A 71,612-nucleotide genomic window follows, 5' to 3' on the forward strand; every position below is an offset into this window, starting at 1 on the left:
GCAAAGAGAGGAAGTGACGTAAGATTTGCGCATGCGGGGTACCGATTGGGTTTCCGGTACGGATCGGGTAGTGACAAGGCCGTCCACCTAAACTCAGGCCGAACAAGGAGCTGATCAGAAATGCAGCCAAGAGGCCCATGGTGACTCTGGACGAGCTGCAGAGATCTACAGCTCAGGTGGGGAATCTGTCCATAGGACAACTCTTAGTCGTGCACTGCACAAAGTTGGCCTTTATGGAAGAGTGGCAAGAAGAAAGCCATTGTTAACAGAAAACCATGAGAAGTCCCGTTTGCAGTTTGCCACAAGCCATGTGGGGGACACAGCAAACATGTGGAAGCTGCTCTGGTCAGATGAGACCAAAATGCAAAACGCTAACGTGACAAAATGTGGGAAAGTTCAAGGGGCCCAATACGTTTGCAAGCCACTGTACATCACGTCACCACATGCACTCTGTTTATTTGCACATTCTTTTTACTTAAAAGTTTCTAAGTTAAAATCTGTAAATTTTGTAGTGATCTGTAAATCTTACTGTCAGTTCTCACTGACATTTAATGGTTGGGCATTGCATAGCAATAAGCATTTCACCACATGTCGTACTATGTATGATTGTATGTGTGACAAATAAAATCTGAATTTACAGCTTCGAACGACAACTTTACAAGACTAACAAAACAGGGCGAGGTTTCTTCTGAAAATGCCCAAGAATGTGTTTACAAGAAATTAGTTGATCTATTTTTAGATGTCATTGCGCAATACAGCAAAACCGTTCACCTGGCAAAGAAACTGAACAATAAAATATGAAAAGTTAATCAAAGAAAAATTAATTTAAATGAAAAAAGACGTAACACTTTGTAACACTACCTTCGAATAAGGTACAAGTACCCTGTAGTTACGTGCATTTTATGGGCAACAAGTCAGGTTTTTGCAAGAAACAGTGAAAGAAATACTGTAAAGATTGTGTTGAGATAGTGGAAAAGGAATGTGTGACCAGCAGTATGGCTTCATGACAACAAAGAGCACTTCAGATGTGACGTACAGCATGTATAGAATATGTGTGAACTAGCTGGAGATAGATATGCCAGTGAGGATGGAAGGAGTAGTGATGGTAGATCAGCTTCAATACATGGAGTGAACCATGCAAGAAAGTCCAAGAGAGGTGAAGTTACAGTATAGGCAGGGTGGAGTGGTGCACACATGTATCAGGTGTGATTTGTGACAGAAGGACAGCGGCTAAAGTGAATATTAAGGTCTACAACAGTGAGGCATGCTGGGAGGTTTGATCTGCAGACATGTCACCGACAAAAAAAACAGGATTTCTTTCTGCGTTTAACTTACTGCAATTTTCAGTAAATTGCATACTGCAGATTAGAGCAGGGCGATATGACCAGAAATATTTATCACGATATACATTTGACAAAAAAAAAATCGAACCTGAATTAAAATTAAAATTAATACTTTAACAATTCTGTTTGCAGTGTGAGTCAGTGACTGGCTGCTCCCGTATGGGATCAAAACGATGCCACCTTATCCCAAAGTCCAGCCAATGATGTGATTCACATTCGTATATACGCAGCTAATCAACGTGGCTGACAGGCTATGACAGCGTCCTCATGTGCGACACCGGTGTTTTAGCAAAGCGGCTGATGTGGAGTGAAGCCACGTTGATGACAACGTGCACAACCATTGGAGATGTGAGCAGGACAGACGGAACAACTGACGGACAAAGTGTGGACTTTATACCAGTTTTTAAATTGTGTTGATCGGCCACGTAAAACCAGAGTTATGATAAAATATCTGCAATGTTTGGTTTTCTTCCTGAATACTGTCGTTGTTTATATTTACTGCAGGAAGAAACGGTAAAAACTGCGTTTTATAAGGAAAACGCTCGAAAGCCTGTGAGCAAAAACACCAAAACTCCCAGCCTTTCCTATTGGTGGAAAAATGTACCATGTGGACCAATCAAAAAATGATATGGCAACATGGCCTTTAGTTGTTTAGGACGGGGGAAGTTTTAGGAGTGACGGCGTGTTTGAGATGTGAGAGATTTGAGACGTTTAGCACAAATCTTGTGTAGTTAGTGTGTAGTTAGTGTGTAGTTAGTGTGTAGTTAGTGTATAGTTAGTGTGTAGTTAGTGTGTAGTTAGTGTGTAGTTAGTGTGTAGTTAGTGTGTAGTCAGTGTGTAGTTAGTGTGTAGTCAGTGTGTAGTTAGTGTGTAGTTAGTGTGTAGTCAGTGTGTAGTTAGTGTGTAGTTAGTGTGTAGTCAGTGTGTAGTTAGTGTGTAGTTAGTGTGTAGTCAGTGTGTAGTTAGTGTGTAGTTAGTGTATAGTTAGTGTGTAGTTAGTGTGTAGTCAGTGTGTAGTTAGTGTGTAGTTAGTGTGTAGTCAGTGTGTAGTCAGTGTGTAGTCAGTGTGTAGTTAGTGTGTAGTTAGTGTGTAGTCAGTGTGTAGTTAGTGTGTAGTCAGTGTGTAGTTAGTGTGTAGTTAGTGTGTAGTCAGTGTGTAGTTAGTGTGTAGTTAGTGTGTAGTCAGTGTGTAGTTAGTGTGTAGTTAGTGTGTAGTCAGTGTGTAGTTAGTGTGTAGTCAGTGTGTAGTTAGTGTGTAGTTAGTGTGTAGTCAGTGTGTAGTTAGTGTGTAGTTAGTGTATAGTTAGTGTGTAGTTAGTGTGTAGTCAGTGTATAGTTAGTGTGTAGTTAGTGTGTAGTCAGTGTGTAGTCAGTGTGTAGTCAGTGTGTAGTTAGTGTGTAGTTAGTGTGTAGTCAGTGTGTAGTTAGTGTGTAGTTAGTGTATAGTTAGTGTGTAGTTAGTGTGTAGTCAGTGTGTAGTTAGTGTGTAGTTAGTGTGTAGTCAGTGTGTAGTTAGTGTGTAGTTAGTGTATAGTTAGTGTGTAGTTAGTGTGTAGTCAGTGTGTAGTTAGTGTGTAGTCAGTGTGTAGTTAGTGTGTAGTCAGTGTGTAGTTAGTGTGTAGTTAGTGTATAGTTAGTGTGTAGTTAGTGTGTAGTCAGTGTATAGTTAGTGTGTAGTTAGTGTGTAGTCAGTGTGTAGTCAGTGTGTAGTCAGTGTGTAGTTAGTGTGTAGTTAGTGTGTAGTCAGTGTGTAGTTAGTGTGTAGTCAGTGTGTAGTTAGTGTGTAGTTAGTGTGTAGTCAGTGTGTAGTTAGTGTGTAGTTAGTGTGTAGTCAGTGTGTAGTTAGTGTGTAGTTACACTCTAAAAAATGTTTTGTTGGCTCAACTTAAAAAAATTGAGGTAACAATTTCCACTCAGCTTTTTAAGTTACAAATTTTGCATATTATTAAGTAAATCCAGCAAGTAATTTTTAGGTTTGGCTAACTCAACTGGTTCAACAAACCAACATGATTTACTTTGACCTGTAAAAGCATAATTAAGTTTAAGCAACCTAATATTAATTTAGAATTTCTGGTAATATTGAGTTGACAAATTACATTAGTTGAGTTAATCTAACTTACTTTTTTACATATATCCTACTCACAATTATCCATGCAAACATAGCCATTTAAATTATTCCAGCTGATGAAACAGTTTATTGCATAACATTTTCGAAGTAATACACTTCTGTGTCATACAACATAAATCAAACATTAAAGCAGCCCTTTAATTATAAATGAGTGGGCAAAAACAATAATATATTTCAGTACAATTCCTCCGCAAACAACCTCAGTAACAAAAGAAAATGTAGCATGTTTATTACTTGGACAAGGTGTGTTGAATCAGAAGCTAAAACATACCAATTCACTTCGTTTTTCTTCATCCACAATGGTGTCTACAACTTCTGATTAACTGAACACACCAGCCAATCAACAGTGTTTAGTTATTAATAGAAACAAGCAGAGCAGTGGGGCCTGATGACCGACTTTGAGAACCACTAAGTTTGTACTTAAGAGAAATTACCCGTGGGCTGGCTTTAAGCCCATCAAGTTCCAGAAACACCTTCTGGAATACCTCTAGAGTGTTCTTTACTTGTTTGGGGTAGCTCAGATTGAGAGCGTATATAAGTCCCATCATTAAGGCACATGCTCTGGGCACATCAAGGTCTTCCAGGACAGCTGTTCCTTCAATCACAATTTTAGCAACGGCTGGAAGAGACACTGCTGCACGTCTGGTGACTACGATCTTTACCACTTCTTCTGAGAACTGTTCTTCACCATCCTGGCAAGTAGGTTAAAAAGAAACATGTCGGTATTTTATATGCTATTTAAAAATATAACACAAAACAATGTGAGATTTACCTACCAGCTGTTCTCTGAAGAGATCCTCTTCTTTCTCTTTCAAATACACCACCAGGCAACGGATTGCGACCTCTCTTCTTGTTTCCACCGAACTCTGGAGAATAAAGTTTACTAGGCCAAAAGTCAAACACATTACATTCATAGGACTAGCGTTTTGCTAATTATTGATTTAATTTTTGTTTTTAACAAATAAACAATTAAATTTTTATAACTTGAATTTAATCTGTTACATACTGCCCTGCTTTCAATGCACCCTTTGCTAGCAGTAGGTTAAGGTGAGTGAAAGTAAATGTAACCTAGATTTGGAAACTATTTCAAACAGTTTTTGTTGAGCTCTAAGGACTATAAAAGACTACAAAGGCTTACCAAGGCTTTTGAGTTAAGTTATTTTAAGTATAAAACCTTCTCTAAAACACCACAATGAAACACTGAAAAGATGAATCCAAAAACTAAATAAATAAATAAATCTACAGACTGTAATTTAAAATTGGAAAAATTGTGTCATATCCAAATGTGTGAGAGAATTTTCTTTTTAATTATTTGAAGACCACTGTTGACATGCTACAATCCCACACTTCACATTATGCTTACAATTACAGAAGGTAACGAAAGCAAGTCTTGTGTGCACACACACAATTTTGTTTTTTTCTTGCTAGGTCAACTAACTTTAACCTCAGGCATATTTCACATTTGAGCTTAAAATATCAATACATTTGATAGAAATACTTTTACTCACACTCTGTCAGTAATTAGTTACCTCACCCAAGACCGTCGAAACACAAATTTACTCTGACACCATGGTAGATAAAAATGCAGGCAGCTGCTGACTGGTTAATTTGAACATATACAGGTTCAAATTGAACATGCTGTGCTGTCTGCAAGGTCTATCAGCTAACCAAATGCACCCTGACAAGTGACAAATTTTAAGTATAAGTGGAAAAATTGACAATTGTGAGGAACGTTTGCAAGCTAAAAGAAAGCTAGCTAACAACTTTAACTTTAGCAACTTTACTATGCTAAACTATGATTAAAACCATCAAATTTAAAGTGTACAAATATAACTTGTAATTAATCTATTTTGAAATTCAATGCTTAGTTAACTCACCGAACACAGTCTAGGTGAAACACACCTCTACTCCCACAAAGTGATAAGAATGCAGACAACTGCTACGCCTGTGATGATACGAACATATGCTACGGGGTTACCCTCTGCTGTATGCATGGTCTCATACACACCTATGGCTAACCAAAGTAACCACCAGAGTGACAGATTTAATTGACAGATTTCATTAATAACAGGAAAAAATACAAACGCTCTTTTATACTTTTATAGAGTAACAACTAGCATAACACAGAGTGTCAATTCACATCATGTAGCTGCCATTGTCAGACTAAACTTAAGCAGTAAATTCCTGTACCTAGTACATATTTATAAAAGACTATAAAACAAGAAACTTACCAGGTAGTGGTGCCAACCTCAGTTTTTTCCGTTCCGTCTTTTTTTATGGAAGTTGTAATTATTTTTTCGTTATGGTCCAGTTATGGGCAGTTCAAACACGAAGGATGTTCAAACTCACTTTTACATGTTACACAAACTTAATATTTTGTGTTGTTGATTGATGACAAAAGTATTTTGTTCAATATACTCAAACATTTAAGTTAAGGAGGTGTTTATTAATTTCTGTGTTGCACTGACTTATAACATTGATTAGTCAACTCACTGAAACGTGTACATGTAGACAACTTACTTTTTTAAGTAGAAAAATGCTTTTTTTGTTAAGTTCTACCTACAAACACCATGAATATTTTTTAGAGTGTAGTGTGTAGTGTAGTCAATAGTTGTGTTGTGTGTCAGAACAATGAGGCGCCTGCTGAGTGTTACAGGTGTTACAGCAGTGACACATCTGCTGCTGTCAGGCCTGCAGGTATCAGGCTGTTGTTCTCCTTCATCTCATAGTGGACAGAGATTATTTTTTGGAGCGGCACAAATAATCTGTGTGGCATCAGATTTGATGCAGAACAGCTGATTGTTCTGTAAATAGTTTGAAATGTTTGTTTAAAAAACACCTTGGCTGCATTTTTAGGTAAACAGCTGCAAAACACTTTGTTGTTTGCAAAACTCAGTTACTTTTTTGCAGAAGTAACTATATAATTAATATCCCAACATTGGTCATTATTTACTGTATTTTGCAGACAGTTACAGACTCTCTCCCAGACCACAGACTCAGAATACAGTCAGAGCTTTATTTAATAAAAAAAAGAAAGTTGTGTTTTCAAAATTGGAGTTCAAATTATTTTTCCTTCCAATAGTGTTAACATGCTGCACAGGACAGGAACAAGATTTTTAAATTTTCATTGTAAGTGGGCTAAAGCAGTTAATTAAGGGTAGTCTAACATAAATGTAAATGCTGTAATTTGATTACTTTAATAAACATGTAACTTGGATGGATTGGATGCTGGCGTGACCACAGTGCACACGTCTGCTGTTGCTCACAGTGGTCCAAGGGGACGCTCAGGGAGTTTGTGTTCGCTCAGACACGTGAAACATTAGAGGGAACGTTGTATATAATCCACATGATCTTGGGTCATAACCAGTGTTGGTCAAGTTACTTGAAAAAAGTAATCAGTAACTAATTACTGATTACTTCCCCAAAAAAGTAATCCTGTTACTTTACTGATTACTTATTTTCAAAAGTAATTAATTACTTAGTTACTTTAGTTACTTAGTTACAACCTGAATAGGTGATAAAGCGATAGATCTTTCAGCCCAATTCTACTTTTTCTGCATAATCCATCATACAAAATGTAATCAGATGACAAAGTGTCTTTTTAAAACTTGTTTTATTAGTTTTAATCTTTTAACTTTATGCATCAAGCAAACATTTAATTATATGCAACATTCTCTGACTAGAAGTGTCGCGGTTCTGGGTCCGTTGGACCCAGTATTTTGAGTTTATTATGTTTTGGTTTATTTTTGCATTATGGATTGTTTTCTGATGTTCTGGTGCTTTGTTTATTATTATCATTATGGATCTGTTTCTGTTATTCTTGGTGAGGGATCAGTTCTTAGGTTTTGGGTTCTCATGTGAATTGCAGTTTCTGTTCAGTGTCTAGTCTGTCTCTCAGTGTCATGTCTGCATCTGGTTTAGTAATTCTTGTTTCCTGTCTTATTGTGAAAGTCTTTGTCTTGTGTTAGTGTGTGCAGCTTAGCTCCCCCGTCTCGTTAGTCCTGATCTCCCCCAGCTGTGTCTCCGTTCTGTTGCCCATTCCCTCATTACTACCCTGTGTATTTAAGCCCTGTGTTTTCCCATGCTCGGTACCATCAGATTATACCTGTGTGTTATTTGGTCTCAGTGTTCAGTCCTCACTTCATGTTTTGTTTTCTTGCCAGCAATAAAGCTGAGGTTTTTGAGTTGCATTCCATTTTCCGAGTCCTGCATTTGGATCCTCATCTCCGCCTGCCCGCACACAGAGCCATGACAGGAAGAAATTAGTTTAACATTGAAACCTATTTTCTGCACATTCCAGCACATAAAATAAAATATTTTTTGTGTTTACACTCAGTCTTTCAAATAGATGCAAGTACATCACAGCAGAAAATAAATAAAGTCAAAGACTCAGCGGTCCTGTTGCTCTATTTTCACCTGTAAAGCAGGAGTGGGGTAGGCGGAGGTTTACCCTGGTGCAGGTGTGCCGCGGTCAGTGGAAGAATCCGCGAGTTTCTCTGTGAGTTTCCCATTACGTCGTAGCTACTCGGTGCTTGTTGGAAGTTTAGGGGTTTTTTCGCTGTAAAAAGAAGTTTTCTTCCCACGCACAGCGGACACTCATGTTTTTGTCACTTTTTATGGAATCAAACTCAAAGTAAGGTCAGTACTTCCACGCTTTAAACGCTGCACGCTCATACTCTCTCCTGCACTCGATATATTATCCATTGTTGATCTGCACACAGCTGTTGTCACCAACGTCGCACTCGCTTACGTCACTGTCGTGAGACATTCTCGCAAAAAAATCACGGTTTTAGTAACGCAGTAACGCAGCGTTCCTACGGCAAAGTAACGCTAATCTAATTACCGTTTTTGCAATACTTTACTCGTTACTTGAAAAAAGTAATCAGATTACAGTAACGCGTTACAAGTAACGTGTTACTGCCCATCTCTGGTCATAACACAATAAGCTTTTTATTTAAACACTGATTTAAAATGCTTTCACACTTTTCTGTGTAACACACTAAAGAGCAGCAGAAACAGATACGATGTGTGTCGGCAGACACAGCCAAGGCTTTTATTTTGAAATAACAGTGGTCAGCTGTGAATGAAACCAGTCTGAAAGGAGCATCAAGCCTCCGTCCACTTCTCAGACATGGAAGGTGCCACTTCTCCTCCTCATATTCATTTAGGACTACTTCCTACTTCCTAGCAGCCCACAGCCACTGCTTCACCTGCACCTTCTTCCTCACCGAGCTGATTGCTCCTGCAGCCTCCTCTTCCTCCTCATTTCTCTTCACAAAGTCGCTCAAGTGTGTCTCACACCACTCCATGTCGCTCAGCCAAGCTCCTCTTGTTCCTGCATCTAAATGATTTCTGTTTACTTCCTGCCAAAACAGTTTTTATTTTTGTTTTTATGGTTTTATTTTGCACTTTTATGATTTATAAATAAAGTTTCTTTTTCAAAAATTGGACGTGTGTGCTCTAATTGTGCACGACATTTTGAACACGACATTTTCTGATTAAGTAAAGTAAATAAGTTTGTCACTTACATGAACAGGTGACACAAAGAATCAGCTGTTTACTGTCTGACTTACTGAGAGTAGGAGAGGAAGTCAGTGTGTGTGTTACGCTGGAAGAAAGACTAAACGAGGAAAATTGAGAGTGATTATTTGAAAGTGTCTCACTGTCATATTTGCAGTAATTCATATTATAATTCATTACTCGCTGTAATGATTCATGTGCTGCTGTGTGTGTGTAGGTGTGTGTGTGTGTGTGCACTCGGTGCAATAATTAACCCATCTTATCTCTGGATAAGGTGCACGCTGGGAGCTAAATGCCAGTGTGTCTGTGATGGGGGTTGATAAGCTCCGTCTGTCTGATCCATGCTCGCAGCAAAGGTCCTTTAAAGCAGACGCTGCTCGTCTCTGATTGGACGATCAAACTGAAAACACAGCTGGAGGTAGAGCACGATCAGAGGAGGGTGAATGAAGTTTATTCAAACACACATTCTCTGCAAACAAGTCAAAAATCTGAGTTATAATAAAGTACTTTGTGTTAACAATGCTAACACAAAGTTGCATTTGCGACCAAATTTTTCAGTGGTGCGACTAAAAAAAAATATTTGGTTGCACCTGTGCGACCAACTGTTCGGGTAGCAAAAAAAATAAAAATCTGCAACCTTCCTTGTGGTCAACAACAGACACACATTTTGCCCCTATCATGGACTAAACCAATCAGAGATAGTCAGGGGCGGGACCTCTCTGATTGGCCGTGGTCCAGTTGAAAGTGCAGGTGGAAGTGGGAGGTGAGCAGCTTGAATAAAGCGATATCAATTCATTAAATCCTGACTTTTAAATATAACTGTGTTTTGCCAGAAACGCCAGATTCTCAGATTAAAGCTCACAAAACCATTTCAACAACAACCAAACAGCAGATGAGAGCAGGTACACGGACTCCACACAAAGACGTAAACACAGACCCGACGCATCAGAATCAGCTTTGTCTTTCTCGGCTTTCTCACCCGACGGCCCGTAGACGGACACGCTGTCGGAGCTCAGCGATCCTGATGCGTCCGGTCCGCGCTGTGATTACGTCTTTTTGCGCTGATTCTGAGCTGCAGGTTTTGTCTCTCCAACCAAAATCCACCGAGCCTGCAGCAAAAGAAGCAGCAAACTGCGCTTCACATTTGATCAATGTCGTCATGAATTTTGCTTCCACGACTATTAAAATCACACTCCATGCACAGCTCTCTCTCTCTCTCTGTACTTCAAGAACAGTTTCTCGTCTCCAATCTCTGTTTTCTGTATTATTCATTCGCTTATTACCCACCAGTCTACCGCTGTTTACAGCGCTGTGGCTGCTGTCTTTTTCTTTTTTTCACTTAAATGACCTTGGACCTTGGAAAGCCTGTTTTTTCTGTTGTTCAGTACTGAAGAAATTTAAACTTTATATGCAGAACATTGTAGAATATTTTTAAGGTTATCTGCTATAAAAAGCCAGACCAGGAAAATCTCCTTCATGTTTTTCTGTGTTTTATTCTCAGTTACTTTCACACAAAGGCATCTGCTGTGATGTTCACAATTCTGATGAAGTCAGTGCTGATAAATGATCAGAATTATAATATTTCTGACTGTCTGAGGCTAAGTTGAATCGAATTGGGACTTTGAAAACTGGAATCGAATGGATTATAGAAATCAGTGATGATACCCAGCCCTAGTGAGCAGCCTAGGCAGGACAGAAGTGGATGTAGCTGTAATAGGAAAAGAACTATTGCTAACTTTTCTGTTAAGGCCTGATGCTTCTGAAATTCATAGCCAGCTCTGACACGGTGTCATCAATCTTTGAATGCTGAAAAAGCACATTATATAAATTATTATAAAATTTGTGTGCGCCTAACTTTTGTGGCGGTACGCCCAACTTTTTAAAGTTTTAAAGTACCTGTATGCCCATGGCAAAAAATTAGTCTAGAGCCCTGCAAACTGGAAGCTGGTTCCACAGAAGAGGGGCCTGAAAACTGAAGGCTCTGCCTCCCATTCTACTTTTAAATACTCTAGGAACAACAAGTAGGCCTGCAGAGCGAGAGCGAAGTGCTCTAATAGGCTGATATGGTACTACAAGGTCATTAAGATAAGATGGGGTCTGATTAATGACCTTGTATGTGAGGAGCAGGATTTTGAATCCTGGATTTAACAGGAAGCCAAAACAGGAGAAATCTGCTCTCTCTTTCTAGTCCCTGTCAGGACTCTTGCTGCAGCATTTTGGATCAGCTGAAGGCTTTTCAGGGAGTTTCTAGGACTTCCTGATAATAATGAATTACAGTCGTCCAGCCTGGAAGTAATAAATGCATGAACTAGTTTTTCAGCGTCACTCTGAGACAGGATATTTCTAACTTTAGAGATGTTGCACAAATGGAAGAAAGCAGTCTTAGGGGCCGAGTACAATAACCTCAGTTTGATCTGAATTAAGAAGCAGAAAGTTAGCGGCCATCCAGGTCTTTATGTCTTTAAGACATTCCTGCAGTTTAACTCATTGGTGTGTGTTATCTGGCTTCATGGACAGATAGAGCTGGGTGTCATCTGCATAGCAGTGTAAATGTATGCTATGTCTTCTAATGATGCTGCCTAAGGGAAGCATGTATAATGTAAACAGAATTGGTCCTAGCACTGAACCCTGTGGAACTCCATAATTAACCTCAGTGTGTGAAGAGGACTCTCCATTTACATGCACAAACTGGAGTCTATTAGATAGATATGATACAAACCACTGCAGTGCAGTACCTGTAATTAGGGGTGGGTTTTTATAATCGATTTATCAATTAAAATCGATTCTAGCTTGGATAACGTAAAATCGATTCATTAAAATCCTGAATCGATTTTTTAATATTAATTTATTTTGCCCGAAATGCCAGAATCTCAGGTGAAAGATCACAAAATTTCAACAACCACCAAACAGCTAAGACAGTAAATGAGAGCAGGTGCACGGCTTCTGCACAAAGACGTAAACACACAGTGCCGACGGATCAGGATCAGTTAGATGTCGCTTTTCTCAGCTGACGGTCGGGGCTGAAAGCCGACAGCTCGCTGATTCTGATCCGCGGGTCTGCGCTGTGTGTTTACGCCCTTTTTGCGCTGATCATATGGCTGTTAGTTTTATCTCTCTCCAAACAATATTGACCGAACCAGCAGCAAAAGAAGATCCAAACCACGCTTCACATAAACATCGTCATGAATTCCCTCTGACTTTTGCTGACTTTTCAGGATAAAAATCACACTTCATGCACAGCTCTCTCTCTCTCTCTCTCTCTCTCTCTCTCTCTCTCTCTTTTCTGCATTATTCGCTTGCTTGTTACACACAAGTCTACCATTGTTTACAGGCTGTCGGCCGACGTTTTTTTTTCCCTTTTACTTACTTCCGAAAAGTAAACCTAATTTCTGCCGTTCAATATTGAACAAATTTAAACTTTTTAAAATTAAGCAAAATGCAAAACGCTTAGCCGTGTCTCTAATAAAACCGCTGTAACTTCAGAGGTGATGTTCATATGTTGATTAATGGTTTTCTTTCGTTTTTGATGTACTGCAGAATATTTTTATAAAATCCCAGAACAGGAAAATCACCTTCATGTTTTTCTGTGTTTTATCTTCAGCTACTTTGACACAAAGGCATCTGCTGTGATGCTCACACCTTTGATAAAGTCTTGCGTGTGTCAGCTTCCTTTTAATAGATACAAAAATATGTAAATGTACTGATCTGAATTATAATATTTCTGACTGTCAAAATTTCCCAGAATCGAATCGAATCAAATCGAATTAAATCGAATCGTGGATCGAATCGATTCAGGACCTTGTGAATCGGAATTGAATCGATTCTAGAAATCAGTGACGATACCCAGCCCTACCTGTAATACCTACAGCATGTTCTAATCGCTCTAATAGGATATTATGGTCGACAGTATCGAACGCTGCACTGAGGTCTAGCAGGACAAGCACAGAGATGAGTCCACTGTCAGAGGCCATAAGAAGATCATTTGTAACCTTCACTAAAGCTGTTTCTGTGCTGTGATGAGCTCTGAAACCTGACTGAAACTCTTCAAATAAACCTCTGCAGATGATCTGTTAGCTGTTTGACAACTACTCTTTCAAGGATGTTTGATATAAAGGAAGGTTGGAGATTGGCCTATAATTAGCTAAGACTGCTGGGTCTAGAGATGCTTTTTGAGTAAAGGTTTAACTACAGCCAGCTTGAAGGCCTGTGGTACATAGCTGATTATTAGAGATAGGTTGATCATATTTAAGATCAAAGCATTAATTAATGGCAGGACTTCTTTGAGCAGTTTTGTAGGAATGGGGTCTAAAAGACACGTTGATGGTTTGGAGGAAGTAATTATCCGATTGTTCAGTCTGACGTCACTAGCCGTGTCTGGGCCTAAACTCCGCTGCAGGTCCATATATCAAACGATCACTGTGGCATTACTGAGAGTTGAAAAACTGTCTAAAGTCTTTCATCTTTAATAAAATGATCAGCGTTCTGCTCTACCAGGTGTAACAATTGAGTTTAACATCCAGGCATCCATGAAAACGGAATTTATGACATTTAACGGAGTTAGAAGTTAGCAGGAAGTTAGCTCGCTAGCTTCTATCTAAATACAATATAGCATGTCCTGACTGCGGGGGTTTGGAAACAAATTAAAACGTACAGCTCTATTATCACTTCCAGCATAAATGAAGACAGAAAACTAAACAGCAGTGACGTTTGTAGGGTTACTGAAGTTTGGCTAGCTGGTATATAATGATGTGCTACGTGACCGCTAGCGGCACAGCTATGTTAGCATAATATAAACAAGCTAACTTTTTTTCCACTCGATAAAAGTTAACGTGAGTGTTCTCGGTGGTCAGGAACAAATGTAATCGCATGGCAGTATCGCATGTAAAAGGACCAAACTTCAGCCAGGAGAACAACTGAGATAATCCATCCACAATACGAGGTTAGTCATTCATATACTGCTGCATGGGCTGGGCTGTAGTTACATCCTAAGGTTTTAAAAACTGAGCTTAAATTAATGATTAGCGGTAATAAAAGCCGAGGGAGGTCAACAGTGATCACTGACTGTTTTAGGAGCTTTTTGAGATCAAATAGAAGAAAATACAAAACATTAAACATGTTAACAACACAAAAGCCATATTAAACGCAGACTACTTTAGACCCGGAAGTAGGATTCGTCGCGTCATCACTTAACGACCGGATTGAAGTTAACTCAGAAAGATCAATTGGAGAAAAAGAGTCTAACTTAACATCAATGGTACTAAGAGTAGCTGTAGATAATATTACATCTGTGGGATGATTACTGGTAATTTTTTCTCTAATGATAAAATTTTATTTGTGAAGAAGTTCATGAAGTCATTACTAGTTAACGTTAAAGGGATTGTTGGCTCAAAAGAGCTCTGACTTTTTGTCAGCCTGGCTACAGTGCTGAAGAGAAACCTGGGGTTGTTCTTATTTTCTTCAATCAGTGATGAATAGTAAGATGTTCTGGCTTTGTGGAGGGCTTTCTTATAAAGCAGCAAACTATTTCTCCAGGCTAAATGATGATCCTCTAAATTTGTAACACGCCATTTCCTCTCCAGATTACGAGTCATCTGCTTTAGGCAGATCCACATTTCACTGTTTTACTCTTTGGTGCTGTTGAGGATACTGTATTGTTCTTTCTTTGTGATATTTTTATGTTTAAGTCTGATATCAATGAAAGAATCTGACTTTAAGTTTAATATTTTCATGTGTCTTTATTTTGACTAATAGGTGGTTGATTAATTCTCACAGTTGGTTTAAGTCTGTCACCAGCATGACTGTTAATAAAGGTTTGATGAGAAGGCAATGGCGTGCTGCTGCTGTCGGTCTTTTTTAGCAGAGTTTATGACGAGCCCTCGGGGCCAATCAGCCTCTCCGGAGGTCTAATCAGAGAAGACTGATTGGTGAAGTCTGATGTCAGATAACAACAGCAGAGAAAGCAGACAGTCCCGGTTTAAAGTGAACACATGTTCAGGAGGTTCATACATTTATAAGCTTATAATTTAAACTTGAAACAGCAGCTGAAAATGAAAACAGCAGAAACAAATGTCACCATGAACTTTGGAGAAAAACAAGCAAACCTTAACTGTAAATGTTCAGTTCCATGTTATCATCTGATTTAAGGTTCAGAGTGGGTGTGAATGATCGAAACAAGGATCCTAAACTGTGTCGGGGGGCAGAGACTTCTCAGTGAGCAGCAGATGAATGTGGAAGGAAAGTGTTTGGTCTCACTGGGCAGATCCCCTTTCAGCTCCTGATTTTTTTTTTCAACATTATGTTTATTAAAGTTTTACATATATACATATATAAAGTACATACACAAACAAATTTACACAATAAACGAAACACAAGGTACATGCAATGAAAGCACTTGAGTCCATGAGACCTCTGACAGATTTTAAAGAATAATTTTCAGATTGCAGCATATGGTTGTGGTCCTGTACAGGGAATAGCTAGGCTGTCCCTGTCTCACACAGTAAACCAGATAGATCTTTATTCCCAATATACTGGATGTAGCACCCCCAAATTTTCTGGAAAATTTCTTGTTTATCTTTTAGAGTATATGTAATTTTCTCTAATGGTAAACATAAAGACAATTCTTTGAACCAATGTGAAATACTTGGTTTGCCAAGACTCCTCCACGTTAGAGCTATCACTCTCTTTGCTTGTAGTATTCCCATGTTTATGAAGATTTTTTCAAAATGATCTATGTTACACCCTACAGGATATAATCCCAGTAGGAAAAGTTTGGGATCCATCACAAGTTTAATTGACAAAATCTCTTTTATCATTGCTCCAACCTCTTCCCAAAACTCCTTTATTTTTGGACATGACCATAAACAGTGGAGCAATGTGCCCTTATCTTCTTCACATCTATTACAGATATCATGAATCTGCATATTAAATTTGTTAAGTTTTTCTGGTGTTATGTACACTCTCATCAACCAATTAAATTGTAGCAATTTTAGACGTGTGTTCCCTGTCTGTGTTTGGGCTAGCTTACATGCTCTACTCCATTGTTCCACTGTCAAGTCCTCCTGTAAGTCATACCTCCAAGCTTCAAGCTTAGCAGCAGATGAATCAGGAGAGGATGTCATCATCAAGTTATATAATTCAGATATCATCCCTCTACCACTGGGGTTTTTGGTTAGGATTTTCTCTAATGTGGACAGCGGGGGAATATGTGTAAAATCATTATGATAAGACCTGATAAAACTCCTAAACTGTAGGTATTTGAAAAAGTGCTTTCGGGGAATATTAAATTTAGAGATTAGTTGTTCAAAACTTAAAAGTCTTCCATCACCCCCGAAAGCATCCTTCACCAGTCCCAGCCCCGAGTCTGCCCACATTTTAAAACCACCGTCCACCCTACCTGGGGCAAAATAATTGTTGCCCCAAATCGGGCTAAAAACAGAGAGGGGAGATTTTACGTTTAAATATCTTTGAGTGACATGTACGATATAAATCGTGTTTTTAACTATAGGATTAAGCGTAATGTCTTTGAGTTTATTATATTTATCAGAGTATACATATGTAGGAAGTGGAAGCCTAAGAGAGAGACTCAATAGTTCTCCATGCGGGGGGCTTTTCTACAGCATAATAGAACATTATAGTTCTTAACTGGGCTGCCCAGTAATACCAAACCATGTTAGGACATTGCAGCCCTCCTGCATCAAAGGGCAAGTACAAAAGTGATAAGCGAAGTCTGGGACGCTTGTTATTCCATAAAAACTGATTAAACAGTTTTGAGCTCCTGATTTTTTATTTCAAACTGAAGCTCATTGAATGCCAGATTCCTGCTACACCGTCACACACCCACAGCTCTGACAGCTGAGCTCAACCAGCCTGACCAACCCAATGACTTCAAGGTTTCCTGTAAATCTAATCACTGCGCTCTTTACGTCTGATGCATCAGACGATTGTGTTTTATTGCTTTGATATAAAACTGCATCACTTTCATCGTGTTTAGTATCGTCATGTCCATCAGTACATATAAGGGTGTACTGTTATATTAAATATTACAGGTAATATTCAGTAATTTTGCAAAACTTTCAATCTTTGGACTTTCAAATAAAATCCATGAATTTCCTTCACCAAACTGGAGCACTGAGCTCTTGGATGGTCTGATGATGGTCTGATGAACAATAATTACTTGTCAGATCATTATTTACAAAAATGATATTACAATGAAAATGCCATTAAAATGCTCCAAAAGGCTCCAACAGCACAAACATGGTCCAGAGGTCCAGTTCAATCGCTCCACTTAGCTGAGGTCAAGCCTCGCAGACAGCTAGCAGCTACAGACACCTGTGTCACCGTCCACCTGTAAGTCAAAGAGGCCACACCCCTAACAAACTGCAAACCTTAATCCACAGGTGAGTTATAAAACATTGTCCCCCTGTACAGGTGTTAGGAAGGGAGACATTATCTATAAAGACCAGTTTGTGTATCAGACTGTAAACATTTCTTTCTGCTGTTTTAACATGGGAGTCTATGGGGACTGACTCACTGCTGCCTCTGCTGGACGTCAGAGGAACTGCAGGTGTTGGCTGAAGACGTGAACAGATTGTAAATCATGAAGTCTTTGGAGCCGTGCAGCTTTATGAAGAATCTTTATTAACAAAAATAAATTAATCTGAAAGACAAACACCAAAAACTTTAAAACAAAGACTAAAATATGGAGCGAGACGATTGGTGAAGAGTGCACTTCTGTCTTTCTGAGCACTGTCTGTGTGAGCGCCCAGACCGAGTTTAGGTCCTCATGAGGAAAATGTGTGCGAGTGGTCAGTAGCAGCGCAGGAAGAAGGTGTTGCAGGCTGTTCCTCTCAGACAGTCGCAGAGCCGACCAATCCGAGGTCCGTGCTTCATCGCACACCGCTCACCCACATCACACTGATGAAGACAGAGAGAGAGGATTCAGGCTGCATCACAATGGACCGATGCAGAATCACACGTTTCCTCAGAAAAATAAAGAAACACTGAGAAACATCTGAGGGTCACGAAGCTTAAGCACTGACTGCCCACAGGTCCTGGACTCACCGTCACAACATGAGTCGAGGGTTGGTGAAGTCAGGCACTCACGGCTGCGTTTGTCCTCACAGCCTTTTAAACTTCCTCTGCTGTAGAGTCAAAACTATGATGTAGTTGTATAATTTGTATTCTGAGTTGTAATCTTTGTCAATCTATATTTTTAAAAAAGAGTTACATAACTAGCTAAAGTAAATGTAAAAAGCCTCTCTGTCCTGAGCTGAGCAGCTCTAAACTTTGGACTGTAAAACCAGTGCTCGCTGTATTTTCTCTGGACTGGGCTCCAGTTCGTCTATTATTTGTCCATCCAGGCTCTCAGCCTCTGATGGGTTTAATCATCACATCAGCCCCATCCTGCGAGATTTTACTGATCACTTTTGAAGCTCTTCAGCAGCTCAGAACTGCGAGTCAGTTCTCAGCCTCGGGTCCTTTACGTGGTCTTTTTTCATCACGACCCCTCAGAGGCGAGATTTCATGATCGTCTCTCGTCATTCATGATCCTGAATCATATCAGAACTTTTTTTATTTGGATCTGCGCTCGCTGCTTTCAGTCGAAGCACTTTGGAAACGTTCTTTCAGAAGATGCTTAAAAAAATAAATAAATAACATCGTGTCAAAGTGTTCTCACCCGCGGGATCACGCTGGCTTTTTTCTCCACAGAGAGACCGGCTGAGCTGTCAGCTTCATCCAGAAGACCCTGCAGAGCTTCAGCCTGCACACACACACACACTTGTAAAATGAAATATTACTAGTGTCACAGATTCATCTCTGAGACTTCATGGGGAACTTTATAAATTTTAAAAAGTAACTTACAGAAAACAAAAACAGCAAACATTTAATAAAAAATAAAACATGAATGTTTTCTCTCCTTAAGAGATCGTGGCTCAAGAGTTGGGAGTTTGCCTTGTAATCGGAAGGTTGCCGGTTCGAGCCCCGGCTTGGACAGTCTCGGTCGTTGTGTCCTTGGGCAAGACACTCCACCCGTTGCCTACTGGTGGTGGTCAGAGGGCCCGGTGGCGCCAGTGTCCGGCAGCCTCGCCTCTGTCAGTGCGCCCCAGGGTGGCTGTGGCTACAATGTAGCTGCCATCACCAGTGTGTGAATGACTGGATATGTAAAGCGCTTTGGGGTCCTTAGGGACTAGTAAAGCGCTATATAAATACAGGCCATTTACCATTTAAATCCTCAGAAATATGAATCTCATTCAGTTTGTGTCTGCGGACTCAGTAATAGCTGTGACTTCATGTATATTTTGGTTTCAGTCTGTTTCAGTTTTACCGTCTTTAATTTATTTTTCATATTTCACTCTAAAAAAACTGCTGTTAATTATCTTTATTTTAACTGTGCTTCGTAGCACACTTTGTCTCTTGTACTAGTTAACAAAGTCAGAATCAGGTTTCTCATCACATGATATTCTACCTACAGTCAAAAACTGTATTTTATTGCTTCCTTTAGTCGGTCTTTAAATGAAGCACAAATGTCATCAGATTAAACATTTGAATCTTATTTGATTAGAAAACACAAGCAGACCTTTTCAAAATAAAAGACATACAAAGATCACGTATGAGACAGATGACTCACCAGCTCACTGGTTGTGAGTCCGAGGGTTGGGTCATCGGGCGCGGACAGCAGGTGGCTGTTGCCTGACCTTTGGCCTTGACAGAGAGATGTCAGCACAGACAGACAGACGGACAGATAGACCACGGCTCGTTTGCTCTCCATCTCCAAAAGCACCTTTAAAAACCTATAAAACAATCAGAGAATGAGTTTCTCATGTCAACTGTCACTAAAGTCACGAGAAGGTGAATAAACTCACTTTAAACTAATAAAGGTCCTCCAGGAAGGTGTCACAAACTCTTCTTCTGTGGTGTCTGGTTTCAGTCAGGTAGTTGTTTCTCTTTAGCTTTTCCTCTCCCTCTCCTTCCTCCTCATGAGTGTTGGTTTGTCTGTCTCCTCTATTTATACCTCCACCTCCTCCGCCTCTGCCTCCTCTCCGTCGCTCAGATTATTCATGTATGCAGCTTATGAGATAAACTGTGTGGATGTGCTCTGCTGTGATTGATGGCGTGTCCGTGAGTTCATATTAAACAGGTCGATACTGAGTGTTTACATGAATGTTTACCTGCTGCACAGAGGTCAAAAGGTCACCGTGTGACGCACAGCTGAAGAAGAGGAGGACTCGTGTGACTGCTCATCAGGTGGAAGTGTTTTGTCCTTAATGATCACGCTCAGTTCGGGCGTTCGCGCTGACTTAAAGCCGCTTTAATCGCAGACAAATAAATGCTGTTTTCTTCACTGTCAGTGTGAGCACATTTCATGTGTCTATGAACAAAACACTGCATTTAACAGCTGGATGTGGTCATGTGACATCACCGCTGCATCTGCATGAGAGGGTGAAGTTATCAGCTAAAGTTTTCCAGCCTGAATATTAAAGGACTTCATACAGATAGCTGCTAATTCGTGCTCAACACCATCCAAATCAAAGAGTCGAGTATCACGGACCGGAGCTCCGACTTCTTGGATGGTCTTTAAATCAGTTAGTGTGTAAATGTGTGTTCCTTATGTCGTAGTTTGTTCTGACTTACTGCCCACGCTGTGCTGCTTCAATGTTATGGCATCGCTAAAACACTTTAAGAGTTTAATCTGGAAATATGTGGCTGTATATGGCTAACAAACGTGTTGTTGGGATCAGCTAGCTGAAACCATGAAAACATGTGGTTGCTGTTAAAAGACGCTGCTCTCCAGGGGCCATGTCTAATACCTGGACTCTTTAGCAGCTTCTGTTTCCATCTGCTCATTAAACGGCCGCACCTTCTCGTCAGAGGTCAGAGTTGCTCACTGTTTTGTTCACTCAGTGTTGTTTAGTGATGTGCCGTACGTGATGCACCTTAGCTGCCCTTGGCTCAGAGTTTGGTGATGACGCAGAAGAAACCGTTTGTGCCCTTTTCTTTGTCTGATCTGCATCACGCTGCGACCTGCAGCTCCGCTCGTTCACGCTCCGCTTTCATCTGCACTCTCATTAACCACTAAATGTCACACCACCGCCGCGCTGACGGATGAAAACCTCACCTCTCCACGCCAGCTCTGCCGCACCGCTTCATTAGGAATGCCACATCGACTCACATTCCCTGTGTTTATTCCACATGTACAGAAACGGAATTACTGAACATCAGGCCAGCGGCATATAAATGATGTTTAATATCATTACATCACACAGTAGATCATGAATACGTATGAAGAACTGTTTTTATTCATGAATGTTTTTGTTTCATGGTTTCAGGGATTTTTCTTGATGATTCTGTTTGTGTTTGTGTTGTTTGAATTGTTGCCATGTGTTATCATGGATGATGTCAGTGGGTGTGATGATGCTGGAAACGCTATGTCCAGATGAACAGGATCAACTTTTGGGGGTCCTTAGGTTTTTGCATATTTGTCACACAAATGTTTCATTTAGTGTCCGACAAAAAATAATTTAAAAATACAAAATCACCAAGAAAAACCCAACAGCACCAAAGAGAAAAACTGTGAGATGTGGATTATTAAACATTAGGTCTCTGTTGCTACATGAGTTAATAATTGATCAACAAATCGATTTACTCTGCCGTACAGAAACCTGGTTGCAGCAGGATGATTATGTTAGTTTAAATGAATCAACACCCCCGAGTCATTCTAACTATCAGAGTCCTCGAAGCACAGGCCGAGGGGGCGGCGTGGCCGGTAAGACAGCACCCAAACACAGGACTCAAACAGAAAAGGATGAGCTGAAACAAAAAGCTTTATTTCTCTGACAAAAACACCCAAAAGTAAAAGATACAAAAAACTCAGGTCAGGAGGGAAACAAGCGGAGGGAGACTGAGGACTAAAATACACACAGGATAATGAGAGGATGGACAACAGGTGGGAACACAGCAGGAACAAATACAGACTAACAGGGAAGGCAAAACTGAACACACTGGGCACAGGTCGAGAGACTGTGTATATACTGGACGTATCAGTGGTGGACAAGTAGAGGAAGACGGCCGTAGTGACAAATGTAATGATGCTGAATGAGAACACGGGAAACTGGAGGAGTACCAAGGGCTCAGAGAAGAGCTGGAGCCGATGTGGAGGGTGAAGGTGACGGTGGTCCCAGTGGCGGTCGGAGCACTCGGTGCGGTGACTCCCAGGCTAGGCGAGAGCTCCAGCAGATCCCAGGAACATTTTTTTCATTTCATTTATTATTTATATATAAAGACAAAGATAAATTTCTGAGGCTGAAGCTGACATCACGCAGACGCTGTTTACTCAGAAAGCAGAGCAGAAGAAGAAGACAGCTCGACCTGTTTCGCTGCAGCTTCAGCGACCTTGGGAGAGAAATGAGAAACAGCAGCAGATTAAATCAAACCAATAGCAGCAGCAGTCCTTGTCCTCCTCAAACACATACAGAACTTCAGCCACGTTTCAGAGCGTTATCTTTCCTCATAAATAATCAGGACAGATAAGGTCAGGTGAGCGTGGAGGAAGGTCTGACAGGCAGCTCCTCTGTGGTCTTTGAGCTGTGAGCTCATTATCGTCCATAATGACTGAACTTTCAGGCTGCAGATAAAACAGACTTTCAGTCAGCTGCACACGGACATGCAGACGGCCACGAGCAAGGAATGCTTCATCATCTTCATCAGGACACTTCATCATCACAGCCACCAGGATGTTAGAGCTAGGAGGATGATGATGATGAAGGTCAGCGACACAACCCAACACATCAAACACACCTTTCATCTTCAGTGCGTGTCTGTGTGTGTGTATCTGTGTGTGTGTGTGTGTGTGTGTGTGTGTGTGCATGTGTGTGTGTGTGCGCGTGTGTGTCTGTGTGTCTGTGTGTGTGTCTGTGTGTGTGTGTGTGTGTGTGTGTGTCTGTGTGTGTGTGTCTGTGTCTGTGTCTGTGTGTGTGTGTGTGTGTGTGTGTGTGTCTGTGTGTGTGTGTGTGTGTGCGTGTGTGTGTGTGTGTGTGTGTGTGTCTGTGTGTGTCTGTGTGTGTGTCTGTGTCTGTGTGTGTCTGTGTGTGTGTGTGTGTCTGTGTGTGTGTCTACAGGACTCTGCATGGACACATGTCAGACAGACGTTTCTGGGTTAAAAGGACGTCGCTGTGGAAACTGTGGGCATGATTGTGACCCACATGGAGGAGGACACCACAACAGACACCAGTTTCTTCTTTGTGTAGTTTAATCCTGTGTAGTGTGAATATTTAAGGTCTTTACCTCACAGTGTTGCTGTGAAAATGAACCTGAGCTGTTGTCAGTGTAAAGGCTGGAGCTGATTTCTTCTCCTGTCTGAATGTTTCTCCTGTTTTCTGTGTTTACCTGATGAAATCTTTGAATCCAGAGTCAAACTCTTCTCGTGCGCAGGTTTGGGGTTCGCGTTGTCGTGCAGCTTCCTCCTGGACTGAAATAACTTCTCCGCCTGAGGCATCCATCAGCTTCTCCTCCTCTGCATCTTTATCAACACTCACTGTGAATTCTGACACTGACGTAGTTTTCCTGGTCAGCAGACACCTCCGATCACGATCAAACCGCCGTCGCACGGCCGACACCAGAAATAAACCCAAAATGTGTGAAGCTGGAAGGCTTCATGCAGAGAGTAAGAGGGTGTTGCTCTGAGGTTGTAAAGTCCTTCCTTGTCACTATTACACACAGTCTGTCAGAGTCAGAGGCTCGTTATCTGGAGCAGGAGAAATGACGTCTTGATCTGTAGATAAATACACAGCAGGTATAAAGAAATAAAATGTAAGTGAACAAATATGTACCTGCAGAAAATGTGCAGACCCGCAGCCTTGAACACACGTTTGTCCCGTTTCCTGTTTAATATTATTATATTAGTTTAATTTCAATGGAGAAAAATTGAGTCCTAATATAATCAATGAAAATAAAGGAACTCGTGTCCTTCTCCCCTCAGCCCCAGATGGTCGTGGCTTTTTTCCACTGTCACCAAGTTCCTGTTGTTTGATTGGTTTTCTCTGTGTTACTGAAGCGTTTGTACCTTACATTATAAAAGCACAGTGAGGTGTGATTTGGTCTTATATATAAGCCTGAATTGAAAAAACGAACACAAGTATACCACAGGTAAACATGTCGTATGTTTGAGAGAAAAAAAGACTTTTTTAAAAGTTGTTTTCATGATTTTATCCAGTGATCACATTTTTGACACTGTGTTCATGGATTTAGCTTTGAAAAAGCTCTGCAGGAATTCTGTATAGTGTAGTTGCCTCTGGCTGGGTTTTGCACAGAAGGTTGTTTGTATTTTATTTCCTTTTAACACAACAGGACAGCAGCAGAATGAGACAAAGACAACACAAACTGTGAAGCAGTATTTGGAAGAGGAGGATGGCAGGGATGTGTGCATGTGTGATAAAAGAAAGAACAACAGTAACAGAAGACCCTTATCCTCTAACATGCTGTAATTTAAAGATATACACATGTACATCCCGCTTACATCTACTATTAAAATTACACACACATACACAGGAGGCGGTCCTGAGATCTGCTATTGATTATAAGCTGTCATACAAACACATGTCTGTATGAGTAACTGCCAGTCAAAAGTTTGGACCCTCTCATTTAATGGTTCTTCTTTATTTTACTTTCCAGGAGGAATTACGAGCCCCGATCATCACGTCAGTGGAGAGAGTGGACAGCTTCCGGTACCTGGGTGTCCACATCACTCTGTCATGGTCCTGCAACATCAACACCCTGGTTAAGAAAACCCGCCAGCGTCTCTTCTTCCTCAGAACACTTAGAGACTTCCATCATGTGGTTGACGGTGCTCAAGAACTTCCACTCCTGCACCATCAAGAGCGTCCTGACGGGAAACATCTGCACCTGGTTTGGGAACAGCACCAAGCAGGACAGATCTGCAAAGAGTGGTGAAGGCATCATTCGATCAGAGCTTTCCGACCTGCTGTCCAGGTGTAGGACTCATTCACCGCACACACTGTTTATCTGCACACCTCTTATCATTTCTCTCTTAAATTGTTATTTGCACATTTTTTTTACTGTAAATTTCCAAGTTAAAATCTGTCAGTTCTGTCATGATCTGTAAATTCTTTAATGGTCTGCCATTGCACAGCAACAAGCATTTCAACACGTCATACTGTGTATGGTTGTGTGTGATAGCTTTATGCTACAAACCTATTCACTGGAACGTTAAGGACAATTTAATTACACAGCAAAGCAAGACACGAGTAGGCAAAGTTCTTCATGTTTCTCGTGCACGGGAGAGAACTGGACAAACGCCGTTCCTTCGCTTGACCCCAGTTGCTCTCATCTGCTCCCCCGTAACACTGCTCTTTTATTGAGGCTACATGAATATGCATAGGTGCATTAACATGCGACGTCTACATACACACAAAGAGTACCTTGCCTGTGCGTTGTGTGTGTGTGTGTGTGTGGGGGGTCAGAGCGTGACCCCATAAACGACTTCCCTAACCCTGCTGGTTTGGAAGTCCAACAGTTCATCTAAACAAAAGGCTCTTAGCCTAAAACAGATATAGGCACGTTTCTCCTACCATAAAACAATAAGAGCAGGTACGCCCTCTCCCATGCTCCCAGAATAAGGGTGTGAATGCCAGAACACTCTGGAATACACACCAAGCCTTTGCAGACTGCTAAAGATCACACATCCTATCACTGTACAATCGATCATACACCTCTAAGCATATATGGTTAAATATTTCTAAGCATAAATGACAATAAACAATATAAATCTGACAGTGTGTGTGACAAACAATATTTGAATTTGATTATAGATACAAACTGAAGACATCAAATATTTGGAATTATGTAGCAAAGAGAAAATTGATAAATAACTAAATATGTTTTATACAGTGGATGCAAAAGTATTGGGCCCCCTTGAACTTTCCCACATTTTGTCACATTACAGCCACAAACATGAATCAATGTTATTGGACTTCCAGGTGAAAGACCAACACAAAGTGGTGCACACGTGAGAAGTGGAACGAAAATCAGACATGATTCCAAACATGTTTTACAAATAAATAACTGCAAAGTGGGGTGTGCGTAATTATTCAGCCCCTTTGGTCTGAGTGCAGTCAGTTGCACATAGACATTGCCTGATGAGTGCTTATGACTAAACAGAGTGCATCTGTGTGTGATCTAATGTCAGTACAAATACAGCTGCTCTGTGACGGCCTCAGAGGTTGTCTAAGAGAACATTGGGAGCAACAACACCATGAAGTCCTGCTTTTGCAAGCCACTGTATTTTAGATTCCTGACAGTAGCCGCCCTTTGCCTTGTTGACAGCGCTGCAAACCCTCGGCCTTCTGTCATTGAGCTTCATGATGTGGCCACCTGAAATCTCACAGGTGAGCCTGTCAGGGTGCAGTTGTGGAGTTTCTTGCCTTCTTAATGGGGTTGGGACCATCAGTTGTGTTGTGCAGCGGTCAGGTTGGTGCACAGCTCACAGCTCTGTTTGACAACTGATAGAGTTCATATTATGGCGAGAACCAATCAGCTAAGTAAAGAGAAACAACAGCCCATCATTACTGTAAGGACTGAAGGTCAGTCAGTCTGCAACACTGCTAAAGCTTTGGCCCCAAGTGCAGTCGCAAAAACATCAAGACTACGATGAAACTGTCTGACATGAGGACGCCCCAGGAAAGGAAGACCAAGAGTCCGTCTGCTGCTGAGGATACATTCATCTGAGTCACCAGCCTCAGATCAGAGCCCAGATAGATGCCACACAGCTCCAGTAGCAGACACATCTGTACATGTTCAGAGGAGACTGTGTGAATCAGGCCTTTATGGTCAAATAGCTGCTGAGAAACACGACTGAGGAAAAGCAACAAGAAGAGATTTGTTTGGGCCAAGAAACACGAGGAATTAGACCATCTGTGCTTTGGTCTGATGAGTCCACAGCTGAGATCTTTGGTTCCACCTGTTGTGTCTTTGTGCGATGGTGAACGATGGTCTCTACATGCACTGTGAAGCCTGGAGCAGGAGGTGTGATGGTGTGGGGGGGCTTTGCTGCTGACACTGTTGGGGATTTATTCAAAATTGAAGGCAGACTGAAGCAGCATGGCTACCACAGCATCCTGCAGCCACATCCCATCATTTATTCTTCAGCAGGACAATGGCCCCGAACACACCTCCAGGCTGTGTGAGGGCTCTGTGACCAAGAAGGAGAGATGGAGTGCTACACCTGATGGTCTGGCCTCCAGTCACCTGACCTAAACCCAGTGGAGATGGTTTGGGATGAGATGGAGGAACAACAAGAGCTCAGCATCTCTGAACTCCTTCAAGACTGTTGGAAACCTTTTCAGGTGACGACCTCGTGAAGCTCATGGAGAAACTGCAGAGAGTCAGCAAAGCAGCAATCAAAGCAAAGAATCTAAAAAATAAAACATGTTTGGAGTTATTTCACTTTTTTCTACATAATTCCATCTGTGTTCGGTCAAATTTGTGATGGCTTCAGTGAGAATCTACAATGTAAACAGTCATGAAAATAAAGAAAAACCATTAAATCAGAAGCTTTGTCCAAACCCTTGACTGGGCGGTTTATCCTTCAAGCTCGGGTCCTCTACCAGAGGCCTGGGAGCTTGAGGGTCCTGCAGTATCTTAGCTGTTCCCAGGACTGCGCTCTTCTGGACAGAGATCTCCGATGTTGTTCCCGGGATCTGCTGGAGCCACTCGCCTAGTTTAGGAGTCACTGCACCGAGTGCTCCGACTGGGACCACTGTTACCTTCACCCTCCACATTTTCTCGCGCTCTTCTCTGTGTTAGGGTACCTGGGTCGTTGACCCAGTGGTTTCAGTTTTGTACCTTTTTATTTGTGTTCTTATCTTAGTTTATTTTTGTGAAGGTTTTGGTTTCTGTTTTGCATTTCTATTTTTCCCCAGTTCTTCTTGGTGTGTGATTATGTGGTTCTTAGGTTTTGGTTTCCTTACTCCCTCTATTCTGTGTCCAGTCAGGGTCTGTCTGCCCTGGTCCCACGTCTCTGTTCCCTCTGTTGCAGTGTCTGCTTGTGAGTCTGTGTCTGTGAGTTCAGTCTGTTTCCTGTTTTACTTTGAAAGTCTGTGTCTGTTGTTAATGTGTCTGGTTGTGCTTCCCTTGTCTCGTTAGCCCTGATTTGCCCCAGCAGTGTTTCCTTCCTGTTTCCTATCCCTGATTGCTCCCTCTGTGGTCGTGTCCAAATTCATGGGCTGCATCCTCCTGAGGACCCGGCCTTCGCGGTCTACGTGGGCCGGGTCCTCAGAAGGTCGGGTAGGCCGGAAGTAAACGGCCGTGAAATTGGACGGTCTCGCCTTCTGATCAGCGTCGCCACTGTCTCTGTGGAGTTTAATAAACTCGGCCGTCTGCTTCTTGCTATCTAAAATATAACAGGACACTGGCGTAAATTCTCGACTGTCTCACACGTCTGTTTAATCAGTTTTCTGTTTGACGTTTATTCAGCTGTGTGAAAACCACCCAGGGGATTAATAAAGTTTTATTTTATCTAATCTAATAACTTTAATCTCAGCCAAACCGATTTACTCACGAACAAACAAAACACTGAAAAAAGCCCAACAATAACATTTTAGGTTGTCTAAGTGACTTATATATTACGTTTAACCTGAGTAGCAAAAGTCTGCGGTGATCTGAAAATGATGTGCCGGGAGTTGTGCCGTTCTCGGCGGCTTCAGTAACCCTCGAGCTCCCGGCTAGCTGTCGAGCTGGTGGGTAACAGACGTCTCTGAAAACGTCGAAGCACTTTTGCAAATATGCGATATCTTGATAAACCGAGCAGATATTTGATGTTTACACAACTACTTTCTCGCCTGAAAATATGTTAAAAGTTTATTTTGTGACCCAGAAAGATTAGTAAGAGTAATTTTAAAACTTAGTAGCGGCCGCCATTGCTGGAAACTGGAGTTTGGCTGGGCCGCGCTATGAATTCTGGGATATGGTGGGCCACAAAGGACACACCCGACCCATCCTTCAAATTCGGGGAAAAGGAGGACGCATTTGTCGGCTGCATTCAGAGGAGTCTACGAATTTGGACAGCCTTCGGCTCGTCGCTGTGACGTAATCGGTCTACAAATGCGGCCTCAGGAGGAAGCAGCCCATGAATTTGGACACGACCTGTGTATTTAAGCCCTGTGTTTCTGTGTCTGTGTTGCGATCTACCCTCATTCATGCTGTGTTTTCTGGCTGTCTGCGTAAGTTGATTTGGAAGTTTGCTACTTTTTGAGTTCAGCATTAAAGCTGTATTTAAGTTCACCTTTGGTTTCCGTGAGTCTGCATTTTGGGTCCTTTTCCTGCCTGCACACAGCCTTCACATCTGAGCGCTTGGTATTTCTCCAGCTTCTCGTGTTCCTTCTTCCTGATGTTGCTGTCATTGGGAACCGCTACATCGATCGCTACGGCCGTCTTCTTCATCTCTGCCGCTGCTAGGAAGCCCTTTTGGATGCGAGCTGCCACATTCACAAACCTATAGAAGTCCAGGTGTTCTCTTCTTCATGCGGATTTTCTGTCAAACTTATTTTGCTGCTACATCTGAAACGTTTTGGAAAATGTTTATTTTTTAATAAAAATAGTTTTCAGCATGTTGTCGATGGGACTGCAGTTTTGTTTTTTCGAACAGGAAGATCAAACATCCAAATAAACAATCAAACATGTCGCTGACAAACTGATGATTGTAACCACGGAGGATGCTGGGGTCCACTTTAAATACTTCATCTTTATTTGTTTATATATAAATGTATCTGCAAATATGCTCATTCATACAATCGTGTTTTTATTCTGTCACTTTTGTGTCTTTTTTATGCAAACAAACAGGATTTAGAGGAAAACTATAAACAGCACAATCAAAAATGTATCGCAAGTCAAATAAATCTGTGATTAAACTGTGGATCCAAATCCGCTCCTGGATCCTGAATATGAACAGATGCAAACGTTTGCACAGTGACGGTTCTGCTGTAATAGAAATCTTTCAGCTGACGTTTCACAGTTCAGCCAACAACACTTGTGATTTGGAGAAAAAATGAAAGCTCCAGGCCCCCGCTGACCCCGTCCATCAACATGTTTATTCTGTAACACAGTGCTTGTTTGCACTCAACTACAAACACTTATGTTGTTTGTTTGCACAATAAGGACACAAAATAACTTCATATTGTCTTTAAAAACATCTTTTTATTACAAATATAAACATCTTTTCTAAAGTATGGCTTAATCAGCAGTTCCATCAAAAAACTTCTTTACGTATAATAAAAATGTCACCACGTAGTGAAATCTTCCAGGCGTTTGTCTGCAAACTTTCTGAAATGGTTCAGGAAAGAAGCTCTGTGATTGGTCCACCTGCTCCCATGAGGAGCCATGTTCACTGAGGACGGAGCTGAGGGGCTTGTCTCGACACCTGTCACCAGCTGCAACATGAAAAACATCAAATCAAACATCAAACTGTGCAAATTCAAAGAAAACCAAACGCCTTGTAACGTGTGGTGGAGATGAAGCCAGCCGTGGAGGTGTGCAGGTGGATCGTCAACGAGCCACGACTTTCCACAAGTACTCGCTTGTTTGAAATATTACAAATAAAACAGCCAGCTCTGCCACACCTTACTCCAGAGCGCACTAGTGCACCTACACACGGAGGATCCATATCAGAGATGGTTCAACGAAGAAGAAGAAAAAGGGGGCGACCTACCAGCCATGACACAAGAGGCGCCACCATGTGGCGATACACTGTATTACAACAGCCACAACAGCAACAGCCTGAATGTTTGCTTCCATCCATTCATGCTGTGACAACAGAAGCTGATTGGTCAGCAGCTTTCATCTACTTAGACTGAAAGTTGTGCATTTCCATGTTTAAGCACATATTATATTTTGACAAATCAACTATATTAAAGATTCCACACATGTGACTGAAAAGAGCAAAGTCAGCCCAAACAAATCTGGATACTTAAATAATTTGCATATAATTACTGAAACAAGCTTTGGATAAATATATTTCCTGTGGTCAGCCCGTTAAACAAATACGCTCCAGTGGAAGCTGAAAAATAGTAGAAAATCTGACATTTCTATGATTTTCATTTATTCATGAACTAAAAGGAACAAAAGACTCCACATGGAAGAAGAGGAGGGGAAACCTTTCCTCCTGACAGCAGACAAACTTTCATTCAGCAACTTTTATCTGATTGAATCATTGGAAATGCCAGACTCACTCTCACCACAGACACACTTCCAACTTTTTATCAAGTTGTTGTAACATTTGGATTCATTATTAAAACTAAAACTCTGTTAATACTGAACTCGTTGGGCCTCCATGAAGTCTTTGTTTTTATGACTCCAACAGCAAAAAGTTTCAGGTTTAACTGAACTGGGATCAGACCTGAGCCGCATTTATGGTTCTTACTGAGGAAACTTCAGCTTTAACGCTGCATGTTATGAAGAGTTTGGTTCTCCTAATGTTTAAATGATCTGAATGTGTGTGTGTGTGTCTCTGTGTGTGTGTGTGTGTGTGTGTGTGTGCGTGTGTGCGTGTGTGTGTGTGTGTGTGTGTGTGTGTGTGTCTGTGTGTGTGTGTGTGTGTGTGTGTGTCTGTGTGTGCGTGTGTGTGTGTGTGTGCGTGCGTGTGTGTGTGTGTGTGTGTCTCTGTGTGTGTGTGTGTGTGTGTGTGTCTCTGTGTGTGCGTGTGTGTGTGTGTGTGTGTGTGTCTCTGTGTGTGCGTGTATCTGTGTGTGCGTGTGTGTGTGTGTGTGCGTGCGTGTGTGTGTGTGTGTGTGTGCGTGCGTGTGTGTGTGTGTGTGTGTCTCTGTGTGTGTGTGTGTGTGTGTGTGTGTGTGCGTGTGTGCGTGTGTGTGTGTGTGTGTGTGCGTGCGTGTGTGTGTGTGTGTGTGTGTGTGTGTGTCTGTGTGTGCGTGTGTGTGTGTGTGTGCGTGCGTGTGTGTGTGTGTGTGTGTCTCTGTGTGTGTGTGTGTGTGTGTGTGTCTCTGTGTGTGCGTGTGTGTGTGTGTGCGTGCGTGCGTGCGTGTGTGTGTGTGTGTCTGTGTGTGTGTGTGTGTCTCTGTGTGTGTGTGTGTGTGTGTGTGTCTCTGTGTGTGTGTGTGTGTGTGTGTGCGTGCGTGCGTGCGTGTGTGTGTGTGTGTCTGTGTGTGTGTGTGTGTCTCTGTGTGTGCGTGTGTGTGTGTGCGTGCGTGCGTGTGTGTGTGTGTGTGTCTCTGTGTGTGTGTGTGTGTGTGTGTGTCTCTGTGTGTGCGTGTGTGTGTGTGTGTGCGTGCGTGCGTGCGTGCGTGTGTGTGTGTGTGTGTGTCTGTGTGTGTTGGCTCACAGTGTGTGTTGCAGCTGCTGCAGGACCAACAGGATCACCAGAGTCCAGAGCAGCGTCCTGATTTCCTGCAGACAGTAAACACATCATCAGCTTGTTAAACGGTTAAATAGTCTTCATCATCATCTTCAGTGGGTCATAAGTGACATTTGACAACATATTTATTGTTTTTGTTAGAAAGTTTGACCATGAAGCTTGTTAGTTGTTTTGTTATTACTAGTTTACTGTGATTATATGTTAAATAACTGTGGGGAATAAATAATTTTTCAGTGCCTCAATAATCTATGCTTTTTTATTAATAAGTGTTATAAAGTTATATAGTGTAGTAGTGGACACAGCCCTGAAAATAAAGGCATGAGACCGTGTGTCCTTGGGGAGTAGAGAGCTGCAGACTCTCGCTCACGCCTGGGAAAAAGTAGATAAGAGGGGAGCATCTCTGGTGGAAAGTTACTGTTGTTTAGACTAGAATGAGAGAGCTTCTGTAATAAAGGGGCACACCAGCATTTTGAGATCTGCAGCAACGTGTTGTGCAGGACGCATCTCCCTTCTAGAAGTAATAAAGTGTTGAATGGTCTACTGAGCAGTGTGCTGTCTTCCATCGGCTGCCTCTGAGGAATCAAAAGAACTCGTGAAGTGTTGATATTTATATTTATAGAATTGTTGACTCTTCATATGTATCACTGTAGGGTCGACCTTACAGTAAAAAGCACCTCGAGGTGACTGTTGTGGTTTAAAACGGAATCTCTTGTTTTTAATGTTCATTTATAACATAACTACAACCGTTTGTTCTACTGAGTGTGGACTGAGACGGGTGCACCAGTTAGTGACATGTTGTCACTGTTTCTGTTTGGTGTTGTTGTGCTAATAAAGCTTCATCCTGTGGTTGTGTATGAAACACAGGAGCAGAGATCTCTGTCTCCTCTGTTTGTGCCACACGGTGATGCTTCTGCTCTGAATAATGAAGAGTTGTGATTCTCGTTGTTCCAGATGGAGGTCTGCAGCGATCTGATGTCATATCCCGTTAAGACCACTAGGTGTCACTTTTGGTTTGTTTCCAATAAATAGAAGTTTATTGTATTTTTCACATCGCTGCTGTTTTTGAGGTTGTATTTAAATGATCTATGTTTGTTATGTTTATTTCTTCTTTGCTGATTGTTGTCTGTAATTGTTTTACTGTTTGTGTTTGCGCAGCCACTCGTGATGCTCTTTGAAGGACTTTTGTTAAAGCTGCTGTATGAATAACGTTGATTTTAATGTTTTTACTGATCCAGACAAATCAGAGCACAGATCACAGACTGTGGACCTTGTAGGAGGGGAGAGGGCACAGCTCACCCACTGGACATTGGACGTCAGGTCTATATTGGGTCTGCCGGTCCATGACCAATTCTGGACATCTATAGGACGTCCAACAGTGACCCAACCTGGACACTTATTTGGACATTGTGGAGAGGTGCAGGAAATGTACATGATTAATAAATGCAATATTTTTTAATTTACAAATGTCAACATTGTCGTTATCAACATGACATGAATATGGATAACTAGTCTTAGCCTGTTGATTCATTCATGTGGATCATTTTTGGTTATTTTACATTTTACTGATTTTCTTTAAATGTTTTATTTATTTTAGTTAATCAGCTTATTTGTTTGTAACCAGGTTAAAATTGTCATTCATTAAAATATGTGTTTCATACGTTTAAAAGAGCATTTGCATTATATAAGGTTCATTTTTAAGTATCCTGTTTTATTGTGAAAAGCCTTGTCAGAGGGCATGAATGGTGCTGTGATGGTCGCCTGCTCTGAGAGACGTTGTGACAGAAAGTATGAGAAGTTTGTTCATCAACTGGACCATCTGCTCAGAAAACTGTCTGCAGATCACGGTGGATTACATACATGCAGCAGCGTTATGAAAACGATGTCTAAAAGGTGTCTCCGTTTTTAAAAGACTTGTACAACAACCACATTTGGACTATTTGGAGCGCGTACACAGAGGTCCTCCCGACAACAGCAGACAGAGGACGTCAAACAAAACAGACGTCGCCTGGCGTCACAAAACAACCCGTCAGTGGACCAAAGATGGAGGTCCTCAAATGAGATATAAAGACGCACTTTGTGCAGCGGGCAGCCTAATGATGAACAAAAATCCTTCTACAGGCTCGCCACTTAACAACCATCCTGGATACTTTTCTAAACTCTAGCATTAGCTTTGATGAACATGAAAGGTGCGTTTATAGAAACATCAGCAAATTTGAAAAAAAGGTTTGTTGGCTCTAAATAAAGTTTTGGAAGTTGAACTTTTATCACCATCTTTGGATGAATCCTGGCAGAGATTTAAATTCAGGACCGTCAGAAAGTTTAAACTTTTCGATTCTGTTTTATTTACACAGAGCTAAATCACAGTAACAGTCGCCTCGAGGCTCTTTGTACTGGAAGGCACAGAGCAAACGCCAACAATCATATGACCTCCTACGAGCAAGCGCTTTGGCTACAGTGAGAAGGAAAAACTCCCTTTTAACAGGAAGAAATACAGACATGCAGTGGAAGAGAAACATATTTTTAAAAATTGTTTAATTCATAAACTGGGAGTTAAGTGAAACCGTGTGTGGTTTTCTGAGTTTCAACCTGAAGGTTTGGCTTTGACTCAGGGTTTGGTGAACCATGAGGCTCAGCAGAGTTCTCAGCCTGACCACAGAAACCTGACGGGGACACAGAGGCAGGATTATGAAATGTTTTTCCTCACAGAGATCAACAGCAGTTTGTGAACTCCTTTCTTCTTCTGTGGTGCAGATTTATGGCTCTTTTGTGAGTTAATGGATGCTGGAACTCAACCAAAGTGAACTTGACAAGACCAAGAACAGCAGACCTCAGATCAGCTCTATGTAATGTTTAAACATGAACAGATCCTTTGCTGTCCTGTTTCTGCTGTTTTTTTACTGCACTCGAGTTGTTTTTATTCACGGATTTGAGAAGCGTTGTGTTTGTTGGTGCCAGCAGAGATCAGACCTATTCTTTTTTACACAAAGCAGATGGGCTCAGTCTGCAGGCAGCTGCTCAGTCAGCACATCTATAAATACCAGCAGAGCTCAGCTTGGATGTGGATCAGCAGGTCCTGCAGCTCCGATCCAAACCTGGAGCTGAGGAATCATGAAGGAGCTCAGCAGAAGCTAAAGAGTTCGTTTTCCTCAGAACACGATCGATATCTCTGAACGCCGGGCTTCTCCCGGGAGGTAGATGCACGTTTGGGTCAATTGAAGGTCGGATGCACAGCCCGTCACTCATTTTCAATACTGAGACTGTCTAATCAAATCTCTCAACACAACAGGACCCTCCCCACCTTCGCTGTGCACTCACACACCTTTAGTGTGGAAGAAGTGGCGAAGCTGAAAATTACGAAGGTGTATGAGAGCCACTGAAATGAGAAAAGAATGAAGCTGTTTGTTAAGCCAACATTAAAATACATAATTCATTTATACTTTTCAACTGGATTCAGCAACAGAGGAATACTTGTGATTTTGGCTCAGTAGCACCACATTATCATAAGACTTTAAAGAGATGCTGTTGTGAACTGGCTCTGTTCAGAAGAGAAACTGGATCAATAAGGATATTTATCAAAGTCACTTTGTTTCACATCTTACAGGCAGGCCCAACAGGATGAGGGACAGATGGAGGAAGGTTCAACTAAAGCAGTGAGAAAATAGATAGAGCGACATAATCAGGAGGGGAGAGATTCTAGGATTCAGGTAAAGTGAATGGCTGCTTGACCATGAGCTACTGCTAACAGTAGCTCATGGTCAAGGGTGGCTGTAGCTCAGGCGGTAGAGCAGGTCATCTACTGATCGGAAGGTTGGTGGCTCGATTCCTGGCTTCCTCTAGTCTGCATGCCAAATATCCTTGGGCAAGATATTAACCCCAAATTGCTCTCCGATGCATCGGACTATGAATGTGTGTGAATGTTACTTAGAAAGTACTTAGAACAATGTGCTTGTGAATGGGTGAATGCACAAGTTGTATAAAGCTTTGGGTGCTCAGAAGAGTAGAAAGAAGCGCTATATAAGAACCAGTCCATTTAACAGCTAAAGTGGGACCTTTAATTGTCACAGTGCGACTAAGATGTTCCAACCCAGCAACAGCTGTACCAACCTGATTCTAATCTGCTTCAATAAACACCAAAAATGCCAATTTTCAGTCACAGTCAGGCCCCGCCTCTCAATACTCGCTCTTACCAAACATACCTGAAATGGTGCAGTGCCGTGAGCGTTGACCCCCTCTGTTGTTCTTCTTGTAATCACCATGGTTACAGCCACTTCCTCCTCTGGTCCTCCAGTGTCCTCCGTAGTTTCGTCTGGATCGAGGTAGCGTTCCACAAGTCTGTCCAGGTCCTCGCTGCTCGTATTACCTGCAAACACCAACAAACATCCATCAGCTGTGCATCACCTCTGAAAGCTAAACGACTCCCATCGTTTCACTGGAAACAGTAACAATAATAATAACTGATGGGCTGTAGATTTGAAGTAATAAAATGTTTCATTCCATGTTCAGAGTTTGATACATTTTTCTTAGTTTTCGAGTTGATGAATCTTTTTTGTAGATTACTTGGATCGTTTCAAACATGCAAGTGTAACAAATATGCAACTGAGAACTCAGTTTATTGCATATTTGCACATGTTGTATACACTGTTGCTGATATTGTGGCCCACCATTATAGACCCTCAGCAGACCCTCAGCATGCCCCCACCGGGCTGCCCTGTCAGGCTGCACGTGTCACACTGACAAACAGTGATGTCATTTAAACATCAGTCCATGCAGTATTAACATCAAGTTACAGCTGAAGAATGTCAGCTTTACCTTGAACAACATGTCAATAATGAAGAGTCTAAATTAACTTCATATGTCTAAATATGTTCATATTTAACTGTAACTAAAGCGGCCTGGTTTACCTCGGTGTTTTCAGACGCAGCGACCTGTGGGAGAGAAATCATTTTCTTAGTGAAGAAACTTAAGAGGGACTTACTGAAGAAGCTGTACTCAAAGGTGGAGTTGTAGTCAGAGTCGTAATCTGGAGATGATGTGAAATCATCATAATGCTGGGCCCAAGAACCTGAGAGCAAAATGCAGATGAGTGAGTGTCTGTCTCTGAGACAGCTTCAGTGTTACAGGGTGGAAGCTTCTCAGCTGAGCTTCACACTGAGACGAACGCTCTGAAAAACAAACGATCAGGAGAAAAATATTCAAAATAATCGTTTTCCACTTCAGACTGTTTCAAATTGATGTTTCTCTTTCTTTCATTTCTTCTAATTGTGAAAAAATTAAATAAAATCAAATACATATAAGTTTGATTTGATTTAAACAAATTTCTTAATGTGCTTTCTTTAGCTGTAATATGACATTGTGGTTATTTTATCCTTTTTATATCCTATTGTGTTAAGAAAGAAAATGAAGCATTTGATTTATTTATCCTGAATTTAATCTTGTGTCCTGTCACTTTGAGCTCTGTGAAGGTTTGAATCGATCTCCAGTTTCTGTTTTCTTCCAATACCCCCCCCCCCCCCGCCGCCGCCGCCGCCGCCCAAACAGCAGTACAACAAACCGTCTGTGTGTCTCTCAAATCATATAAAAGTCTTACATCACATGACCAGTGAAAAGCATGAGCTACAGGAACCGTTTCAACATCACAAGTTTCAGTTTGACTTGATTATGAATAGAGAAGCATTCGTCTGTCCATCACTAAGCTGCAGCTGGTGAAGCAGACCTTAAATAATCTAATGGATTCATATTCTGTATGTATTTGAAACAGGAGACTCTAAGAAATGCTCCGTGAGCTCTGGATAACTGTTAAGGTTTGTAAAAAGTGTGTCTGACGGCGCAGACTCGAGTAAATATGACTCTCTGACCCCGTGAAGCTCCGTTGAGGAGTTGTCTCATATTTTCAGAGTTTTGGATTGTTTCCATTATTCCATGCATCAAAGTTATTTCTCCACTGGCCTCCAGAAGAAACTGTGGGGAGTGTTTGTCTTCAGATGTGAGCCTCAGCATGTTTTCACAGACGTATTATTGTTATGAATCTATCTGCTCTGGAACAGCCTGGACGCCACGTTCACCGCACCTTGTTTCAAGTTATTAACATTTCCAAGAGTGACCTTCTCCAGCTGTGAGCTTTACTGTAAACGTAATGTTAAATCACACAGCGGAGGTGTCGGAGCTATGCTGTGTTGTCTAACACTGCACAGGTGTAGAACAAGTTTAACCTTCAAGGAAAACTTTACCAAATCTAACATTTTATTCAAGAAATGAGTGAAAGCTGCAGCTCTGGAGCCTGTCCCAGCTAGCACAGGGCGAGGGGCAGGGGGACACCCTGGACAGGTCCCCAGTCTGTCACAGAGAGACAACCATTCACACCTATGGGCAGTTTAGAGTTTGCAGTTAACCTAACCTGTGGGAGGAAGCCGGAGTACACGGGGAGAACATGCAAACTCCACACAGAAAGACCTGATGCTGGAACTGAACTCAGGACCTTCTTGCTGTGAGGCAACAGTGCTGTCATCGTCGTGGTTTTGGTTTGATTTGGTGTCATTGCTGTCTTCAGCTAACCTTGGCTCAGTCAGGCGAGACTGGAGAAGTCACCTGGATACTGATCAGTACAATCAGCTTTCTTTCCTGGTTTGTTGAGGATGCATCAAGACATTCTGAGTGCTGACTTTTGGCTTTGACGTGAGATTCAGATGCTGCTCTGAGATTTTGAACTATCATTTCCTGCTTTCTGTAACAAAGACGTGAGCCCAAAACGATGTGACTGGGTAAACTTTGGTCACCACAGGTTATAAACAGGGCCTGGAGGGTGCTGGGGTTGTTTCTCAGACAGCAAAGTGTAATAAGCTGGAACATTCATAGTAAGACAGCTTTAAAGTTTGTCACTGTGTGAATTAAAAGTTTGCAGCTTCCATCACAGCTGAAGGATTTTGGACATTTCTTCCGGCCGTGTGACTGATGTGAAGAGACACGCCATCAAGGAGCATCCGACAACCACAAGCCTCGCACAGGACACGGCCGAGCGTCCGCAGACAGCAGAGGAAGTCTCACAGAAAAACATGTTTACCACAAAGAAGGACAAACTTCTCTTAGATCAGCACATCTGGAAAACATGGACGATTCAGGAAAACGCATGAAGAGTCGGAAACTCAAAGCAAGTCATGTGAAGGCCATCACTGTGGGAACAACATGGATATTCAGCATACAGGAAGGCTTTTAAACAGTTTTTAAAGGGATGAAATATAGATTTCTGTGGTGTTGGAAAATCTCAAAACTGAGTTTCTGTCTTGGAAAAGTCGGGAAAGTTTGGAAAGATGGGAAAACAAGGCTCAGAATAAGACTGGTGGTCTGCCCAGATTTGGATGTTATTGTTAAAAGCATGGACTTCTCTACTTCACCTGAGCACTCAAAGCATTTTGCCTCATTCACGCACTCACACACATTCATGCAAGCATGTATGTATACATGAGTGCTACGGGCACCCTCACACAACCAGCAGGGGGTGCTGATTCTCCGCTCTGTGCCACTGAAGCAGGCGGATCGAGGCGCTGACAACAAGAGGACCGGTTGTGGAGGGAAAAGCGATGAGAAAAGCCTTCAGTCACATTCTGGTGGGAATCCTGGTCCCCAAGGATGCTCCTCTTCCTCCCTCACATACATCAGCTGAGCCCAGAGTTTCTCTGGGAAAAGTTTCTGCTCACTGTCTGAACACCATCACACTGATTCATGAAAGAGTCTCAGAGTCTTATCTCCACAAACACAAATAAAACTTCACTTCCTGTTCACTCTGCAGCTCGTTAAATCCCCTTTGTCACAAGTTCAGTCCTCTAACAGTGATCTGTATAAACAGCGTGTGGCTGTCACCAAAGTTTTACACATCAGAAGCTTTTTTGGGGGGAAAACAAAACCATCTGCTGTCGTCTGATGAATATCAGGCTTTTTACCAAAGTGACGCCAGGAGCCAGAAACCCAACTGTAGTTTGGATTAAGGAGAAACGTGTTTCTCGTGGAAACAAACTGTAGAGGTCGACATCTACACAGCACTTTAGTTAACGAAAACCTCGTTTGGATGCAGCTCTTCCGAACAGTAGCAAAACAACTTAACTCTTTCTGTCATGGATGTTTTCAGGTCTGGTTTTCTTTAATCGCGCTCCACTGAAACGGCTCTACTTAAAGTGTGTGATGATGTCTGAGTACACAGTGCTGGTTCTGTTGGCCTCACTTTGATACTGTAGATTACAGCATCATGATTCCTGCTGGCGTTTTAAAATAGTTCATGTCAAATTTATCTGAAAGATCTTGACTGTTTTTGTGACGTCTGCCTTGTGGGGTCCCTCAGGGATCTGTCCTGGGTCCAGGTTTTTTTTGCTCTATATTTTCCCCCGAGGCCAAAATCATTAGGCGTTAATATCTCCAATCATCTCTATGCTGTTGACATTCACGTATACTGTTCTTTCAAAGAGTTTTATAAATTGTCTAGTTTAAGTAATTGCCTGTCAGACATCATGCTGTGGTTAAACGACGATTTCTCCAGCTAAACTCTCATAAAAGAGAAACTTTGATTACTGATAACGTGATTTCAGAAATCAGGCAGCGTGTCAGCTTCTTAGACTCTTCTGCTGGATTGAGCTTCAGACTCCTCGGTGTCATATTCAACAGTTTAATGTGGTGAGAGCGTCTCTGAGCTGTTTCTATCTTCTAAGGAATATTTCAGCCTGCTGGTGTCAGAGGCTGAACCCGAGATGATTCTTCATGCTTCCTGTTTGCATTACTGTAACTGGTTTTTAATTAATCAGCTTTGGATCGTCTTCAGACTGTGCAGAAAGCTGCGGCCAGACTTTTAACTGCCACAAACACAAGATCACACACATCACTCCAGGTTTGGCTTCTCTTCATTGGTTGTCAGTAAATTTTAGGTTTCACTTTCCTGTCTTCCTTCTCTCACCCCAACCGGTCGCAGCAGATGGCCCCGCCCCTCCCTGAGCCTGGTTCTGCTGGAGGTTTCTTCCTGTTAAAAGGGAGTTTTTCCTTCCCACTGTCGCCAAAGTGCTTGCTCACAGGGGGCTAATCTGATTGTTGGGTTTTTCTCTGTATCTATGAAGCGCCTTGAGGCGACTTTAGTTGTGATTTGGCGCTATATAAATAAAATTGAATTGAATTGAATTGAAATTGAACTTTAAAATGTTGGTTTTAACCTGTAGGATCCTACATGCTCAAGCTCCCCAGTATATCTGTGACCTGCTGAAACCAGCTCTAAGTGTGATTAGGCAGCGTGACTCCACTGACTCTTTTAAAAATCAGCTGAAGACATTTTTATATTGACAAGCTTTTAATTGTTTTCTGTTTTACATTGTTATATATTTTATATCCATCTCTTATTTTACTGTGAAGCACTTTGTGATTTATCTGTGAAAAACGCTTCATAAATACATTTTACTTACTTAGTTACTTAAATATAAAAACAGCTGCTGGACTGCACTTGATCCTGAAACACATGAGGACAGGATCTCAAGTCCGAAACCCTCAGCTGACCTCTGAAGGTCTGAATAGAAACTCAACATGATGCCTGCATTCTCAGAGATGTTAGTGTTCCTAATTAACACACAAATGGAAGCACAGCTGCTCTGCAGTTACAGTTTCCACCTCAGAGCTGCAGCCATCAATCTCCCAGAAACGAGTTTGAACTGGACACTTCCTGTTAGGTCTCCTTCACTGGGTTTGATAGAAAGTCTGTGGTCAACAAGAGCATTTACATATCTGTAATAGTGCCAGAAGCCCAACAGCAGGACAGGACGTGCACAATTTGGAGATTCCAGCCAGTTTGACCAAACATTTGACAGTTTGGAAAAGAAAAGCGGCGACTCTCTGTTTCAACATAGTGTTCAAGCACACTTAAGAGATCGACCCACCGGCCTCTGGATACAGAGGACACCAGATCTACCGCCTGAGTTACAGCCCAGAGGAGTCCTCGTTTTACTCTAAATAACTCTTCAAGGTGTAAATGTGGGAGAACAAATGAGGTCAAGCCTGTGATGATCTGGCAGAGCTGATCTGATCCATGTCGACCAACATGTTACGCCTGCTCTTTTACACGGGATTAAAGGGACAGTGCACACAAACACCCAGTACACGCATGATTAAACCAAGCGTGAGGGTCGATGATGCACGGACGTATCACGGTCATTGTGGATGAATGAGGCTTCAGAGGCTCTGAGTCTGTAGGTGTTTCACACTGCGCACATGTGACTTTAATTTTCTGTTTCTCAGATTTCAATAAGCTCACACACGGTTTTAGGGGCTGGATGGGAACTGTGGGGGAGGGTTATTAATTGTTTCCAAACAGGAAGTCAGCAAGTATGTCATCTCTAGCAGCCTGTCAATCACAAAGGTGCATTACACACACACAGACACACACAGACACACACAGACACACAGACACACGGACACACACGCACACAGACACAGACGCACACAGACACACACAGACACACAGACACACGGACACACATACACAGACACACGGACACACATACACACACAGACACACACAGACACACACACGGACACACGGACACACATACACACACGGACACACATACACACACAGACACACACACACACACACACAGACACACGGACACACATACACACACAGACACACACAGACACACGGACACACGGACACACAGACACACACGGACACACAGACACACATACACACACACGGACACACATACACACACGGACACACGGACACACATACACACACACGGACACACATACACACACACACACGGACACACATACACACACACAGACACACGGACACACATACACAGACACACACGGACACACGGACACACATACACACACACACACACACACAGACACACGGACACACATACACACACAGACACACACAGACACACACACGGACACACGGACACACATACACACACGGACACACATACACACACAGACACACACACACACACACACAGACACACGGACACACATACACACACAGACACACACAGACACACGGACACACGGACACACAGACACACACGGACACACAGACACACATACACACACACGGACACACATACACACACGGACACACGGACACACATACACACACACGGACACACATACACACACACACACGGACACACATACACACACACAGACACACGGACACACATACACAGACACACACGGACACACGGACACACATACACACACACGGACACACGGACACACGGACACACATACACACACACACACGCACACACGGACACACGGACAAACACGCACACACACACACACAGACGCACACACACGCACGCACGCACACACGCGCACACACACACGCGCACACACACACGCACACAGACACACACACACGCACACACACACACATCGCTGGGAAAAGGTTTTTGTTTCCTCTTAAACGGCTACCAGCTCGGTCACAAACGGCCGTGGATGGAAGCCCATTGTTCAGCCAGCGTTCATCACCAGTCAGCCAGTGTGGTTTGTGTTGTTCACTGTGGCACTACCGGCACACTCGGAGCTCACGAGTGTTTAAAGGGCTGAGGTCAGGGCTTCAGGCAGGCTGATCCATCCTCTGCACTGTAGCCTGGGACAAATCTGCTCGGTGGGGTCGAGCGTTGTTGTCGTGGAGGAGAGTTCAGGCACAGACGGTGGAGCTGTGGGACTGCAGGATCTCACATTGATATCTCTGCATTTAGATTGTTTTCAGTGATGACAAGTTGCTTTCACACCATCATAGTGACTCCACCAAAAGCTGCTGCCCTGTAGGTACAGTGGTAAGGTACCGCCTCGCTTCCTGTTTTCTGTCTATGTTTGTCACACTTAAATGTTTCAGTTCATCGAACAAATTTAAATATCAGACAAAGATAACAAGAGTTTATTATTTAGGTGGAAAATCCAAACCTCCATGTGTGAGAAAGTGATTGTGCCCCAAACCTCATAACTGGCTGGGCCCCCCTCAGCAGCAACAACTGCAATCAAACATTTGTGAAAACTTCCAGCTGTGGAGGAGTTTTGGCCAAAACTTGCAATGCTTCCAGCAGTGGGCTGGAGGCATTATATTCAGCCACGTTGGAGGGATTTTGAGCATGAACCATTTTTCATGGGCACAACTTCCATACTCACCTCTGTTGCTCAGCACACGGATGCATTTCCTCACAAATGTGGCTCAATTTAAGGAGAAACAAAGAGCTTTTCCAGCGGTGTAAGATTTACTGCTAAGAGGTACAACCGAGCAAACACAAACTTCTTTACTTCTTCTGTTAAGTTTAGCTACATTTACAGGGAGCTCCATGTCAGGTTATTTGAGATGGTGTGTGTTGGGATCTTATGACTCATCATTCAGGTGTCACTGAGTGTACTCAGGATTCTGCTGAGGGTATGAGTTGCCCACAGGTGGCTGTGAGTCATTTGCCTTTCACAGCACGCAGGAAATAAACAAGTGTACACTTACATCCATGCAGCAGTAACTTCATTAACATGTGGTTGGTGGTAAGTTCTGTCTTGTGTCTGTTAACAGAGGACCAGCCTCGACCTGCTGGATCCACACAGTCCCATCAGCTTAGACAGAAGCCTTTACATCTCAAACACTGAGCTGAGCAGTGCTTCCACTGTCAGTCACACTGTTTGGGTTTTTGGTCACTAAACATTCTCATTGATCTTCTCGTGTGTCCTTCAGTTTCACTGGTAATTAGCAAAACTGCCTGGCTGTATGTACACATTAGGGCACGTTCACTCACTGGCACATTTTTGTGATTTTATGCTAATTTACCCCAATTAGTAAATCTGGGACCAAGTCGCCTGTTTGTTGCTTGTTTCAGTGATAAGACAAACAGAATAAAACATGGAAATCAAAGAGCTACAAACACAAAGGGACCTATTCTTGTCTCCTTATTTCCTGTCACCTATCTCCTGCTCCAGTGGTGGATGGTCATGGAATAACGCGGTCTGTGGATGTACCTGCAGTCCCTGAGAGCTAACAGCTCGCATACAGACTTTTTTTTCTGCTAAATTTGGGTGATGTCATGAAGAGAGGACAGAGGCCACACCCACTCTGTGTTCAATCAGAGTAAAGGAGGCATGAGGAGCCTTCTTTCATTGTGTTCTGCCCCCTGGCAGGCTTCCACAAGTTAGCCAATCAGAACAGAGTGGGCTTTAAGGAGGAAGGTTTCTGTGCTCTGTTAGCTTTAATCAGATCCAGATTTCTCACAGAGCAACAATCCCCTGCAGGACAGTAAACTAGACATCAGCAGTCGCTGCTTTTTCCATCCTGGTCTAAAAAAAGAAGGCTGTGTGTTAGAAACTCCAGCATCAGCCAAGATTCATTGACTTTCTGTGACTCTTCATCAGAATATTAGAGTTAGTGCAATCACAGAGGAAGTGTGGGCTCTAAAACACATGACACCGCTGTTTTCTTACTCAATCACTTTTCCTGTTACACAGACAGAAGGGGGGCTCATTTCAGCCTGACATACAAACAGAGCCGGGGTGAGGAGGGGGGGCAAACATGTCAAATACATTCAGAGCAGGAAGTAGAACAGCTGCAACAGACTCACCAGGCAGCAGCAGCAGCGGCAGCAGCAAGGCTCCAAGCAGATGAAGTGACAGGAACCTGGGGGAGGACATGACTCCCATGGAGAGACAGAGTGAGGATGAGGATGGTAGAGACAGGGACAGATGGGAGACCTGGAGATGAAGAAAGCAGAGAGCAGAGAGAGCACAGAGAGGTGTGATGGTCTGAGCGACGGAGCTCTGAATGAATATGAACACAGAGAAAAGGGGAGGAGAGAGGGAGCGGGGGAGGAGGATGAGGACACTGAGAAGGTGGGTGGGTGGGGGGGGGAGGGGGGGGTTCTGGTTTTCCTGCCAAGTTTGTTCCACGTTTGCCAAACATGAAGAAACAGACAGACATGAATCACAGTGAAAACTGCAGCATTAAAGGTCCTTCCACAGTTTCACAGTCAGGGAGTCGGGCTAACGTTACACTCCCTCTGTGCTCTCACTCCCCACAAAGGATCAGCTCAGACCGTCCTGAAGGGAAAAACTCAAGTTAAGCTGCATTTCACAAAGAAAACACTGACCTGTGTTTTTCACACAAACATACAAAAATCACCAGGACTGTAAATACAATATGTTTGTTCATCAAATAAAGAGAGGCAGCGCAGGCACGCACAAACCTGTGTGTGCTTGTGCTGCACTGCTGTCACACAGTACTGGCTCCCCTCATTTGAACTTTCACTCACATGTTTCATCCACAAATATTCATAACAGACAAAAAGCAGTCTATAAGTGATGATTTCATCAGCCCTGCAGTGTTGGGGAGTAACAGAGTACATGTACCGCCGTTACGTATTTAAAATACAAAATATGAGTAACTGTATTCAGTTACAGTTACCGTTTAAAAAGGTGGTATTCAGAATACAGTTACTTTGCTGAAATAAATGGATTACACAGCGGTCTTCTCCTGTTTCATATGTTCGGCTATGTCCTCTCTGTTTTTGGTTTCCACGCTGGTGGAAACCCAAACAAACACACATTAAGAGGCTCTAATGTCTGTGCCTCAGTCTCAGGCCCACGTCACCTCTACTCGCGGCCGCATAATGACGTGAAGAAACATTTTTTAAAATAATTATCCAAAAATGATTTAATATGAAGGCAACAGGCAGAGTGTTACAGGCATCGCCCTGAAGAGTGTAGCCTGATGGGCAGTGAAGCCCAGCTGTGAGTAAGCTGTTAAGACTCGACTGTTTCCTCTGAAACAATAAGCTCCGTATGAGCAGCCTTTCAACGCCTCTCTCTGTCTCTCACTAGCAAAGTTGACCCAGACAACAAAGTGAAGCTATTTTTCGGCTACGAGCCGACACGAACCCGACGTATTAGTCAGAGGCCCCTTTACTACGGCTCGGAGCCGCGGACCTGATTTCTATACGAGATCACTGCAAAAATGGCGAGTAACCTTCAGTAATAGTAATAAATCACAGCAACATTCATGTAGTTGTAAAAAGCATGATAATATATTAATTAAGTAATCCGGATACGTTACTGTCATTGAAATACATTTTGGGGCATGTAATATGTAATCTGTAGTGGAATACATTTTAAAAGTAACCTTCCCAACACTGACCCTGTGTGTAATAACTGCTTGTGTGATGTCAGTGATTCGTGTTAGCTCACTATTGTAATTCTATGGTGGCCCCTAGAGACAAAACACGTACAAACACAACAGAAGTGCTCCAGGACACTAGGGGGCAGTGTTGAGCTTTTGTACCCTCGTGGCTACACAAGCCAGGAAGTACCAACAACCGGATTTGGTGTGTGGTAGTAACAGGTAAATGAACATTTTTTTTAAATATTTGAATATATATGAGTGCTTGTGTATAAATACACAAACAATACACATAATTCTTAATTGTGTAATTTAAGTGAGGTAGGTAGCTCTGCTTTGGAAGTTCAGTTAACGCTTGAAATGCGTTTTGGAGTTTGTACGTGCTTTGTCTCTAGGGGCCACCGTATAACTCAGCCACACTGCATGAACGGCTTGTTTCAGCATCTCATTTGGACGCAGGTCCACACTTTGACTCAGCCACTACAAAACTTCCATGTGGCTTCTGATTTTTTGAGCCTGCTGCTAAACCGAAGCGTTTTTGAGCTTCAGGACAGGGACTGATGGTCAGACTTTCTCCTTCAAGCTTTTCTGTTAGAGAGCAAAAGCAATGGTCCAGGTCCTGAAGCAGCAAAGCAGCTGCAGACCACCACACTCCACCACACTACCTCACCGTGTTCGAGTGTATAACGTGCTGTGTTACTAACAGGACTCTTTTTGTCTCGTCCACAGAATATTTTCCCAGAACGTCTCGGGGACCATCGGGATGTTTTGTTGGAGCCTGTCCTAAATTAGGATTAGGATTCTAATTATTATCGTTACACATGTTTCAATACAGAGTGATGAAATACTGAAGCCTTATAAGATAAGATAAGATAACTCTTTATTGTCATTGCACAGTCATACATAGTACAGTAGTACAATGAAATTGGAAAAACTGTCCTACGTCGGCACTACATATAACACAACACGACACGATATGACACATCACAACGTAACAAACAACACAACACAGTATATTAACTTAGTATAAAAAAGAAGAATACGTGTATGTGTATTGCACACTGTTATTATTGCACATTAATTATTATTGCACCTTGTTATAAATATAAATATTATTGTTATCGTTTTAAACATTGTTACCTCCCCCTAAAAAGTCCAGGGAGGTATCCAGTCAGGTCAGCTATTTACATTGATCAGGGCTGTTGCCCTGTTGTAAAAGCTGTCCTTGAGTCTATTTGTTTGGGACCTCAGCAGCCTGAACCTCCTGCCAGACGGCAGCAGCTTAAACACCCGGTGTCCTGGGTGTGTGCAGTCCCGTAGGATGCTGCGTGCCCTCTTGAGACAGCGAGTGCTGTACAGGTCCTTCAGGGAGGGAAGAGGATGTCCAATGATTTTTTGGGCCATGTTGATGACCCTCTGGAGTGCCTTTCTGTGTGCTGTGGTGCAGCTTTGTAACCCAGACTGATCATGAGTACTTTGCTCCTCAGCTCTTCTTCAGTTTTTTTTCTTTCATGGTATGATATATGGTTCTTCAGATCCTTCAGTTGTAATGATCACTGTACTAAATATTCTGCTTCGCTGAAGCTGCTTACAGAAGGATGACTATGTTAGTTTAAATGGATTAATATGCCTGAATCGTGCTGTCAGAATCCTCAAAGCACGGGCCGGGGAGGGCAGTCTGTCAGCCTTATATCACTTTTACATCGTTTGCTTACAGGTTCAACAGGTCAGTAGACAAAAGTGAGTATGGATCTGCACTGCATCCTGAAACACGGTGACGCTCCACAGACATGTGTAGCACCATCGTCCTCTAAACTCCCCAGCTCACTGTTCCAGCACCAGAAGGAAGTAACGCTTTAAAATAAATGGTTTAAAGCAGCAGAACAAACATCAGCAGTCCCACACACGCTCTCTTAGTTTGTGAATATCATCTGTCTGATCTCAGACTCTGTTTATTCTCAGCTCTCTCCAATTAGCTCAGTGAGAAAACCTGTTTAGGCCCAATGACAACAATCATTCATAAGTGATTTCAGCCACAGTCTCCATCTGATCAGACAAACATGCTGTGAATCTTTTCTATGTTGGAGAAAACTCAAACAAAAAGAACAGATGAAGAGTATCAGTGTTTACAGCATCCCTGCTGCTGCACCTCCTCACATTCTTTTCATGTAATCAGACAAAATCTGACTTTTCTCACAATATCATCCTCTCTGTCCTGACTACATACACATATATATATTACCTCACCAACTTTATAATGGACTGGCATGAATTCAGTCAACGTTAACTGCTGGTTTACAAAACAGTGAACTTCCTTTCTGTTACAAACAAAATGACAACTAACCAATAATTGTGGGAAAACATTTCCAGAGGAGGAAATCAGACATTTAATTGTGTTAGGGAAACTCTGATTTCTCAGTTGTCCCTGAATACGTCATCTCCCAGCGCTGGTGACCTTCGCCAGGGACACGTTGACCAAATTATCTATGTTTTCGTCTCTCATAAAGACAGAAAGTCCAAATAAAGATGTGAGTTGAATGTGAATAATGCAGCTGCTGCCTGTACGTGTGTGTTCAGACAAGCCCAGAGCGCTTCCAGCCTTTGCATGTTTACTTAAATATTTTTATAGCATGCCCATAAATCAGTGAACAGTTCAGGTCCCAGATATTTATCAGAGCAGGGGTGTTTCTACAATCGTTTAAACCTGGGGGACAACAAAGGGGGACAAAAAGGAGCTGGGGGTGGGGGCATTTCCATGGGAAATAAACATTTTTGTTTGGGGAGTGGAGCAAGCAGCAGCAGACAACCTGCGATACAAAAGTTTAGTCTTAGTGTACATTTAAGTTGTTTACATCTTTATTTTATAGATTAATCACCTGTCGTTCAACAAAATATAACAAAGTGCCCCAGAAGTATAGCCTCTGTTTCAGTGTGCTAACAGTGCTTCCAGCTAGCTTAGCACAAATGCTAACTAGGCTAACAGTCTTGCTAAATAGACTGGTTCTTACATAGGGCCTTTATACTCTACCTGAGCACTCAAAGCACAGCATACAACATGCCTCATTTGCACATTCACACATTCATACACCAACAAGTGTTTTCTAGCTAACAACTCTGCTGGACGCTTCAGAGAAGCAAACATTTGAAGGAACACAGTATCTGTTTCTGGTTTGTATCTCTTCTGTGCACAGAGAGCTGGACAGTGTTTATAGCCATCACTTTCATTCAAACTATGATGTATCAATATGCTAGCAACCAAAGCAATCACAGGGAGGCAACCAGCAACCTCTCACTGCTGATGGTTCCTAGATGGTATCAGACCGGTCTGTAGATCTGTGGGATGGGAATCGAGACCCAGTTCTCTACAAGAACCTGTTCCCATTTCAGTTCCTTAGCATTGTCTGTCACTCCTGCTAATCAGTTCCATTTGCGCTACAATCAGGTGATGTCAGTTCATATGTTGGAGGAAATTACTCTGCGGTGAGTACATGGACATTTTCATTTTCATATTTAATTGCACACAAGGATGGGAGTGTGATGGTAAAGTGGAAACTGCATCCAGAACAGAAACAAACTACTAACACAACTTCAGCGCTTTGCAGGCATGCTAATGGATGCTAATGCTAAGCTAGTCAAAAGCCCAGAGTGAGGTTAAAGCTGAGTAAATGCTGACCCCAGACCAGCAGCCAGAGCCTGAACCTCAACAGGTAACAAGAGGATGAGCTTCAGCCTCTGTTTCTACCTGCTCGTGTTTCTACGGTAGCATCGCCGTGGTGATTGCTCTTTGGGCATTGGTGCTAGAAACTGCTACGAGAAAATCCAATCTCTAAGTTATATTGATAATGGAATCGCTAAATTCTTATCAATTCCCATCCCCTCCCTACCCTGGCACCATGTCTGTCTCTTTTTTGTAACTTTTCAGTGTTTTGCTTTTTATGAACCTTTTTTCCATTGAAGTGAAATCTTCTTCAAACCCATACTACTTTGAAATGGAACTACTTCAGCATACGTTCAAATTTTTAAACAGGTCCGTCATTTGCTCTATGTGAATAATATAGATATCCAAATGTGGCTATGGTTGTCCTCTTTAAGAAAATGACCTTTCCAAAACGCAGCAATTCACAGAATGTAAACGAGGGCCCTGAGAGTGTCAGCAGTACCGTCAACGTCTGTCATTCACTGCAGTCTTAACTGCTGTCCTCTGTTGGGCGCAAAAGTCAGAATGGAGGCATTTTAAACTTCTCTGCTGATGTTAGTGTTACAGACACAGAAACACTCACAAGACCTGTTTATTTTTAGTGTCAGGTAATAACCACACAGACTGTGACCATGAACATGTGTGTTTGTCTGTGTCCATATTTGTAAACATTGTGCAGATCCATCGCTCAGTGCGAGAACCAGGAAACATCAAATTCATACTCAAAAATAAGATTTTAGCAGCGAACAAAAGGAGTTTTGAGAAAAGTCTGTTATAATGTGACATACTGATACACGTCTGTTAGTGATGTGTCGGTCACGAACGAAACGGCTCTTAGAGCCGACTCTTTGAAGTGACCGACGCGAGCCGACTCCTTATTGGGAGCCGTGGGTTTTTTTCTCTCTCTCACACTTTTTTCCGCTTCACTCTGCACGCGAGCCTTGTGCTTTATGCTGAGCAGAGGGGGGAGGGGCGGAAGTTACACTCACATTAGCACAGGAACAGAGCGGGAGGGAGAGAGAGAGAGAGAGCCAGGGACAACAACGTCACATTAGAAAGGTATAGTAAACATCCACAACTATTTTCAGCTGCAGATGATAAAGGATTCAGAAAGTTTATTCATGTGGGCCCATATGACAGAGAATGTGCATCTTCTTTTTGTTTTCATATTTCAATTTATATTTAATTGTGTTGTGGTTTGCAGTGTTTTGTGTTGTTTCACTTTAAATTTGTTTAAAGTAAATGTAAATAGTTGGTTTTTGTATTATATGATTTATTTATTACATTTTATGTGGAGTGAATAAACAAAAGTATATTTACGGTGGCCCCTAGAGACAAAACACGTACAAACACAACAGAAGTGCTCCAGGATGCTAGGGGGCAGTGTTGAGCTTTTGTTACCTGGTGGCTACACAAGCCAGGAAGTACCAACGACCAGATTTGGTGTGTGGTAGTAACAGGTAAATGAACATTTTTTAAAATTATTTGAATATATATGAGTGCTTGTGTATAAATACACAAACAATACACACATGCTTTCAATTGTGTAATTTAAGTGATCTAGTAGCTCTGTTTTGAAGTTCAGTTAATGCTAGAAATGCGTTTTGGAGTTTGTACGTGCTTTGTCTCTTGGGGCCACCGCATATATTTATATATAAACATTTATACATATAACCACTTTTTTTTACATTAGTAATTCCTTTTGTGTATAATTTTATATTGTTAATAATAAATTAATTAAAGCAACAAAACAACCTGAAGAGCCGGTTCGGAGCCGAAGGAACCGGTTCTTTTTCGTGAGCCGAGCCGATTCTCTAAAAAGAGCCGGAAATCCCATCACTAACGTCTGTATTCATAGACGTCAGCGTTTCCCTCGGCTGAGCCTCTGTGACGTTTGACAGTTTGAACAGACCCACAGACCCTCTCCACACCTGCTCACTGTAAATAAAACTAACAGCAGATATTGTGCTGATAGTGGAGCTCCTGTTGTTAGGTGTACAAGCTGTTGGTGCTTTGCTGTTAAGAGCATCAGCCTATGAGGTCTCTGAGATCAGTTCCAGGCCTCCACCTCAAACAGGTATGTTGTTATTTCACTGTTCCTGCCTGGTCCTGTCTCCCTCTCCTCAAACCTATTGTCTTCTTCACGTTGAGCGATGGCAGGAAAAAGCCACAGCTGCAGCTCGTGTTTCCACCACAGCATCAAAGTCAACACTGATCTGCTCCATATCTTCAGGGTAAAACCTGCAAAAAAGAAAAGGCCCTTTGTTTTCTGTTTGCAGCTGGATGTTGAACAATAGACTCTGGTTTCTATCCTCAGCTCTCAGGGAAATCCACTGCTCGGTGACCTCACTGCTGATGTCAGACACGACCAAATATGGAGGTGTGTAAGGAAACCTGTTCATTTGTTCCCATTCTGTTCAGCCTCCAGACGAGATGTAGCTGCTGTCCTTTTACAGAACCACTCCCACTGACCAGCAGAGGGCAGCACTAATCAGAGAATTTACTCTTAACAATAAAAAAAAGTGTAAAATGTTTTTATTCGCTTTACCAGGAGTGTTAGCGAGAGGAAAATATGAGATATGACAAAATACAAAGGATATCATTTTAGTAACACTGCGATAACAGTTCATACTTTCCCCCCCAAGCTTTGTGCTGACAGAGGCAGCTCTCCTCTCCATAGTATTATTTGCTGTTACTATTATTTCCATTAATAGTTTCTCAAATGATGTTGCCTCATTCAGTATCACTACATCGATCACTACGGCCGTCTTCCTCTGCCTGTCCACCACCACTATGTCGGGTTGGTTAGCCACCACCATTTTCTCCATCTGGAAGTCCCACAGGATCTTAGCTCGGTCATTCTCCACCACCCTTGGGGGCGTCTCCCATTTTGACGTCGGGACTTCCAGGTTATGCTCGGCACAGATGTTCCTGCACACTATGCCGGCCACTTGGTTATGGCGTCCCATGTATGCCTTGCCTGCTAGCATCTTGCACCCTGCTGTTATGTGCTGGATTGTCTCAGAGGCATCTTTGCACAGCCTGCACCTGCCCATAAGACCCCAGCCTCTATGGATCCTGTCACAGAATGAAGAGTTATCATACAGCTTTATAGAGAATGCAGATGCTTCCTTCCTCTTTATGGCAGCGAGATTAAATCAGTGTGAGGGAGAAGGAGCTGTGTAATTGTGTTGTGGTTTGCAGTGTTTTGTGTTGTTTCACTTTAAATTTGTTTAAAAGGAAAAAGCTGAAAATTTAAATAGTTAAACGTTATACTGTGAATAGTTGGTTTTTGTATTATATGATTTATTTATTACATTTTATGTGGAGTGAATAAATAAAAGTATATTTACGGTGGCCCCTAGAGACAAAACACGTACAAAACACAACAGAAGTGCTCCAGGATGCTAGGGGGCAGTGTTGAGCTTTTGTTACCTGGGCCCTATTTCAGGAAGCCGGTTTAGTGCAAACTCTGAGTAAGTATACCCTGAGTTAACGAAAACTCTGGGTTTTCGGTTTCACAAAGCGAGTTTACATTAATTCTGAGTGAGTTACTATGACGACACACTCCGTGAAGCTAACCTGCCCCCTAGCAGGTTTACTTCAACTAACCCTGACTGTCTCCGCCTCTTTGTCAGAAACCTGACTGTAGGAAGTGTCAGACATGGCGTGCCCCTTCCTTGAAGAGCCAGTAGATCGTGAAGCCCAAATTCTCCGCAGAGCTCTCCACCGGGAGAGAGTGATCAGAGCGCGTTTGGACATTTTATCATTTCCTGATGATTTCCTGTGTGAACGTTACCGTTTTTCAGCACAATCTATAATTTATTTGAATAACATCCTCAGGCCATATATTACGCATGTGACACATCGCGGACATCCTCTCAGTTCTGTACATATTATTTGTATTGCACTTCGGTTTTTTGCAAACGGGAGCTTTCTGTATAATATAATAACTAACACTTTTTTAAACATTTGTAATTCCTTTTGTGTATAATTTTATATTGTTGTTAATAATAAATTAATTAAAGCAACAAAGCAACCTGAAGAGCCGGTTCGGAGCCGAAAGAGCCGGCTCTCTAAAAAGAGCCGGAAATCCCATCACTAGTCCAAACCGACATCATGACCAGCAGCTTTACAGCTGTGGCTCCAGCAAACATCAGCTGATACGAGAAGGTAATATTAAATAAATTCTAACAACAGCTGATCAAGCTTAAACGTGCTGCTGTTGTTTAGGGGGAGAAGAGAGAAGAAAAGGCAGTCGTGCAGCAACAACACAGAATAACTCCAGCTTTGTGTCTTTTTTTCATTCTAGCTGAATTGGTTAATCCACCACCTTTCATTGTTTATACCATTACAAAAACAAGCAAACATAAAAATGAAAAATCACCATCGGCCCACCGGGTAAATGCCCGGTGGGCCCAATGGCCAGTCCAGCTGTGCGGTCAGCTGGTGGGTAACAGGCATCTCCAAAAAAGTTAGAGCACTTTTGCAAATATGTGATGTCTTGATGAATCGAGCAGATGTGTTTATTCACCATTTTAGTTATTATTAATCTCTCTTCCACAGTGTGGAAACTGAAGGCACTGAGGTACTAACTTAGATGACCATCGTCACATGATTGGTGCTGCTGTGAGAGATGGGTTAAGTCAGATTAAACTAGCAGCCTGATTTGTTTTCTTCCTACAGCATTAAGAGGTTTGTCCAGAGGAAAATTACCTAGCTGGGATTAAAGCTGACCTCAGATCAGCTGGAGCTGTGTGCAGACCTGGGCTTCGGGTCACACGATTTGGCTTTAATTATCTGAGATTTGGAGGTTTTATCCCTGCGAGGCAGCGAGGATTATCACATTAAAGGCTGGAGCAGCATTTAGAAGCAGAACATCAGTTTGTCTCCAGAATCAACTAATCTGAGCTGCTCTGATCCACTTCCTATCGTTCACCCTCTCAGCAGACTGCATGCTGGGATGCCATTCACAATGCTATGTAGAGGGATGAACATGCTAATAGATGCTAATGGTTCTTGTAATCGACGACCGGCAGCTGCAAGGGGACAAAAGCAGTGGGGTCTGAGGGGACTTTCAGGCCTGCTCATTCTGAGACATGATGTGAGATAAAGCACAGGAACAATATTGAAATGGTAATTTGTTTTGCTTATTGTGCACCAAACGCATGTGAGGTCACAGCAGCCAACACTTGAGGATGCAAACGTGCGAGACCACACAAGCTCAGGCTCACAACAAAGTGACGATTTTGTTGTGTTCATTTTACCCGTGTGACTCAGATGAAGCTGTTAGAAACAGGAAAATATTTGGAGCGTTGCTGCTGCAGATGAGTGACTTTCAGGCTGTTTTCACTTCTTCATTTTAATACATCAGGATCAAAGGCTCAGTGTAGCTGCTGAAATGCATCGTGGGAAACACAGCATAAGCAGGATAAAGCCACCCAACAACGACCATTAAAACCATGCAGCAACAAACTAAACACTCCTGTCTGACAAATACACTCACACACCAGCTACAAACACACAAACACCTGAAACTGTGCAGCGACGAGAGCCAATCAGTTTATTGCAAAATAAAAATATTAAAATAATGCAATAAAAATTAAACAGAAGGTGAAATGATTCATACCCAGGTAAAAAAAGAAAGTATGTATACAAATACGCACACACAAACATTTGTATTTATATATACACACACACACACACACATATATACACACACATATGTGTGTATATATATGTGTGTGTGTGTATATATATATGTGTGTGTGTGTATATATACACACACACACACACACACACACATATATATATATTATATATATATATATGTGTGTGTGTGTGTGTGTATATATATACACACACACACACATATATATATATTATATATATATATATGTGTGTGTGTGTATATATACACACACACACACACACACACACATATATATATTATATATATATATATGTGTGTGTGTGTGTGTGTATATATATACACACACACACATATATATATACACACACACACATATATACACACACATATGTGTGTATATATATGTGTGTGTGTGTATATATATATGTGTGTGTGTGTATATATATACACACACACACATATATATAATATATATATGTGTGTGTGTGTATATATATACACACACACACATATATGGAATTATTTTGGTTTTCATGTGACGTATGACCCTGAAGGTAAGCGAGTCATGGACTAAAGTAAAACAGTATGTTGGATGTGCCATGCAATGCTCAATTACATTGGTGTGAACTAGTGTGTTAGCGCAGTTAGCTCGTTAATGTGTTGGCCGTCTAGCCCCATGCACGGGGCGATCGGCGGTAGCTCGTTAACGGAGATTTGCCGTGTTGTGGCGTTAAGGTCATTTCAACGAGATTAACCTGAAAGCACTAGTGGGAACACAACGAATATGACTGCACATTTACTCCGACATCATCCTAGTGCAAAGACAAAAACAACAAGCATGCTACTAACTTTAGCCGAGTCATTTAGACAGCTGTTAGCACATGATTCTCCTTATGCTGCTGAGAATATAGCCCAGAAGAAGCGGATAGTATAGCTTTTATTTTGGAAAGAGACATTTCTCTGTAATAAACTCTCTTTTCCAAAGATGAGTGATTCCTCAATCAGATACAGGGCTCGCAATATCGCTAGCCCGACGTCCTGGGGCTAGCGATTTTTTTCAGTCGGGCTACCAAAATCTATCTCTTCCCTGCCCGTCGGGCTATTGTAGGAAGGAAAAATATATGTCAATGCTTTTGCATTCTTTCAGAAATGTAGCTGGGTAATTATGTCATTGGCATCGGTGAGCCACTGTCAATATGTGACATATTGAAATCGTGTTTGAATTTGCGCTTGTTTTTTTGCTTTCACTTTGCAATCGCGCGAACTGTGTATAGAGAGCGACAGCACTGATCTGTGAGTGATGATAATTTGTGCACCAATTCCTCTGACATCGTCTTATTAATCGTTAGCTTACTATGCAAACATGACAAGTGAAATCTCCCGCAGCTTAAACATGTGAGAGGTTGATCGCGCAGAGAATCGCTGAGCTTATGTGAGTCCGTGTGTAAAAGCAGCAGGATATATATTTTAGTTCTGCTGAGCCAAATAAGACAGGTCAGGGTGAAGAAGTGACAGCCAAAGAAAAGCTTACCACAAAACGGAGAAGTTATGACAAATCAGACTATAAGGCAAAAAGAAAGTGCAGCTTTATGGTTTCATGGACAAAAGAATTTCTGTGGCTGCGATATGACGAGCTAAATAACCAGGGCTGCACATAAGTGGTCCGCAGGTGCGCATTCGCTGTCAAAATAAAAAACACGCACAAGGGTTAGGGTTAAATTTAAAAACTGTACTTTTGAGTTAAAATATATATTTATAATTTTAATAAATGACAAATTAAAAATGCATGAACATTTTTTTTTTATCGAAAAAATATCGAACCGTGACACCAAAGTATCGAACCGAACCGAACCGTGAATTTTGTGTATCGTTGCACCCCTAATATAAATATATATATATACACACACACACACACACACGTGTATGTGTATATATATATATATATATATACATATACATATATATACACATATATATACATACATACATATATAATAATTTAACTAAATTAAAATAAAGACAATGTAAAAGGTGGAATAGCTAAAAGTGTGAGCTAAAAATAATGGATTAAATATTAAATATTGTAGGAACTGACGTTAACAGACAAATGGTTCTAAAACAATTACCGTATATCATCATTATCAGCTGTTAGCTGCAGTGCTGCTAGTTCTATCACACAAGCCATACTGCACACATGGGGACATTTAGCCGAACTTACCTTAAAAACTGAATCAGGTGTGTTCAGGTGAACTCTGAACCCTGAACGTCAGCTTTCGGTGGCTCTGGACTTCATAATTTAAAATCTCTTATTGTACTTTAGAATACAGTTAGCATAGTTTATAGTAAAAAAACTTTTGATTGTTGGTGGGAGCACTTAAAGCTTCAAAGAGCTTAAAAGTGCATTATTATTTTTATCATTTGTATGAAGTATTGATGGTTCCTGTGGTAGAAAAACATCTTAAACAGGCCATTTCAGTTTTTAACAGCCCCTGGCTCGAGGGCCGGTGTCCTGCAGGTTTTAGATCCCACCCTGGGTCAACACACCTGAATCACACGATGAGTTCATTACCAGGCCTCTGGAGAACTTCAAGACATGTTGGGGAGGTCATTTAGCCGTTTAAATCAGCTGTATTGGATCAAGGGCACATCTAAAACCTGCACCCTGGACTAGAACAAGGCTCAACAAACACAGCCATCACTGCAGAGCTGACCAACCTACCCTACCAACATTTTAAAGTTAAGCTGTGAAATCCTGTTTTAAAATATGTTGGCCTTCTAAATAATGCGTTTCATATGTCACAGGCTCATCGGTCCCACACGGCCTGTGTCACATCATTTAGAAAGGCTTGTCTGGCCGGGTCATTCTGATCGATGTGGAGTCGCAGCTGATGCTGACTCGTTGTCTTTAACAGCTGCTCACACCTAAGCCATCCCTAATGCGAGAGCTGTGCTCTGCTCAACTTTCTTTGGAAATTAAATGTTAACACTGCCTCAGTTTGCCTTCTCTTTCTTTGCCAACATCAACAGTTACATTGGGACAAAAATGTATTTAGTCGGCCACCAGTTGTGCAAGTTCTCCCACTTAAAAACATGAGAGGCCTGTAATTTTCATCATAGCTATACCTCAACTATGATGAGAAAAACAAATCCAGAAAATCACAGTCTGACTTTTAAAGAATTTATTTCCAAATTATGGAGGAAAATAAGTATTTTGTCAATAACAAAAGTTCATCTCAGTACTTTGTTTTATACCCTTTGTTGGCAATGACAGAGGTCAAACGTTTTCTGTGAGTCTTCACAAGGTTTTCACACTGTTGCTGGTACTTAGGCCCATTCCTCCATGCACATCTCCTCTAGAGCTGTGTTGTTCTGGGGCTCTCGCTCGGCAACAACTTTCAACTCCTCCAAAGATTTTCTATGAGGCTGAGATCTGTAGAGTGGCTCGGCCACTCCAGGACCTCCAAATGCTTCTTACAAAGCCACTCCTTCGCTACCTGGGTGGTGTGCTCGGTATCATTGTCATGCTGAAAGACCCAGCCACGATTCACCTTCAGTGCACTCACTGATGGAAGGTTTTCATTCAAAATGTCACGATACATGGTCTCATTCATTCTTTCCTTTACACGGATCAGTGGCCCTGGCCCTGTGCAGAAAAACAGCATGAAGCATGATGTTTCCACCCCCGTGCTTCACAGTAGGTATGCTGTTCTTTGGATGCAACTCAGCACACAACAAGTAGTTTTTAACAAACAGTTCTATTTTGGTTTCATCTGACCATATGACAAATGCTCTGTAACAAACTTCAGACGGGCTTGGAGATGTACTGGCGTGAGCAGGGGGACACGTCTGGCGCTGCAGGATTTGAGTGAGTTACTGACGGTGGCCTTTGTTTCTTTGGTCCCAGCTCTCTGCGGGTCGTTCACGAGGTCCTCACGTGTGGTTCTTGTGATCATTTTGACCCCACAGGGTGAGATCTTGCGTGGAGCCCCAGATCGAGGGAGATTATTGGTTGTCTTGTATATCTTCTGTTTTCTAAAAATTGCTTCCACAGTTGATTTCTTCACACCAAACTGCAGATGCAGTCTTCCCAGTCTGGTGCAGGTCTACAATTTTGTTTCTGGTGTCCTTTGACAGCTCTTTGGTCTTGGCCACAGTGGACTTTGGAGTCTGACTGTTTGAGGTTGTGGACAGGTGTCTTTATACTGATAACGAGTTCAAACAGGTGCCATTAACACAGGTAACGAGTGGAGGACAGAGGAGCCTCTTACAGATGTTACAGGTCTGTGAGAGTAAAAATTTTGCTTGTTTGTAGGCGACCGAATACTTATTTTCCACCATAATTTGTAAATAAATGGTTTAAAAACAAAACAAAAAAAAAGAGAATGTGATTTTCTGGGTTTGTTTTTCCTCATCGTGTCTCTCATAGTTGAGGTATAGCTATGATGAAAGTTACAGGCCGCTCATCTTTTCACAATTGGTGTCTGACTAAATCCTTCCACTGTACCTGGTTTACAAATGAGCTGTGCTGGAGTCCGTGAGGGACGATTAAACAGCTGTGCATTATTTGTAAGGGTGAAAGTCTGTTCTTGTTTTAGAGTGTTGCTGCTGCGTGGTCGTGGAATAACCAGAAAAATGGTCCCAACTGGGAAAACATGAATGCAGAGTCGATTTGTAAATGCAAACCTATATTTAAACAGGACAGTGGAGGCCAAATAATCCTCAAATCCTTCCTATGATGCAGCTCAAGACTGCCCTTGGGGGGGTGGGGGTCGCTGCCTTGCTCCAGGGCATGCTGGGAAAGTGGTAGTGTTCCCATGGTTTCTATATTTGATTGTGACAACGAGGACATTAATGCAGCTGCTGAGGTCAGCGTGCTGCTTCTTTGTACCGTTTCTACATCAGGACAGATTTTGGTCAGCGTCACATTAAATTGACAAGTATGTGAGTGGAGTTTGGTCTGGATCCTCTCGAGCTGATTTCACATTAAATCAATCAGGATGATGTCATATTAGCAGAGATGTGAACAGACTTCCTGTTCTGTGTCACACGGCGCTGGGTCACGACCTCTGTGTAGACATAGGACTGAAGTTTGTTTTCAAACAGCTGAAGACAAAGGAAAACAACTTCCTGCCAACAATATCCTGAACAATGCAGTCGTGTCTGCTCCAACCAGAGAAGCAGCAACTTCAGTTTTCTCCTTTGTTACTGATCAATAAAAGCATTAAACAGTCCTTCAGCAGCATTTCTTTATTTCAATACAAAAACATCCCAATCATTCTTTTCAATGCAAAAGTAACAGAACAAAAATGTTGTTAGAAAAGTCGTCAGTACTAGATTTTACTCATGACAACCTCTCGTTTACATGATGAGACTGTGAGGTTTTTCCTGCCGTTGTACAGCCAAGGATCAATAATACTGATCAGCTTCTCTCTTATCAAAGTGCGGGCAAAAGGTGTGTTTGTAGTGTTCGTCATGGAAACCACGAAACGTATCCTGGTCAAATGTGACGTACTACAGTCTGACAGAACACTCCACCTCCTCCTCCACCCGTCTGTCCTCCTCCTTTACCTTGGACAGTTCCACTGGCTCTGATCCTGGTCCCGGCTCTGGTCCTCCCGTTTCCGGAGGCTGAATCAGCACCGTGGTTAAAGCTGTGATCATCTTTGCCATCTCCACCTGATTGTCCATCTGCTGAAGGCTACACACTGAGGTGAAAGACCTGCAGAAGAAAAAGCAATACTGCCATCACACAGTCACATGACACAGTCACATGACATACAGCTGATGTCAAATACCCTCCAGCTATACCTCAATCCAGGCATTCCCACCTGTGCATGACGTGCTTCTCCGAGTTGAGCGTGGAAGAAAATTCACTGAGCCAACAGGCCAGAGTCAGAGCCAGCTGATCCAGACCCAGACCATCCAAACCCCCAGTGGACACCAGCTGAATCCACTGGGTCTGTCGAGACCACAAACACGTCAACGACACATCAGAGGGGCGGACACGGGGCCAGAGTCGCACAGGTGAGCTTACCTGCAGGAAGTCCCTAAGCACCCGTGTCACACAGACGTCGAGCGGCTGCAGACGGGAGCTGCATCCTGACGGGATGAAGATGACGTCTGTGCAGACCGATGACAGAGCACGCCTGAACGCATCTGTCTGGTGGCCTCGATGGACATCCGCTATCAAGAGACAACTGCTGTTACGCTGCGAGGCCACACAGGGGTGCCACACCTGCAGGCAGAAAAGCAGGAAATCACATCATCTGCAACAGTTTCTGGTGACCCAATGCTCCTGCTTGCACAACAAACTAGTGTCAGACCTTTTCAATCCAGATGCGCAGGCGGTCCTGATCCGTGAATCCCTCTGCTCGAGCCTCCAGCACCACATTCTCAGGAAACCCTTCAGGAATATCAGGTGCAGCTCCCGTAAAGAACAGCAGGGGGGGGAGGAAGCCGCCATCAGACAGAGCAGAGATGATGACGTCAAACACGGGCCTGTCTTCAGGCAAACCGTACAGCTGGAAGGAAGCTGGGCTCTGGCTGGAGAACTTGTCTAAATCGATGAAGACGGGGAGCTCGTCCATGCAGCCCAGAGAGTGAGGAGACCGACTCTGCACAGTCCGAGAACCAGAACGATAAATGCCAATGACTAATCAAAGTTTGGTTGGTGCATTTCAATCAATAAACTGTCGGGCCTGATACCTGTGAGCGGAGCATGTCGATGAAGCGGCGGCTTTTGTCGTTGAAGCTACTCGACACATTTCTGTTGGTGGTCTGCGGTCCAAGGTCGTGTCTCAGCATGAAGTCCACGGTCCAGCTGTACCAGTCCTCCGGCCGGCCATCCCCTCCCAGAGCTGCCCTCGCTGCCAAGAGCAGCAACTCCTCAGTCACAATCTGCTGCTGCTCCCACCGCTCCAGCACCCACTCCGCCATCTCCTCCGTCTTCCAGCTCCACAGCCGGTGTCTCAGGCTGCGCTGCTGCTGTCGGATCCATGAACGGATCGTGGTGGGAGACGTGCAGTTATGATGAGCTGCCACTGTGACGCCGTGGCACAGAGAAGAGAGCACGATGGAAAGCTGGGAGAGCAACAGAGGGACCGGAGCCTGAGAAGTAAGAACACCACCTTCATCATCATCAGAGTATGGCTCTCTCCCACAGCGAGTCCTTGTCCTGACGTCCTCCGGGTCATATGTCCCACCACCTACATGCTAAGACATCATAACCCCCCCTTTGTGCACATTGGTAAAGTTATACATGTGATCTTCCACAACATCCATAGATAGCACATGCAATGAGAGCTGGCAACCAACCAGTTATGCTGTGAGAACATCAAAATCCCCCAAACATCATAACAAACTGGTGGTCAGAATCTGCACGAAATCCCAGCTGTCCACAATCGATGATGAAGAGCAAGAGAGTGGACGGATCAGTGCATTAATGCAGTGTCGGGGCTTTCTCTTTCAATCTCAAGTGATTTAAGGAGCTTGTTGTGATTTGGTGATAAAATTAAACTGAATATAAAACTGAACTGGATGGATTGAATCACACAGTCGCTCTCACCTGACCAGGGACTGAGCGGGGCCCCAGGAACTTGATGGTCATCGCGGGTTGGGAGGAGAAGGAGGAAAGAAGGGGTCTGACTGACAGCTGGGTAGAGCTGGAGGGGAGGAGGTGGATGGGGATGAAGGCTCCGCCCTCACTGCCAGAACATGTCGTGCTGCAGGGTTAATATTTAAAAAACAAACATGAGGGAAAACAATGAAAACCTTTAAATAACAAAAATAATTGAATATCGTTTTGCAGATATACTTGTCTCATTGCACTCTGAAATCAATAGTGCAAATAAGCAATTTGAGTCAAAACAGAAATCACAGAATCCGTTTATAGACCAAAGACCTAAATAGACCTTTGACTCATCAAAGTGGCCACCTTTGTCAGATCCAGCAAACATCCCCAGACTATCACACTCCCTCCTCCATGTTTGACAGCTGATGCCACACATTGTGGACCCGTCCTTTCACCTACTCCACGGCGTACACAGATCCTGGGTGATGAACCCAAGATTTCACATTTGATTCATTAGTCCATAAAAGCTTCTTCCAGTCTTCAGTAGCCCAACGGTGGTGTTTCATGGCCCAGACAAGCCTCGTCTTATTCTGACGTCTGGCTTTCTTGCTGCAGCTCGTCCTGTCAAACCTGCACCTCGAAGTCTTCACAGTAGAAACTGAGACTTGCTCACTACGGCCACTATTACCCAGTTTGCCCCAGTTTCTGAGCCTTTGATGGTGAAGGAAACTGTGCTCACTGACAATGTGACTTCCTTCGCAGTCTCTCTGTAGCACAGACCTACATTTATAAGTGATGGTCTGTCTCTCTTCCATTGTTTATTGCTTTTGTCTTGCCATTTCTGTAGCATCACACTACTTTCTGCAGTACGGTACAGCTGTAGGAGTCAGTAGCACCTCCATTGCTGCAGAACAGCTTTAAACTGTTAATCTATGTTGATCTTTGACAAAGGCCTTTTTGTATAATTCTGAAATGCACATCATCTTTCAGTTTGGTTTTTTTAACCTCTGGCAGTTCACCACTTATTTTTGTACCATTTCAAACTATTCACTTGACTTGAATTACAATAAATAACAAATCAGGGTGTTCTAAAACTTTTGATCGTGTGTGTGTGTGTGTGTGTGTGTGTGTGTGTGTGTGTGTGAGTGAGAGTGTGAGTGAGAGTGTGTGTGAGAGAGACGATGGAGGGAGATTAGCTGACTATCAGAGGTGCCTAAGAAGTACAGGAAGCTGTCCATACCTGAGGCCTTGGAAACTGCCAAGCAAAGACTCACAGCCTTGGCCAGCTGCTTAAAGGAGGTGCACCAGAGAGATAGAAGGCAGGAGAATAAGCTGTTCTCCACAGAACCAGCAAAGGTGTACTCTCAGTGGCAAGGGAACAATAAGAGAACAGCACCACCAAGGCTGGAGATGGCACAATACTGGAAGAGCATATGGGAGAAGGACGCAACCCATAACGGCAATGCTCAGTGGCTAGAGGATCTGAGGGCAGACCACAGCGACCTCCCTGAACAGGGTCCAGTAACCATCACAGTGGCAGATATCCAAGAAAGGGTCTCCAGTATGAAGAGTTGGACAGCACCAGGGCCCGACATGGTTCACGCCTACTGGCTGAAGAAGCTGACTGCACTCCACGAGCGTCTGGCAGCACAAATGAACCAGCTGCTAGTTAACGAGAGACACCCGGAATGGCTAACCGAAGGCCGGACGGTCCTGATCCCCAAGGACCCCAAGAAGGGACCGGTCCCCTCCAACTACCGACCAATAACCTGCCTCAGTACTACATGGAAGCTCCTGTCAGGCATCATATCGGCTAAGATGAACAGGCACATGGGTCAATACATGAGCGGGACACAGAAAGGAATTGGCAAGAATACCAGAAGCGCAAAACACCAGCTACTGGTAAACAGAACAGTCAGCCGAGACTGCAAGACCAGACTGACCAACCTGTGCACTGCCTGGATTGATTACAAGAAGGCCTATGACTCAATGCCCCACAGCTGGATACTGGAATGCCTAGAATTGTACAAGATCAATGGGACCCTAAGAGCCTTCATCAGGAACTCAATGGGGATGTGGCGTACAACACTAGAGGCCAACTCCAAGCCCATAGCACAAGTCACCATCAAGTGCGGGATCTACCAAGGAGATGCTCTGTCCCCACTGCTGTTCTGCATAGGCCTGAACCCCCTCAGTGAGATCATTAACAAGACTGGCTACGGATACCGACTACGGAACGGAGCAGTTGTCAGCCACCTCCTGTACATGGATGACATCAAGCTGTATGCCAAGAGTGAACGAGACATCGATTCACTGATCCACACTACCAGGCTATACAGCAATGACATTGGAATGTCGTTCGGACTGGAGAAGTGTAGTCGGATGGACATCCAGAAATCCTACCAGTGGCTGCACTGAAAGACTGAAAGCACAGAGGCACTAATACTGGCAGCACAGGAACAAGCTCTGAGCACAACCGAGCTAAGATCCTGTGGGACTTCCAGATACAGACGGACAAAATGGTGGTGGCTAACCAACCGGACATAGTGGTGGTAGACAAACAGAAGAAGACGGCCGTAGTGATCGATGTAGCGGTTCCCAATGACAGCAATATCAGGAAGAAGGAACACGAGAAGCTGGAGAAATACCAAGGGCTCAGAGAAGAGCTCGAGAGGATGTGGAGGGTGAAGGTGACGGTGGTCCCCGTGGTAATCGGAGCACTAGGTGCGGTGACTCCCAAGCTAGGCGAGTGGCTCCAGCAGATCCCGGGAATAACATCGGAGATCTCTGTCCAGAAGAGCACAGTCCTGGGAACAGCTAAGATACTGCGCAGGACCCTCAAGCTCCCAGGCCTCTGGTAGAGGACTCGAGCTTGAAGGATGGACCGCCCACAGGGGCGAGGGGGTAATTTATTCATTTGATAAAGAGTGTGTGTGGTTGGTTTTTCTGATGTTAATTTGCCATATTTTAATGTAAACATCTTTTGTAGCAACATGTTTTCATATATACACACACACGCTACCTGTCAGACTGTGATTGTGTGTCGGCTCCACTCTCTCTCGGCTCTGATACAGTTTCATTCTCATAAGTCATCCCACTCTCTGAAAGAGGAAAAGAGTGTCAAATCTGGAAGATTCCATCTTTATCATCTATCAGGGAAAACTTAAGTTAGCTTCATGAGGTGTGTAACAGACTGGGGAGGTTTCCAGGCATGTGACAGCTGTGATAGGCTCCAGAGACAACCCTGAGTGGAGTAAGTGTAAGAAAGTAAATGGAGTGGATAATCGTGATTAAAACTCCAGGTTCACATTAACGTAGTCCACTGAATTCAAATGGAGTTCTGCCCTTTATTTAGCTCCATCCCTGATAGAGCTGATTCACTCTGACCCTCTCACAATCAGGGTGAGTTATTTTGCTGTGGTGCCCCCTTGTGGTCACATCACGAACAGCTGTGCAGGACATGGAACCAGTTCCTGACAGAATACTTTAAATCATTTCAAAATAATCATCTGAATCAGGCAGCAGTGTTTTTTTGACCCATGCATTTACCTCCCACAACATGAAAACCTTTTCCTTTTCATGCACTATACCTTGAGAGTGTGCGCTTCACCTGTGTACATTACCTGTGTGCGCTAACGTGATGCAGGTGTGCTTTGGCTTCTCTGTCAGATGATTGGCCATCAGGTCTCCTCTGCAGGTTAAGAGTTTGCATGTCACACACATCAACATGTCTGGCAGCCTATAAACACACACGAGAGCAGGTCAGGTATTCAGGTATTCCTGTTCACCTGTAGATAATTGATCACACTGATCTGATTCTGCTGGTCTGGTTACTTGGGGTCAGACTGGAAGATGGTTTGGTACGGCGGCACCTTCTTGCAGGTCGCATGGTTACTAAAAACAAAAACAGTCGCACAGTTCAGGAAAACAAACAAACAATGACCAAACAATGACCAATTAGAGGCGCATACTTGATCATGTGGTTGGCGTAGGAGGTGGAGCAGCAGGTGATGAACCTGCAGAGCGAGCAATGGACCAGAGAAGGGTAGTGCGTCCTGAGGTCAGGAACTGAGTTCAGACACTCGAGGCAGCGCTGAAGCGGCCGAGACAGCCTGAGAGGAAGTGAGGGAGTGAGAGAGAGGCTGAACAACAAAGGTTTTGTGCAGTGGCGCCGCCCTGCTGGGCGAAGCTGTCAGCACAGTCTGAGCCACAGAGATATAACATGTAGAATCTACTCTGCTCGACTGGGTGTTGGTACGTTTTCACTACAGTTGACACCCACATACTGTGCATGGGGGGTTGTTAGAGCACTGCAGCCGGGAGTCCTGTGACGTCATTGGTATGTGACTTTAACGTCACAACAGTGGAGCACTTCCACGTAAATGCGGTGATTCGTGTACGGCTTTCTGTCAGTCTGAGTGGACCACAGTGTTTTTTTTATCCAACCATTTCCTCGACTGCCACGTGAAAGATACGCTCTCGTGACTCAACGAGTGACGCCACTGACCAGCCAATCGGTGGCACACAGTCTCTTGATGTCACATTTTGGCTTGCCTTAGATTGCTTGGACCCTCAGCTGAGCAGTACCTGGTACAAGGTGCGACTCTCTAATGAAAACCCTTAAACAGAGTCAAGCCGACCCGAGCAGGTACTTGTGGCTAATGAAAAAGTTTTCTTCTACAATTCTGTTGGGGTTTCTGCAACATCTTTATCTAAACAAGTGCTTCTTACAACTCATATGCGAGTAGAATATTTTAGGTATTAAACAGCAGAAATGCTTGTTTTTTGAAGTTTCCCCACACATCCCACAGGACCCGGGGAACCCCAGCTCTGATACCTGTCCGGGTTCAGGCTGAGCAGCAGCAATCCCAGCGTTTCCACTGGTTTCCTCTGAGGAACTTCCTGCGAAGACTTAGGAAGAGCAACATCCACCACCTGGAGCAGAAAAAGAAAACGTGAAGAACGTGAGGAGGGAAAAAACTTTATTCACACATACACCCATCTCCATATGCTTCTGCATTTTTGGGTAAAACTACAATCAGTAGAAAGCTAAATGAAGGCAGAGGAGAAAAAGAATCCATTGAAAACATGGAGGATTTCCTTCCTTCCTCTGCAGCAGCCTAAGCACAGACGCTCAGAGAAGCCCAGACCCCCAGCTCGTCCAGGGGAACGCCAAGGCCAGCCGAGAGATTTAATCTCTCCAGGGTGTCCTGGGTCTGCCCCGGGGCCTCCCCCGGTAGGACGTGCAAAACGCCTCAGCCAGGAGGCGCCCAGACTTCGAGGTAGGGCTGGGCGATATGAGGGGATATTTAATATCACAATATTTTTTGGCTACATTACGATATGTTTAAATAACCTCCAAAGACAAATGTTATTTTCAATCATATAGTGTCTAAAATTTCACTGCTTAACTCATTCGAATCGACCATTTAATGTTTTTTTCTGCTTTGAATCTAAAATATCTGATGTGACACATTTTATTTTATTTATTTATTATATTATTTTTATTTTAACTGCTCTTTAACCATCAGGTGCGCACAGAGGATTCTGTCACAGAACGTCTGTGGTCAACACCTTTAACAAAGGATCAAAAAGGACATCCAGCAAGAATTCATGACACAAAATAAAACCACTGAAATTTAAAAGGTGCTCTTTCGTGAACATATAAAAATTAGTGCTGTCAGCGCTGATCTCGTTAAAATGACGTTAGCGCCGTAACTGCATTAATGCGGCAAATCTCCATTAGCGAGTTATCGCAGATCGTCCCGTGCGTGGGGCTGGCCGGCATCCATGCCTTAGCTCGTTAACGCGGTTAGCTCGTTAACGCGGTTAGCTCGTTAACGCGGTTAGCTCGTTAACGCGGTTAGCTCGTTAACGCGGTAGCGCCGTCCAGCCCCACGCACGGGACGATCTGCGATAACTCGCACAGACACATAATAGTCACAGCTGGTTCATGTAACGTGCTCTTTGGTGTGCACACAGACATTTAAAAGACTTTGCAGTGGATGACTTCAGCTGGTTGGGAGGGGGGAATTAATGATGCAGTCACAGCGTGTGGGGAGCAAACAAACATGCAGACATCCAAATGTTACCATGGCAATTTATACTCTATTGTTACCATGAAGCCATTTCAACCATTGTACATGGAAAAACTCCTGATACATCGAGTATATTCAATATATCGCTCAGCCCTAATTGGAGGCGCTGAATCTCTTTCCTGCCGCAGTGCGAGCTGGAGGCCGTCACTCGAAGCGAATAGAACCACGAAGAGCAGAGATGAGGTTCTGGGGCTAACAAGTGGCTAATTTCCAGCTTTCTCCACTTTCTGCAACAAATGATTTATTCTAACATCTTTGCACTTACCATACAGTGCGTCTGTGTTAACGTGTCAGCTGTTTCTAAACAAACCAACCACCTTTTGGTTGATTTTCTGTCTCTAAACAAGAACGAACTAAAAAATGGTCTTGGATGGGAGAGCAGATGATCTGGATCTGAAAGCTCAGGCAATGAGCGTTTCCATGCTGCTCACCTTGCATGAAGCAACAGTTGTCTTAGGTCCTTCACCTTCAGATTCCCCAACTACAGAATACGCCCTGACCGTCACCTGCAGACAGAGAGATACTCAGTAAAGGTGAGGCTTCTCCAGCAGGAGTTTAATTATCTTTAAGGGGTTTAATTGTGTTTATTAATTATCTGTAATTATCTAAGGATATTGGTTCCTACCTTGGTTCCAGGTTTGAGTCCGCTGAGCTGAGGTGGTCTGATGTGCGTCCTGTGATACAGAACTCTGTGCTCAACCAGCTCTTTTATGTACAGGAAGTGGAGACGACATTTATCGCAGCCAAACTCGCGCTTCTTCTGCAAACATGCACCAACACACAGAATTAAACTCCACCTCAGCGCAGATGATACATTGCTTTACAACAAGCCCGTTCCTCTTCGGTCCTCTCCAAATCCTCAGTACCTCAGACTTTAGCTCCAAAAACAAAAGCTGGTATCTGTCCAGTTCAACAAAGCCAGGCTTTCTTTGCATTAACCTAAAACCCCAGTCAGGGATAACGGGCATCGCACCAGTGGATGTCAGCTTTCTCTGTTAAGCCGGGCTTCCTGTTTCAGGCTCTGTGTGTGCTCACATAAGAGGGACGTTACATTGAGGGAATTGGACTCCTGGCTCCCTGC

General features: G+C 42.9%; 3 protein-coding genes and 1 long non-coding RNA gene across 14 annotated transcripts in view; all 4 read right to left on the minus strand.

The window, feature by feature from the left end:
* Window positions 1-17,608: 17,608 nt before the first annotated feature.
* On the minus strand, window positions 17,609-20,117 carry cart4 (cocaine- and amphetamine-regulated transcript 4). The gene is made up of 4 exons (XM_026157003.2): window positions 19,854-20,117; window positions 19,619-19,781; window positions 18,668-18,751; window positions 17,609-17,904 (listed from the first exon to the last, which is right to left on the minus strand). Exons 2-4 carry the CDS (start codon window positions 19,757-19,759, stop codon window positions 17,797-17,799), a joined length of 333 nt encoding a protein of 110 aa, XP_026012788.1. The 5' UTR covers window positions 19,760-19,781; window positions 19,854-20,117; the 3' UTR covers window positions 17,609-17,796.
* A 1,677-nt stretch (window positions 20,118-21,794) lies between these two features.
* Window positions 21,795-23,890, minus strand: LOC145423592 (uncharacterized). The gene is made up of 2 exons (XR_013904641.1): window positions 23,374-23,890; window positions 21,795-22,380 (listed from the first exon to the last, which is right to left on the minus strand). It is a non-coding gene; the product is annotated as an uncharacterized LOC145423592 (long non-coding RNA).
* Window positions 23,891-29,723: 5,833 nt separating this feature from the next.
* Window positions 29,724-46,194, minus strand: LOC145423591 (uncharacterized). Of its 9 annotated transcripts, none has more exons than XR_013904640.1 (7): window positions 45,964-46,179; window positions 37,341-37,427; window positions 36,562-36,725; window positions 34,952-35,025; window positions 32,828-32,937; window positions 32,333-32,397; window positions 29,724-30,428 (listed from the first exon to the last, which is right to left on the minus strand). XR_013904640.1 is itself a non-coding variant. In XM_080296255.1 (6 exons), the coding sequence occupies exons 1-5, from the start codon at window positions 46,040-46,042 to the stop codon at window positions 32,367-32,369; spliced, it is 471 nt and encodes a 156-aa protein (XP_080152381.1). In that variant the 5' UTR covers window positions 46,043-46,179; the 3' UTR covers window positions 29,724-30,428; window positions 32,333-32,366. The 9 variants fall into 9 exon arrangements, 7 of the variants coding, with proteins under 7 accessions (XP_080152381.1, XP_080152385.1, XP_080152384.1 ...); XR_013904639.1 differs by having other exon boundaries at window positions 36,553-36,725; XM_080296255.1 differs by lacking the exon at window positions 34,952-35,025.
* A 15,901-nt stretch (window positions 46,195-62,095) lies between these two features.
* Window positions 62,096-71,612, minus strand: part of pogza (pogo transposable element derived with ZNF domain a) — a 21,578-nt gene continuing 12,061 nt past the window's right edge. For all 3 annotated transcript variants that reach the window (XM_080296264.1, XM_080296262.1, XM_080296263.1), the window contains exons 13-25: window positions 71,157-71,291; window positions 70,963-71,037; window positions 69,271-69,368; window positions 68,405-68,545; window positions 68,268-68,327; window positions 68,057-68,172; window positions 67,456-67,534; window positions 64,428-64,584; window positions 63,569-63,970; window positions 63,187-63,477; window positions 62,898-63,098; window positions 62,692-62,822; window positions 62,096-62,582 (exon numbers count right to left, since the gene is read on the minus strand). In XM_080296264.1, coding sequence (XP_080152390.1) covers window positions 62,375-62,582; window positions 62,692-62,822; window positions 62,898-63,098; window positions 63,187-63,477; window positions 63,569-63,970; window positions 64,428-64,584; window positions 67,456-67,534; window positions 68,057-68,172; window positions 68,268-68,327; window positions 68,405-68,545; window positions 69,271-69,368; window positions 70,963-71,037; window positions 71,157-71,291 — 2,094 coding nt within the window. In that variant the 3' untranslated portion in view covers window positions 62,096-62,374. The remainder of the gene's footprint in view (window positions 62,583-62,691; window positions 62,823-62,897; window positions 63,099-63,186; window positions 63,478-63,568; window positions 63,971-64,427; window positions 64,585-67,455; window positions 67,535-68,056; window positions 68,173-68,267; window positions 68,328-68,404; window positions 68,546-69,270; window positions 69,369-70,962; window positions 71,038-71,156; window positions 71,292-71,612) is intronic.

The sequence above is a fragment of the Astatotilapia calliptera genome, chromosome 22 (genome assembly GCF_964374335.1).
Source record: "Astatotilapia calliptera chromosome 22, fAstCal68.1, whole genome shotgun sequence".
In the NCBI taxonomy this organism is placed as follows: Eukaryota; Metazoa; Chordata; class Actinopteri; order Cichliformes; family Cichlidae; genus Astatotilapia; species Astatotilapia calliptera.

Coding starts and splice junctions, on each gene's coding strand:
- cart4 (XM_026157003.2), bottom strand. CDS start 19,759: ATGGAGAGCAAACGAGCCGTGGTCTATCTGTCCGTCTGTCTGTCTGTG. Junction 18,752..19,618: donor GACTCACAACCAGTGAGCTG/GTGAGTCATCTG, acceptor GTGTGTGTGCAG/GCTGAAGCTCTGCAGGGTCT. Junction 17,905..18,667: donor AAGCCAGCGTGATCCCGCGG/GTGAGAACACTT, acceptor TGTCTTCATCAG/TGTGATGTGGGTGAGCGGTG.
- LOC145423591 (XM_080296255.1), bottom strand. CDS start 46,042: ATGGGAGTCATGTCCTCCCCCAGGTTCCTGTCACTTCATCTGCTTGGA. Junction 37,428..45,963: donor GCCGCTGCTGCTGCTGCCTG/GTGAGTCTGTTG, acceptor TTTTGCTCTCAG/GTTCTTGGGCCCAGCATTAT. Junction 32,938..36,561: donor ACGGCACTGCACCATTTCAG/GTATGTTTGGTA, acceptor TTGATTCCTCAG/AGGCAGCCGATGGAAGACAG.